Source organism: Podarcis erhardii (assembly GCF_964252035.2).
Source record: "Podarcis erhardii genome assembly, chromosome: 13".
Taxonomy (NCBI): Eukaryota; Metazoa; Chordata; class Lepidosauria; order Squamata; family Lacertidae; genus Podarcis; species Podarcis erhardii.
Genome location: NC_138502.1, coordinates 8,047,541 through 8,119,629, shown reverse-complemented (window position 1 = coordinate 8,119,629; position 72,089 = coordinate 8,047,541). Strand labels below are relative to the sequence as shown.

The 72,089-nt window shown below is 40.3% G+C and overlaps 3 protein-coding genes across 3 annotated transcripts; all 3 read right to left on the bottom strand.

Annotated features, from left to right (window-relative positions):
• Positions 1-35,737: 35,737 nt before the first annotated feature.
• LOC309328537 (vomeronasal type-2 receptor 116-like) lies at positions 35,738-49,223 on the bottom strand (the record flags this gene model as incomplete). Its single annotated transcript, XM_081838534.1, has 6 exons — positions 35,738-36,639; positions 37,288-37,351; positions 38,040-38,249; positions 42,530-42,821; positions 43,328-43,499; positions 48,827-49,223. 6 exons carry the CDS (start codon positions 49,221-49,223, stop codon positions 35,738-35,740), a joined length of 2,037 nt encoding a protein of 678 aa, XP_081694660.1.
• A 2,398-nt stretch (positions 49,224-51,621) lies between these two features.
• On the bottom strand, positions 51,622-62,687 carry LOC309328536 (vomeronasal type-2 receptor 26-like; the record flags this gene model as incomplete). Its single annotated transcript, XM_081838533.1, has 6 exons — positions 51,622-52,523; positions 53,215-53,233; positions 53,898-54,125; positions 55,863-56,156; positions 57,659-57,950; positions 62,677-62,687. The coding sequence occupies 6 exons, from the start codon at positions 62,685-62,687 to the stop codon at positions 51,622-51,624; spliced, it is 1,746 nt and encodes a 581-aa protein (XP_081694659.1).
• A 1,816-nt stretch (positions 62,688-64,503) lies between these two features.
• LOC309328535 (vomeronasal type-2 receptor 26-like) lies at positions 64,504-71,426 on the bottom strand (the record flags this gene model as incomplete). Its single annotated transcript, XM_081838532.1, has 5 exons — positions 64,504-66,114; positions 66,682-66,808; positions 68,058-68,285; positions 70,857-71,148; positions 71,347-71,426. 5 exons carry the CDS (start codon positions 71,424-71,426, stop codon positions 65,213-65,215), a joined length of 1,629 nt encoding a protein of 542 aa, XP_081694658.1. The 3' UTR covers positions 64,504-65,212.
• Positions 71,427-72,089: the final 663 nt, after the last annotated feature.

Here is a 72,089-nt window from a genome sequence, read left to right as displayed (position 1 = left end):
GCCTGGACCATCCAACCTTATAGCTGTGTTTAACTCCATCAAAAGGCCAAGCCAGGGGGGAAATCACACCAAATTCTGTGTGATTTCACCCCTGGCTTGGCCTTTTGATGGAGTCACCACCTAACGGCATTTGCTTCAAGGAGTCCACATGGTGTTCCTTTGTGTGGCACAAGGAATTAAAGGTAAACCATTATAGTGGTTCTGCTCCTACCTGCAGGGTCATTACAAGAAACTAGCAATAGGAAATCATTCCATGACTTTTGGGTTGTGGTTTCCTGTTAGGCCACATCCTGTCTCAGAGAGAAATGCTTTCGGGTCCTATACCTGACCTGTTCTGGGAAGAGTTGCATTCCATTTGAAGCAAGAGGTCTGGGAGCACTCCTCTATTCTAAATCATCACTAGTCTGAAGTGGTTTCAAGTGCTAGTGAATTTCAAAATGAATAATGTGTGAAGTGCTTTTGTTACATCCCATTTTGTGGATAGCCACTAATTCTGGGTTTTCAGGGACTGTGCCATTATTTCCATACCTTAGTGAAGCGTCTGTGCCATTTGATTCTGTCTTCATTAATGGTGAGCTCTTTGCCCGGAGGGGCCTGAGGATCCAAGCTGCCCACTTTGACTCTGACATAGGAATTATTTGGGAAAGTGACCAAGTTGGTAATATCAAAGCCAGCTGCTAACTCTCCATATTCATTTAATGCAATTTCATCCCCAGCACTGTTGTTGAATGAGATTCTCTGCAGGAATGAGTGGAGCTAAGTGGAAAGAGAATCAAAGTTAAACACTTCAGTTCACAATAGAGAACACCCATATTTTAGTTGCACATACAGGAGGAGTAGGAAATCATGAATCTGTGCCAATTCAACTTTCAACAGACTTGCATCAAGATATTATGGAGAGATGGGACCATAGACCTGCTTGCTTGAGACCTTTGTCAAGATCCAAGAAAGGGAAGGGATTTGAGAAATCATGTAAGAGGAGAGATGGGAGCTTATGTTCTGGAAGGATGGGAATGCAACATGAGAACATCGGACTGGACCTTTCCATAATTTATAGAGTGGATTTGAGCATGGTTGGATGTTGGATGCAGAGGAGTGGCAGGAGGCAGCTGCTGAGGAACCCCCCCGAGGAAAGGAGGCTCAGAGCCAGGGGTTTGTGGTGGGATGACAAGGAGTTGTCAGTGGGAGAAGAGGGAGCAGACTGGGAGGAAGAGGTGTCAGAAACAGAAGAGGCAACAGGGTTAAGGGAGCAGGAAAATTTCAGCAGACTGAAATCCAGACTCAGAGGCAGAAGAGGAGAAGGGAGAAATGCAGGGTCTAGTGATCAAACAGTTGCCAGTGTCTTCTGGGGACCTACCAGTGACAACAGTAACCCCTGGTGATTGGCAGACAGGGAAAGATGAGGAGTTGGCAATGGGGCCTTCCAAGATGTTCTCAGGGAGTGGCAGCTCTTCGGTTTTCTCTTGGATATGAGGATCCCTGCAAAAGCCAGTGCCTGGTGTTGGGGTCCTGGTTGTGCTCCCTCAGAATAATGCTCCCGGGGGCATGGACCCCGGGCCCCCAACCTTAGACCACTGGGTAACTGGACACGTAAGAGAGACAGAGAGAATTGGGGAGGGATATGGGGAGAAAACGGAGGGGTTTGCAGTGTGAAGGAGGTGGTTGGGACAGCTACAGTTACCTGTAGTTGTTGGTAGTCTGTTGCTTCTGAAAGTCTGTGTCATCTAAAGTCCGTTTAGTATCATTATAGGAAATATTCTAATTCCCATCTTTCATACAATAAATTTACTTAAGGTTTATTTTTAATTTCTTAAGTTTTATTCTTTTATTTCTTTACTGATGATTAAATGCCAACTCACAAAATGGACCAATGCAGTGAATGCTTTGTAACGGAGAACATTACCTGCCAAGGATTTGCATACCGAGGAGAGAGTTTTCCCTTAGCCCCTCTTCTGTTGTGGATGGCTCCGGCCAAGTGCATGCTATTTAAGGCATGTGCCAAAGCATAGACAGCATTATAAACAGTGTAGCTGTGGCCAGTCATGCTCATTTCAAAATATGGTGCAGGGAGGCTCTCCAGCATCTCCTCTCCAGTACACATAGTTGCTGAGAGAGTGGAATTTGGAAGTGAACAACTGAATGCATCTTCCCAGAAATCTTGGATAAAACCATCTGCCTCTGTCCAATGAGGATATATACGCCGAAGAAATTCTTTAAAGTTGTGAATCTCCTTGGAGTGAATTGCAAAGGATATAGCACCATGGAGAATTCGCATTTTAAAATGAAATTTTTTTTGAAGGCTATATAATATGAAATCAATTTGGGTAGTTGTAATCCATACTTTTCCTTCATGTGACTTCTTTTGAGGAAATAGTAGCTGAGTAAACTCCATTACGATAAAAGCATTTGCCAACCATATACTAAATCTACTTCCTCCATGTAGAAGAATTGCATTAGCTTTGCTTGTTATGAAGCTTGGTAACTTAATCTTTATGTCCACCATTTCTAGTAAGTTATTGTTATAATGTATATTGGGTTTAACTCTTTCTGTGAATGCTGAACAGATTCCATTCTTGAAAAGCATTGGCTCAATATTCTGCAAGAAACGTTCTCCAGCTTCATTAGCTGGAGTGATGAGCCCAACCCATTTCCATCTGAAATGCAGAAGTAACTGGATAATTCCCTGATATTGAAGGTCTTCATTGGGAACCATGCGGTAAAAGGAAGGGAACTTGGTTCCATAATTTATGGCTGGTTCAAATGAACCAAATGAAATCTGGAAAAAGCAAAAGCCAAATGTTTTCAAGTGGAAACAAGAACTCATGATATTCCAATTTATTTAGATATAAACACATGCACACACACACTCACTTAAATATTGAATATATATTGAATCTATATCCCAAGTTTACCAAGTTTAGAGACAGTACCAACCCCAGATTATTTTGGAAAACACAGATATGCTTGCTCAATGTTTTCTGTTGATATTTATTATTATTATGGCATCATTACAGCTTCATTCTTGTACATATTGATTGTATCCAAGAATAGGGGAGCATTTGGGGGAGGAGCTTCCGGCAAGCTGCGATGGAGGATTGCTGAATTCCATCACCGCTGTACGTTCTGGAATCAGAGGCTGAGATGGGAGTAATCAGCCTCCCTACATTCCGCAGGCTGGGGAGTGGCAGCTCATCTGCAGATTGCCCAACACCCCAAATTCAGAAGGAGGGGCTGGGGGCGCTGGATGGAAAGCCCGGAATGCTTCTTGGCAACTCTTTAAAGTCACCACCATTTAGCAGCAAGCTTCCAGTTCTTAAGATAAAAAATTGGGTTTAAGTTTTGGACATGATCTGAGCGAAGGGGGAGAAACTACCCTGCTAATTAATTCAGCCACTGAGGTGCTAAAAAGTATTTGAATGGAAGAAGGATTAACATCTACGTAGATTTCGTTGACGCGCAGCGTAAATTAATAGTGGAGAGTTTTTAAAGAATAAAAGCTTTACTGAGTTAAAATAAACTTCTTCATAAACAACATGGTTCCAAACAGTTTGACTGAGATTACATACAGACTCTGTTCACAGCTAAAGCAGACTGACTCTCACATCTTACAGAAAGCACAAAGTGAAACTGGCTACTAAGTCACGTGTCAGAATGACTCAACAGTTAGCAGTTAGGCCTGAATAACTTTAGCTATTGTGTGTCCCAGCACTTCCCAGCCTGCTACATGTTGCACCCTAGGGAACGCTTTTGTAAATAAATCAGACAAATTATCCTGTGATTGACAATAAACCAACTTAATCACATTACGTTGTATATAGTCTTTAACATTGAAAAATTTGATCGCCACATGTTTTGCACGTGTTGAAGTGTTCCCTGAATTAGCCATTGCGATACAAGCTTGATTATCCTCATAGATTGTCACAGGCTGTTGCACTTCATATCCCAAATCATTTAATACCTGGGTGTACCATGTGACTTCGTTACAAGCTTCAAATAATGCAGAAAATTCTGCTTCACATGTATTTTTTTAAAATAATATTTATTCAAATTTTAATAATTACAAAGAGAAAAATTTGAAAAAAATAAAAATAAAAATAAAAAAGATACAGAAAATACAATACAAAAATACAAACAGTTAGAAAAAAAAGAAAAAACAGCTCAAACCTTTACATAACTTTCTTTCCTTTGCTTATTTCCTTGACCTCCTCACACCTCCCTTTTTTGTATTCTAGTTCAATTAGATATTTCAGCAAATCCTTTCCAACTTTGTTTTTATCCTAATAATGTATCTTAATATACTGTAGTTTTACATTCTCGTCTTTCTCCAATTAAAGAAATCAATTTTTACCTAATCCTTTATATCATTTCTGCTAAAACCACATTACTTCATTCCAACATCCTTCTAACATTCCTTAATTTTGCAATGTTTCTGTAAATAAACTTTAAATTTTTTCCAGTCTTCTTCCACCAACTCTTCACCTTGGTCTCGGATTCTGCCAATCATTTCCGCCAGTTCCATATAGTTCATCACTTTCATCTGCCATTCTTCCCGGGTGGGTAAATCTTGTGTCTTCCAATACTTTGCGATGAGTATTCTTGCTGCTGTTGTTGCATACATAAAAAAGGTTCTGTCCTTCTTTGACACCAATTGGCCGACCATGCCCAGGAGAAAGGCCTCTGGTTTCTTCTGAAAGGTATATTTAAATACCTTTTTCATTTCATTATAGATCATCTCCCAGAAGGTCTTAATCCTTGGGCACATCCACCAAAGGTGAAAGAATGTACCTTCAGTCTCTTTACACTTCCAACATTTATTATCGGGCAGATGATAGATTTTTGCAAGCTTGACTGGTGTTATGTACCACCAAAATTCTGCTTCACATGTAGATGTGGTAACAAAACCTTGCTTTTTGGATTTCCAACCAATTAGTGAATTTCTAAACATGACCACTAGACCGCTGATTGATTTTCTTGTGGATGGAAATTTGTGAGGTCATTGTCCACAAACACCTGCAAATCACTTGAATTAGATGCAGATAACTTTATACACTTATTTTGTGTACCCTTCAGGTCTCAGTATTTGCTTCAGAGCAGCCCAATCATGTATACTAGCCTTAGTTACTTTTCTGCTTAGAATACCTACACAAAATGAAATATCAGGCCTTGACCATTGGCTCAGGTACAGAAGAGATCCTATTACCGATTGGTATAAATCTGTTTGATCAAACAGAACATAACTTTCAATCTTTTGAAAATCTACAGTCATAGGAGTTTGCACAGCATTACAATCCTGCATTTCTAGCTGTTCAAGCAGACCTTTAATCTTTTGCTCTTGGCATATTAAGAAACTTCCATCTGCTTCTCTGCCTATTTGGACCCCTGAATACTAGGATTGGCATGAACCTGTTCCCACCTATCCTGATCAGCAAATTCAGCATTTTGTGAAATGACTACTCTGCCACGTCCCAAAGCAAAACAATAATGCCAGCTAGAATAGCCCTGATAGCCAATGAAACGTGGCTTTCTGGTTTTAGGCTCACCTTTGCATCTCAGGGATATGAACAAAAGCCCAACTCCCCCACACATGTAAACCTGCGTAATCTGGTTCCTTCCCAAAAAGAGAATATCACCCGTGGCAGTAGTGAAAGTACGGTTCACTAAAAAATTGGCAGTCAAGAGAGCTTCTCTCCAGAGCTTTGCATCATTTTGCAATCCAGCATCAGTTAACAAGCTGTCCTTTACAATTTGTATGACACCCACATGTCTCTCTGCAACTCCATTTTGCCAGGGACTATTTGGACATGTGAGACGATGCATTATTCCATGGCGTTTAAGCCATGCCTGGAAATGATTACTTAAATATTCGCCTCCTCGGTCGGTTTGGAGTTGAATAAGTGGCCTTTGAAAACGTCATTCTGCCCATACCATCCAGGACTTAAAAGCATCAGCACATTCTGATTTGTTTCTCAATAAATATAGCCATGAATACCTTGTTTTATCATCCACAATATTTAGGCCATATCTAGATCCTCCCTCACTCTCTGGAAAAGGACCAATTAAGTCAGAATGAACAAGTTTCAAAGCATGTGTAGAAATTCTATCATTTCTACCTGGTATTGGCTGCAACTTTGATTTTGCTTGCTTGCAAATAGCACAATCAAGGTATGTGCTACACTGGTTAACATTTAAATCTTTACATATTTTTTGCATGTTCTCTAGATATTTGAAACTTGCTTGCCCCATTTTTCTGTGCAAAGCATGGATGCAGTTTTTATGTGGGCTGACATAGTTCAGTTATTAACACATCATTTTTTCCAGCTTTAGGTCCCTCTGTTACCCCATCACTTGGCGGAGAATGCTGTAAAGGGTACAAGCCATCCACCATTTTTGTAGAAGCAATTACCTTGCCCTGTTTCTTAATAAAACATTCATCACCCTCAAAAATAAATTCAAAACCAACATTGATAAGGCATGAAATTGACCATAAAGAAAATTCTAATTCTTCAATACATCCCTCAATTCTGCATCTAGGCATGGCAAATAACACATACCTATACCTGATATTGGGCAAGACAAATGCTGTCCTTGCCTTTTGGCAATTTGCTGAGTGTTGTAAAGCAGTCAAGGCTGTTCATTATGATTCTGGCAGAGCCAGAGTCCAAAATGTAGCTGTCTGGAGAAATTTTCTTTTCTTTTCTTGTGGTGGCCGAGACGAAATGCGTCCGCTTTTCTGTCTCATGTGGATTGCTCGCTTTTCCTGGGTTTTTCATGTGCCTGAGCTTGCCACACTGATAGCATTTCTTTGCCAACATGGCACAATCTGTGGAGCGTTCTTCGGTCCCATCGCCTCCTGAGAATCTGGGTTTCTGGTTAGCAGGGCGACTCAAACTCCTCTGGTCTGCCTTCTCACTCAGCTTTTCCACACACTTTTCAGATTCCTCCTGTAGACAGGTTGTTACATTCGCCATCGATAAATCTTCTTGCCTCATGCTTTCAAGAGAGGTTATCACAATATTAAAGCTTGGTGGGAGACTGGATAGCAGGATATAGAATTGATCCAGGTCTGGAAATCTTTTACCTCTCCTTTGCAACTGGAGGAATAGCATGCACAAAGTCTGGAGGTGTGTAGTTAAACATCCACCTTCAGGTAGCACAGTTCTATACAGTCTCCTAGTTAATCCAATTATTGAACAAGCACTGTCAGACAGGTGTATCTGATGTAGACAATCCCAATATTCTTTGGCAGAGTCCAAATGTGCAATGTGCAGGACCTGTGGTTTCTCTAGAGCCAACAAAATGTGCGCTCTGGCTCTATCATCTTCTTCACGTTCCTGCTCAGAGGGTTGTGGATTCAAACCAGTTTCCACACAGTGCCAAAGTCTATCACGTTTTAGAATCAGTTCAAGCTTAAGAGCCCAAGTCAGGTAGTTTTTACCATTCAGACGTTCCATCTGGGCAGTGTTGCAAAGATTAATAAACTGCGCAGGTTGCTGAGCTGACATGACTTCTGCTCCTTGCTGCACCAGGTCTGCTTCTTCGGTAAGCGGCCTCACCACTGGACCTTCAGTCCCTTCGAGGTCCTCACCAACAGCACCCTGATTTTCCAGCTTTAGCAATTCGCCATCCATAAAACATTGGGTCCCATAACCTGACGCATGACATTTGTATGTTGGAACTGAAAGTGGGGGGGGGGTTGAGCCTCCTTTATTATTATATTTCATTTTGCTATGTTATATGGCAAACTCCTCTGAAAAAACCAACTGCCTGATTATATATAGCAAGCGAGACTGGAGAGGTTGTTTATTTGGTGATATAATATGATTCCAACAGTCATTAACTGTGTGGAAATAACAATTATTCAAAAGTGGAAAACCAAGTGCAAAGTATTCGGCTGCAGATATATTTGGAAGGGGATAAACACTTTCCCAACTTTGATTTGGAGGATGACTAGAGAGACGCCAAAAAAATTAGGAAGTTTGCCTAGAATTAGAATCGGAATGATGCAGCTCCAATTAACTGAGTGGCCATGACCGAAAGTAGATCAGCTTGTCAGATTAAATGCGGTGCCTTAGGGGGATAGGTGCCTTTTAATATCTTACTTAATATTTGCATTCCCAGTTTTATATGGCAAAACCTTCCCTGGACAGGTTAACCATTTGAAGGACAGCTGGTCTTAAAGCATTGGGCAGATGCCTAGCTTTGATTTCATCTGGACTGACATGGCTGCTGCCCAAGATTTTGGACTGGCTTGGCGGAAACATCATTTTGTGAAGAGACACTGTGAACATACAGAGGGAACTCGGGATGTAAATTCCACACAGAATATATTGTTTTGTTTTATCTCGCTTGTTCAGAGGCTGTGAAATGTAATGAGGATTAACATCAGAATAATTTATGGGAACTATCATGAAAATTATGAAAGCAGCAGAAGTATGAGATGATCAGAACCACCTCGACCTCAGAACATGGGAAGATACCTCCATTTTTTTTTAATAATTTGGCATAATATTTGGACTGTTTGATTGTTGAATAATATGTATAATTTGGAATATTTAATATGATTGGATAGGATTGTTAAAGTGGAAAATTTAATAAATATTATTTTTTTAAAAAAGAAGAATAGGGGAACATTTATCATGGCTCATGTTAATATACTAAGTGGATGACCAACACTATTTAAAACAACTAAAATGAAATACAACAATGCAGGAGAATAGCGCAATGCTGACACCACTATATAACGCTCTGAAGTGACAGACGACAAATGACAGAACAAAGCAAGAAAACAGTGTTTCCAATTAGCCTCTGAAAGTGAACAATGTTGATTAACACCATACTTTGGGAAAGGACTGTCTTGATTTTTAAGGGGAGGAACATTTTTAGTTAATGTTTTCTCAGCTATTTTTGCCTATGAAGCCAATGTCAATGTCCTATATTCAGTAGCTCACAGGAAGCCAGTGCAGTGCGTTCAGGATTGATGAATATGAACCAGTCTAGGTGCCTCCTTTACAAACCTCGCAGCTTTAGAGAAATCGCCTATTACATCTATTAAACACAAATTGCCCTTCTTACACACATTGTTGGTTATGCATATTATGGCCCTTTTACTTTGTCTATTTCCCCACTCCATATTTATGAATCAGTAGATTCCTAATGAAAGGAAAGCATGAAATCTCTGTTTTTCAAAATCCATATTCTACCTGTGGAATCTTGAAAAGACCTAAGATGTTTGCCATGCACCAGGAGGTATCAGAGCTGAGTCCCCCAATGACTCCTATGACATTTTTCTGGATGCCACACCTGTAGTTGGGAACAAAGTGATGTGATTTAAAGAGCAGATCCAGAGTGTTTCGGTAGGTCATCTTTGAATCATAATAGCTATCATAGATGTGGAAGCCAAGAGAGACATTTGGCAACATCCTGAAATTCTCGTTAATCTCATCAACAGCAAAGACCAAGGCCAGGATTTGCTGGTAGAACTTTGTCAACACCCTGCAAATGAAGGGAGGTTTTGTTTGATGGGAAAATTAAACAGTGCACAAAATCTAGATAGGAGAGATTCATCTGCCTGCATATAGAGGATAAAGCCAGCAAAGCTTATTTACTTATTTGGGCAATCTAAGAATATTGAGTAATTTTAAAAGTTGTTGCATATTTCTTTATATATTCAGCAACCCATATTTGTTTTCGCCACCTTGAAAACTTGGGTATCATGAAAAAAGTTGAATACTATACTACTTGAATATATGCTTTTCCTATTTTTAATGTCATCTCTTTTCTCTTTCTCCTACTCTCTTTTCTGTCTGTCTTTATAGATTTGGTGTTTTTAAAAAGCTTATTGTTCATTGACAATATGCACATAGTCTATATGCGCAGAGATTTCTAATAAAATCTCTCCACACATTTAAAAAATAAAATTCTAAAGCAATCCCCCCTTCAAATCAATCAAAGTTATTTTCAGTCAGATATAAGGAATAATTAAAATAATATTAATTAACGGTTACTTACAGTGGGGCATCAATGAAGTGCTGGGAAGGGTGTTTCTTGAAGGAAACCGTGCGGACTATGTAAAAGATATGAGATGCCATTGCACCAATGACCAGGTCACCTGGCTCATGCCACTCGTGTGGAACATGAACAGGATTATTTGTTGCGCATTTAGCACTTTGTCCTTGGGACACTATATTGGGGAGCAGCAGAAGCAGCAGGAGGAACATCCTGATGGCAAATACCCTTGTGTGCATGGACTCCCCTGCTTCTCTCTACAGTATTAGTCCTCTCCTCCACCTGATCTGAATAAGACAAATTGGGTGGCAGTTGACTCAGTCAATTTGGCACTTTAAGGGACACGTATCCACCTTATTGTTAGCTTGAACACTGTCACAACAGAATGCCTTGGATGCCAAATAAGATGCAGTGGTTTGATATGAAAAAGGGAAACTGATAACTGATAAGTAACAGAGCCCAGCCTAGTTGTTTATGGAGCACAGAGGAGCTTATAATCATTTCAGGCTTGCTTGTTGATTCTTTTTTTACACTGCGGCATTTGGAGTTTCAGTCAGGTGGATTGATTATTGTAATTTGAGTAATGATAGGGGAGAGAATCACTTGTGCAGTGTTTTTGGATTCTATGGCGCATCAGCAGTAGGGGAACTGCCAAAATATTACTATTATTATTTTTTAAATATATATTTTTATTGATTTTATTGATTTAGAGAATCACTTGTGCAGTGTTTTTGGGTTCTATGGTGCATCAGCAGTAGGGGAACTGCCAAATTATTACTATTATTATTTTTAAAATATATATTTTTATTGCTTTACCAATATTGTTCCAAAAGCGACCTCATCATAACAATACCAATTTTATCTAATTAATGCAATTATGAATGCCAGCTATTCAAATGTCAAATGATATGATTTATTTAAACGTATCCCCTTGCGTGCTAGATTTGATGGCTTCTATCTTCTTGATTATTTCTGTGTTTCACTATGTTAATAATTTCCATTGCATTCCATGCACATGTAATAATCTCTTCTATAACAGCTGCAGTCTTGTGATTTCTGTTTGTGTTGGTATATTAGATAATTTATAAAGTTTCAAGTGAGGAACTCTAAGTGTAATCCTTATTCTTTCCTGTGTGTGACAATATCCCCTCATGGTGTATTCCTGTTGCTGTATCCTTCATTCCTGCCACTGTTGATGGTTCCGCTCATGCCCTGGGAGAAGCAGTTATCCCACAGTTTCCAAAAGTCACTGCATCGCTTTGTCCGGTGATTTGGCTTCCAGTAAAGAAGCAGTGTTCACCATTTTTTCCAGCCTAGGAGGAATGCTCTGAATCCAGACTGCAGATAGCTACTGGTAATCCTAAAGCATCTATTGCTGCAGCTGGTAGACAAGAAGCAGGATCTGCCATTGTAATTATATTTGTAACATCACAAAATCATAGGCAAGGAATGAACCTACAAAGTCAGCAGGATTGAGTTGAGCTGGTCCCATCCTTTCCCTACTTCCAAATTTGTTAGTACTGGGATATCCTTCACTCTCCCACCTATGTAACACTGATCAGACATGGTTTGCCTTTACATTAACTGAATGTTGGCAGCAATTTTGGATAGCATCCTTGCCATATCAAAAAGTGGGGGCACTGGATTATAATATCAATAGACCAATGGGATATCAGATCCACACAAAGCATGATGGAGAACAGCAACAACTTGGAAAAGATAGATGCGACAAACTTGGCACCTCAGTTACTGCTCACGCCCATGTGCCTGCTCTCAATTTAATATATTGCTCCCACCACACCAACAACCTTTGTTTTTTGTTTTTTATATAATATTTATTAGCTGTTTAAAAATTACAAAAAGAAAGAAAAAGAATTAAACAATACAATACAATACAATACAAAAACAAAAACACTACATAAAACATTGACTTAACAAATCAAAACAAAAACAATTAAAAACACATCCAGTAATTTCCATATCTTATCTTTCATTCGCTTGTTTCATCGACTTCCTCACACCTCCCTTTTTGTATTCCACTTCAATTTAACTGTTTCGGCAAATCCTTTCCATCTTCCTCTGTTTTCTGTCCTGTAATTCTTAACATATTCTAACCTTTTTTCCTTCCCCCCCTTTAATACATTAACAATCTCTCTGTTCCTAATTCCTTATAACATTTCTGCTAAAGCCGAATAACTTCATTCCAACATTTTTCTAACATTCATTAATTTCACAGTATTTCTGTAAATAATCTTTAAATTTTTTCCAATCTTCTTCCACCAACTCTTCTCCCTGGTCTCGGATTCTGCCGGTCATTTCCGCCAGTTCCATCAACGTCATCTGTCATTCTTCCCGGGTGGGTAAATCTTGTGTCTTCCAGTACCTCGCAATGAGTATTCTTGCTGCTGTTGTCGCATACATAAAGAAAGTTCTATCCTTCTTTGGCACCAATTGGCCGACCATGCCCAGGAGAAAGGCCTCTGGTTTCTTCAGGAAGGTATATTTAAATACCTTTTTCATTTCATTATAAATCATCTCCCAGAATGTCTTAATCCTTGGGCACGTCCACCAAAGGTGAAAGAATGTACCTTCAATTTCATTACATTTCCACACACCAATAACCTTTGACCCGAAGGCTTAAAAACAAAACCTAACTATGCCAGCATATTCTGTGGAGGATCTTTGTGAGGGGGATAACCAAAAAGCTGGAATCTCTTATTGTTTATTCTTTAAATAAACAATAAAGATTTATTTTTTAAAGCAAGGCAGTATAATATAAGTGGAGAAACTTAGATTACTTCAATAATAATAATAATAATATGCTAGTTCACTTCAATTTGCTTTCAGAGGTTTGGGCTTTATAGTTTGGTTCCTTTCTAAGGCTTTACTTTCCTTCAGTTACCCACCCCTTTAACAAATGCAGCTCCTGAGGTACTTTCAGTAATAGTCTTAAGGGCTCACCCCCTTCCTTCAGAGGGTTTTGGGAGTCCTTTCTTTCCTCAGAAGAGTCTCTCCCCTTCCAATTAGTTTGAGACCTAAGTAGACTCATCTTTTCAGTTCCTACTTCTCCTGTCTCACACCCAGTCTCCCAGCAATATTTGGTCCTATTACTCCTGCAGGACACTACGCTCAGTCCTTCACTGTATGTTTTATTCCAGAACCAACTCTTCCTCCTCCACACTCCTATGCTATCTCCCTACCTAACTCCCAACCTCTACAGCCTCCCTCCTCAACCACCTCAACTCAGCCCCCCTCTTAACCGCACTCTGACTCCATTTCTCTCGAAATCTGCACCTTTTAATTTCTCCCTCCTTGAACCACAGTGAATCAGAGTCTGCCGCTCTTTAAACATTTTCTGGCAGGAGAGAAAACTAAAATGAAATACTTATTGAATCGACTTTTCCAGAACAATAGACACAACATTTTACAAGGCCTGGAAGAAATACGACAGAAAGAATAATTGCCACACACAGGAAGAACAAGGATATAGTTTGAGTGCCTCATTTGTAGTTCTATGAATCATTTAATGTGTCAACAGGAATAGAAGTTATTAATATTGCAGTTGTTATATAAGGGATTATTAGAAATTAATAAAATTTTGGAATGCAGAAATAAAGGAAATCATCAAGCATGGGGGGGCACCTAAATTACTGTATATGATTCGGTATTTGAGTGATTAGTATTAGTATTACAATTTGGTATTGTTTTAATCACGCTATTATTGGATAGTAATTGAAAATTAATAAAAAATATTATATATAAAAATAAACAGATTTTAGAATCAACTTCAGAAACAATATATCTGTATTTTGTGAAGCCATTTGGCTTATTTGAGATATTCTCTGCCACCACTCTTTCAAACTGGTTAGAAGTATAATTCAGAAAAAAGGCTTGTCCTATTAGTGTTAGCAATACCCAATATGTTTTCCACCAGATATTGTTGCATATCTCTGCTACTTTTCCTTGTTAAAACTATTTAATAAACAAGGGAAATGGCAGTTTTAAACTTCTCCTTCTTCTATCCCTTAGCTGCCTTGTGGGTGAGAGATAAAGAATGTAGAGCCCTCAACTACTTCACAGTGTTTTTTGTTTCTGGTACCCTTTGTTGTCTTCAGGATGAATTTGTAAATTTCATGAAGTAATTTATAAGAGACTTTTTATTAACATTCATATATGTACAACATTCATAAACAGAACTTAACCATTTCTAAATTAAAAGGCTGACTGTTTTGCTATTAAGATTCCATTTGCTTTAAGTATACAGTGATACATGACAGGGATGTAAAGAATGTTAGGGAGGGGTAGTAACTCTAGCAGGCAAGAAGTCGTGCTCCTTCTGGTGAAGTTTGTATACCTCTGATCCCCACCCTGCCCTCAGTTCTCACCTGTGGCTCCTAGAAGTTGTCAGCTTGCAACAGCAGCCACATCCCACGGATCAGATTCAAGTGGCTCCCTAAACCAGGTGAGGGCAGCCAATGGGCCTCAAATACACAGTGAGTTATGGAATTTCTCTGCATGCAAAGAGAGGATATAGCAGATGATAGCAAAAGTGGGCCCATTGCTCAAAAAGGTGGCTACTGCAGGTGCTGAAGAGGAAAATGAGGGGCAGATGGGTCTCGTAAACCTAGGAAGGGAGCCCACATAGGAGAAAGAAACCTTCAACCTAAACCCCCATTGCTTTACAGCATTACTCATTTGTGAAAAAGGCTTTGGGAGTAGAACCTGAGGAAAAATCTGTTCTGATTGCCTTTGGGACATCTTTGCCAGACAAAAAAGTTAAGAAGCAAACCCTACAGGACCCAGAAAGTGATACCAGCCAGCAAGTCCATGTATTCTCAGACCCAACAGAACCACAGATTCCACTGTCATTTATACCTTTCTTTGGGTTAGCTGCTCTTTGTTGTTCAGGTCAGGCCTCACCACAATAATGTAGCATTTAGGGGTGAAAATGCAAACCAGCAACCCAGCACCAGAAGCAAAGATGGAGAAGATCTCCACAGCCACCATGTATTTTCCTCTGGTGCTCAGGTAGGTTGGAATGAAGGAGAGCCAAACACTGCAGAAGACCAGCATGCTGAAGGTGATGAACTTGGCTTCGTTGAAAGTGTCAGGCAACTTCCTGGCCAAGAAGGCTACCGTGAAGCTGATAGTGGCCAGGAAGTCCATGTAGCCCAAAACACAATAGAACATGGAGACTGACCCTTCATTACATAGAAATATGATTTCTTCAGGCATTGAGTGCATGTCCACATCTGGGAATGGGGGAGAAGTTGCCAGCCAGAGGACACAGATTCCTACTTGAACAATGGAGCAGGAAAAGACAATGGAATAAGCCAGTTCTTTGCCTACCCATTTCCTCATATTGGATCCTGGTTTGGTAGCCATGAATGCCAAAACCACCAATATGGTTTTGGCTAAGATGCTGGAGAGGGCCACAGAGAAGACAATGCCAAAAGCAGTTTGTCGGAAAAGGCACGTCACATTATTAGGTTTTCCGAGAAACAACAAAGAAGAGAGGAAACACAAGAGGAGGGAGATAAGAAAACCATAGGTGAGGCTTCGGTTGTTGGCTTTGACTATGGTTGTGTTGCGATACTTAATGAAGATGCCAAGCACCAGAATTGTAATCAGAGAGAATAGAAGCACAGAGGAAGTTGAAACAATGGCCAAGGATTCATCAAAGGCTAGGAAGTTTGGAATCTTAGGAATGCATAGATCCTGGCCGCTGTTTGGATACTGATCTGCTGGGCAACTGACACATGTTTCCATGTCTGAAAATACACAAACAATGTGTGACAATTTGAAGTAACCAAATGTATTCTTAAGAATTTCACATCACTAGTCCATTTAGCATAGTGTTTTCTACATCACAATGTATAAGAGCTTCAAGCCCCAATGCTTTTTGTACTAGGTGTATCAAGAATAAAACTTGTGTATCAATTCTGGAATTTTCTACATGGGTAACATCTTTTTTTTCTTTATTGTCTCCCTGCTTTTTCTTAGAGCCACATAAACAGTACAACAAAATGAGAAATGCATTAAAGCTGAAATCTTTGGATCTCAGAAAAGCGAGTTTGATAAGAGTTTCACCCTATTGTCAAACAACCTAATTCTCAGAGGAGGAAACACCACTTCTATTCCACCCTAATTTTGTAGAAGTTAGAGGAAAAACATATTAGCTTCCACTTAAAAAAGAAATCTTCAAGATGTTTTAAAGATTAAAATATATTGATGTTATCTATAAACAATGAGAAGAACACATCAGTTAATGTAAGCCTTTTCTCCTGCAGCAGTTTAATGTCAACAAAATTGCAAGGAGCCCAGAGGTTCTGCATTATCTTAAGATGTCATCTCTAACCTTTCTCATTTGAAATCATTCCTTCTGCACACGGATCACAATCATAGCAGCAAAACTTCTCCCCCTCCTTCTTTTTCTTCCCGTAACCAGGATGGCAGTTGGCATTACATACAGAAAGCGGTGGCACCTATTCAAAGAGATAGGAAGAGTTTAGTATTATTATATTGTTTTGGGGAATTTATCCAATATCCAGTATTAGGTGATTTAATAGTAAATAGGAGTACTAATAGTGTGAAATGATCCGGAGCTACACAAGTGGAACAAACTTAAGAAGATGCCTGGACCATCCAACCTTACAGCTGTGTTAGAATTCGGTGTGATTTCACCCCTGGCTTGGCCTTTTGATGGAGTCACCACCTAACGGCATTTGCTTCAAGGAGTTCACATGGTGTTCCTTTGTGTGGCACAAGGAATTAAAAGGTAAGCCATTATATTGGTTCTGCTCCTACCTGCAGGGTCAGTACAAGCAACTAGGACTAAGAAATCATTCCATGACTTTTGGGTTGCGCTTTCCTGTTAGGCCACATCCTGTCTCAGAGAGAAATGCTTTGGGTTCCTATGCCTGACCTGTTCTGGGAGGAGTTGCATTCCATTTGAAGCAAGAGGTCTGGGAGCACTCCTCTATTCTCACTCATCACTAGTCTGAAGTGGTTTCAGGTGCTAGTGAGTTTCAAAATGAATAATGTATGAAGTGCTTTTGTTACATCACATTTTGTGGATAACCACAGATTCTGGGTTTTCAGGGACTGTGCCATTATTTCCATACCTTAGTGAAGCGTCTGTTCCATTTGATTCTGTCTTCATTAATGGTGAGCTCTTTGCCCGCAGGGGCGCGAGGATCCAAACTTCCCACTCTGACCCTGACATAGGAATGATTTGGGAAAGTGACCAAGTTGGTAATATCAAAGCCAGCTGCTAACTCTCCATATTCATTTAATGTAATTTCATCTCTAGCACTGTTGTTGAATGAGATTCTCTGCAGGAATGAGTGGAGCTAAGTGGAAAGAGCATTGAAGTTAAACACTTCAGTTCACAACAAAGAGCATCCATATTTTAGTTGCCCATACAGGAGGAGTAGGAAATCATGAATCAGTGCCAATTCAACATTCAACATACTTGCATAAAGATATTATGGAGAGAAGAGACCAGAGACCTGCTTGCTTGACACCAGCCTTTGTCTGTATCCAAGAAAGGGAAGGAAATTGAGAAGTCATGTAAGAGAAGAGATGGGAGCTTATGTCCTCAAACGATAGGAATGCAACACGAGAACCTCGGACTGGACCTTTCCATAGTTTATAGAGTGGATTTGACCATGGTTGGATGTTGGATGCAGAGGAGTGGAAGGAAGAAGCAGCTGGAGAACCCCCAAGGGACACCCCAAGGAAAGGAGGCTCAGAGCCAGGGGATTGGTGGTGGGATGACAAGGAGTGGTCAGTGGGAGAAGAGGGAGCAGACTGGAAGAAAGAGGTGTCAGAAACAGAAGAGGCAACAGGGTTAACAGAGCAGGAAAAGGATGCGTCAGACTGAAATCTAGACTTAAAGTCAGAAAACTGTCTAGAGACAGTGATCACACAGTTGCTAGCCTCTTCTAGGGACCTACCAGTGAGGCTGCAGAACCTCCCTGGTGGTGGGCATACAGGGGAAAGATGAGGAGTTGGGGAGAACGCCTTCCAGGAGGTGCCCAGGTAGAGGCAGCTCCCTGATGGGCTGCTCTTCTTTTTTCTCTTCGATATGAGGATCCCTGCAAAAGCCAGTGCCTGGGGTTGGGGTCCTGGTTGTGCTCCCTCAGAATAATGCTCCCAGGGCCATGGGCCCCAGGCCCCCAACATTACACCACTGGGGAAATGGGCAGGTAAGAGAGACAGAGAGAACTGGGGAGGGATGTGGATGGAAAATGGAGGGGTTTTATAATATGGAGAAGGTGGATGGCACAGCTTCAGTTACATGTAGTTTTTGGTAGTCTGTTGATTCTGAAAGCCTGTGTCATCTAAAATCTTTTTAGTATCATTATAGGAAATATTCTAATTCCCATCTTTGATATAAATACTAAAGGTTTATTTTTTAATTTAAGTTTTATTCTTTTATTTCTTTACTGATAAGTGAATACCTACTCACAAAATGTACCAATGCAGTGAATGCTTTATAAGAGAGAACAATACCTGCCAAGGATCTGCATACCGAGGAGAGAGTTTTCCCTTAGCATCTCTTCTGTTGCGGATGGCTCCAGCCAAGTGCATGCTATTTAAGGCATGTGCCAAAGCATAGACAGCATTATAAACACTGTAGCTGTGGCCAGTCATGCTCATTTCAAAAAATGGTGCAGGAAGGCTCTCCAGCATCTCCTCTCCAGTACACACAGTTTTTGAGAGAGTGGAATTTGAAAGTGAACAACTGAATGCATCTTCCCAGAAATCTTGGAAAAAACCATCTGTCTCTGTCCAATGAGGATATACACTCCGAAGAAAGTCTTTAAAGTTGTGAATCTCCTTGGAGTGAATTGCAAAGGATATAGCACCATGGAACATTTGTATATTAACAGTAAATTTTTGAAGGCTATATAATATGAAATCAATTTGGGTAGTTGTAATCCATACTTTTCCTTCACGTGACTTCTTTTGAGGAAATAGTAGCTGAGTAAACTCCATTGTGCTTAAAGCACTTGACAACCATATACTAAATCTACTTTCTCCATATAGAAGAATTGCATTAGCTTTGCTGGTTGTGAATGCTGGTAATAAAATCTTTATGTCCACCAATTCTAGTAAGTTACCATTATAATGTATACTGGTTTTAACGCTTTCTGTGAATGCTGAACAGATTCCATTCTTGAAAAGCATTGGCTCAATGTTCTGCAAGAAACGTTCTCCAGCTTCATTAGCTGGAGTGATGAGCCCAACCCATTTCCATCTGAAATGCAGAAGTAACTGGATAATTCCCTGATACTGAAGGTCTTCATTGGGGACCACGCGGTAAAAGGAAGGGAACTTGGTTCCATAATTTATGGGTGGTTCAAATGAACCATATGAAATCTGGAAAAAGCAAAAGCCGAACGTTTCCAAGTGGAAACAAGAAATCATGATATTCCAAAATATTTGTATATAAACACACACACACACACACACACACACTGAATATATATCCCAAATGTACCAAATTACATAGAAAAACAGATATAATCTTGCTCATGGTTTCTACAGATATTTATTGTTATTATTATGGCATCATTCCAGCTTTATACTGTTACACACTGATTGTCTCCAAGTAGAGAGGAGCATTATCATCGCTTATGTTAATATACTAAATGGAAGACTCAACAAAAGTCCAAAGTGGAGGTGGATCATGTACTTTTGCTCTGTAACCTTTATAACGGTTTAAGAGAGAGGTTGATTCTCTATCTATTGATATTTATTATTAATATTATGGCATCATCACAGCTTCATTCTTGTACATTTTGACTGTAACCAAGAGTAGGGGAGCATTTATCATGGCTCATGTTTATTTATTAAGTGGATGGTTAAGCAAAATTCCAAGGTGAAAGTGGAGGGATAGAAATTGTTTATTATGTACTTTTGCTCTGTAACCTTTGTGATATTTGTAGGGAGCCGTTGATTCTCTGTATACTAAGTACTCTCTCAGGAAGTTTTCCTGGGAAATCCTGAAGAGCTCCATTAGATTGTACAGTAGTACCTCGGGTTAAGTACTTAATTCATTCTGGAGGCAGAATAGCACAATGCTGACACCACTCTATAACGCTCTGAAGTGAGAAATGCCAGAACAATAAGAAGAAAACAGTGTTTTCAATTAGCCTCTGAAAGTGAACAATGTTGAGTAACATCATACTTTGGGAAAGCACTATCTTGATTTTTAAGGGGAGGAACATTTTTAGTTAATGTGTTCTCAGCTATTTTTGCCTATGAAGCCAATGTCAATATCATATATTCAGTAGCTCACAGGCAGCCAGGGCAGTGCATTCAGGATTGATGTATATGAACCAGTCTAGGTGCCTCCTTTACAAACCTGGCAACTTTACAGAAATCTTCTATTACATCTATTCAACACAAATTGCCCTTCTTACACACATTGTTGGATATGCATATTATGGCCCTTTTACTTTGTCTATTTCCCCACTCCAGATATATGAATCAGTAGATTCCTAATGGAATTGGGCAACATCCTGGGATTCTTGTTGATCTCATCGACAGCAAAGACCAAAGCCAGGATTTGCTGGTAGAACTTTGTCAACACCCTGCAAATGAAGTGAGGTTTTGTTTGATGGGAAAATTAAACAGTGCACAGAATCTAGATAGGAGAGATTCACCTACCTCTCTATAAAGAGAGGATGAAGCCAGCAAAGTTTATTTACTTATTTGGGCAATCTAAGAATACTGTGTAATTAAAAAAGCTGTTGCATATTTCTTCATATCTTCAGCAACCCATGTTTGTTTTTGCCACCTTGAAAATTTGGGTATCATCAAAAAAGTTAAGTACCATGCTACTTTGCTATATGCTTTCCTATTTTTTATGCCATCCCTTTTCTATTTCTCTTTAAACAATTAGACTCAAAAAAACAACAACTTTTTGTTCATTGACAATATGCAGATAGTCTATATGTACAGAGATTTCTAATAAAACCTCTCCACAGTTCTAAAGCAATCCCCCCTTCAAATCAATCAAAGTTATTTTCTGTCCGATTTAGCATATAAGGGGTAATTAAAATAATATTAATTACCAGTTACTTACAGTGGGGCATCATAGAAGTCCTGGGAAGGGTGTTTCTTGAAGGAAACCTTGCGGACTATGTAATAAATATGAGATGCCATTGCACCAATGACCAGGTCACCTGGCTCATACCACTCGTGTGGAACATGAACAGGATTATTTGTTGCGCATTTAGCACTTTGTCCTTGGGACACTATATTGGGGAGCAGGAGAAGCAGCAGGAGGAACATCCTGATGGCAAATACCCTTGTCTGCATGGACTCCCCTGCTTCTCTCGACAGTCTTATTGCTCTCTTCCACCTGATCTGAACAAGACAAATTGGGTGGCAGCTGACTCTGTCAATTTGGTACTTTAAGGGACATGTATCCACCTTATTGTTAGCTTGAACATTGTCACAACAGAATGCCTTGGATGCCAAACAAGATGCTGTGGTTTGATATGAAAAAGGGAAACTGATAAGTGATAAGTAACAGAGCCCTGTCTAGTTGTTTATGGAGCACTGAAGAGCTTATAATTATTTCAGGCTTGCTTGTTGATTCTTTTTTTCCACTCCAGCCTTTGGAGGTTCAGTCAGGTGGATTGATTATTGTAATTTGAGTAATGATAGGGGAGAGAATCAGTTGTGCAGTGTTTTTGGATTCTGTGACACATCAGCAGTAGGGGAAATGCCAAAATATTACTATTATTATTTTTAAAATATATATTTTTATTGATTTTCCTATATTGTTCCAAAAGCGACCTCATTATAACAATACCAATCTAATTAATGCATTTATGAATGCCAATTATTCAAATGTCAAACGATATGATCTAATTAAACTGGCCCCCATGCATGCTAGATTTGATAGCTTCATTCTTCTTCATTAATTCTGTGTTCCAGTATATTAATAATTTCCATTGCATTCCAAGCACATATAATAATCTCTTATATAACGACCACAGACTTATGATTTCTATTTGTGTTGGTATATTAGGTAATTTATAAAGTTTCATTTTTTAAAAAAATAATATTTATTCGAATTTTAAAGATTACAAAGAGAAAAAAGAAAATAAAAATAAAAATAAAAAATAAAATAAAAAATGACGGGAAATCGGAATTTTACAAGAAGTTGCATGAGATTATGCTGGACTATCTGGACTACAACAACATCATTATGATGGGAGATATGAATGGGGTCGTATCGACAAACATGGATAAGTCACAAAATCAAAATGTTACAAAAGACGGCAGACTGCCAAAGACCTTTTTTGAAATGGCAGACAATATGGATTGGATTGACATTTGGAGAACTAAGAACCCCCTGGGAAGAGAGGGAACATTCTTCTCTGAAGCCCAACTGACTTGGACAAGAATCGACCAAATATGGATATCTAGAGGTCTGGCACCCAAGGTCAGAAAAGTGGAAATCTGCCCAAAGACCTGCTCCGACCATAATGCGCTGAAGATGGATATGACATTTTTGCCAACCGGTTCCTTTAGATGGAAGATGAATGATAGCTTGTTTAGAGATCAGGAGATTGTCAAGAAGGCCCAAAAAACTCTAAAGGATTATTTTGAAATAAATATGAACACTACGGTGGAAAAAAGAACTATCTGGGACGCAAGCAAAGCTGTCATGAGGGGGTTCTTGATACAACAGAACACTGTAAAGAAAAGAACACAAAATGAAAGGAAGGATAAGATTTTGCAGAAAATCAAAGAATTGGAGAAGAAATTAAGATCAAATCCGAAGTCACAGCCGATTCTGAGAGAAATTAAATTGTATCAAGCTCAATACTCCAAATTGATAAACCAAGAAATAGAATGGAAGATTAAATTAATGAAACAAAAAACTTTTGAATCGGCAAACAAATGTGGGAAACTGCTAGCCTGGCAGTTGAAGAAGAGACAGAAACTAAATACAGTTACAAACCTAGAAATTGAAGGAAGAAATATCCAGAACCCCATGGAAATTAGAAAGTGCTTCCAGAGATACTTTAAAAAATTATACACTCAAGGGCCGCAAGATGAGGTTGAGATTAAACAATTTTTGGAAAGAAATGGACTAACAAAGTTGTCACAAAAAAACAGATTAATCCTGAACAACAAAATAACACAGCAAGAGATTGAACAAGCTATCCAGAACATGCAATTGGGCAAATCTCCAGGGCCAGACGGTCTGACCTCCAAGTATTATAAGACACTAAAAGACTATCTGATCCAACCATTGATGGAGGTCTGTAATGAAATTATGGAAGGGAAGAAGGCGCCGGAATCGTGGAAGGAAGCTTTTATCACATTGATACCAAAATCTGAAGCTGAAAAGACACAACTTAAAAACTACCGTCCCATCTCCCTTCTGAATGTGGATTACAAAATATTTGCAGACATTTTGGCAAGTAGATTTAAAAGAGTTCTTAATGAAGTAATTCATAAAGACCAGGCAGGCTTTCTCCCAGGCAGACATATGTTTGCAAATACTAGGAACATTATTGACGTTTTGGAACTTTTGCAAACAGATATAAATACAAAAGCAGTGTTAATTTTCATAGACGCGGAGAAGGCCTTTGACAATATTTCTTGGAAATTTATGAAGGGAAATTTGAATGAAATGGGAGTGGGACGGGGGTTTGAGAATGGGATTGACGCAATATATTCAGAACAAAAGGCTAAACTAATAGTTAACAATGTGGTCACAGAAGAGTTCAAAATTGAAAAAGGAACACGACAAGGCTGCCCGATTTCCCCTTTGTTATTTATTTCGGTTCTGGAGGTGCTCTTGAACTTGATCAGAGGGGACCGGTTGGTGGAAGGGATTCAGGTCGGAGCGAAACAATACAAATTGAAAGCTTTTGCAGATGACCTAGTTTTGACTCTGCAGGAGCCAGAATCTAGTACGAAAAGAGTATTACAACTGATACAGGATTTTGGTCGGGTGGCAGGATTTAAATTAAATAAACAGAAAACTAAAGTGTTGGGAAAAAATTTGACAGATACAGAGTCGGAAAGGTTTCAGAGAGAAACAGAACTAACTATGGTTAAAAAAGTAAAATACCTAGGGGTAAACATAACAGCAAAAAACCTGAGTCTATTTAAGGATAATTATGAAAAATGTTGGTCTGAAATTAAGAGAGACTTGGATAGTTGGACAAAATTGAAGCTTTCTTTGTTAGGCCGAATTGCTGCTATCAAGATGAATGTATTGCCAAAAATGTTGTTTTTGTTTCAAACATTACAGATCGTGGACAAAACGGAGTGCTTCCGGAAGTGGCAGAAAGATATATCCAGATTTGTCTGGCAGGGCAAAAAGCCCAGAATTAAGTTTAAGATATTAACAGATGCGAAAGAAAGAGGGGGCTTTGCCCTGCCAGACTTAAAGTTGTATTATGAAGCCGCAGCTTTTTGCTGGCTAAAAGACTGGCTACTTCTCGAAGACACTGACGTGTTGGACTTGGAAGGTTTTAACAATGCTTTTGGTTGGCATGCATACCTATGGTATGACAAAGTTAAGATCAATAAGGCCTTTAAGAACCATATTGTCAGGAAAGCAGTGTTTAATGTCTGGACAAAATACAAAGACTTACTGGAAAATAAAACTCCAAGGTGGCTCTCACCTCTGGAGGCTAAGGCCCTAAAAAGACCCAATATGGAGGCTAAATGGCCAAAATATTGGGAAATATTAGAAAAAGATGGAGACAATTGGAAATTGCAGAGTTTAGAGAAAATGAAGGATAAGGTGCGAGACTGGTTACATTATGCTCAGATTAAAGAAGTTTTTAAAAATGATAAAAAGTTAGGGTTCCAGGTGGAGAAATCGAAGTTAGAAACTGAATTGTTAGAACCAAAGACTAAGGTATTATCTAGAATGTATAACTTGCTGTTAAAATGGAATACACAAGACGAAATGGTCAAATCGGTTATGATAAAATGGGCACAGGACATTGGGCATAACATTATGTTTGAGGACTGGGAAAGGTTGTGGACCACTGGGCTGAACTTCACCGCATGTAATGCTCTGAAGGAAAATGTAATGAAAATGATATATAGATGGTACATGACCCCAGTTAAACTTGCCAAAATATACCATTCGTCTGATAATAAATGTTGGAAATGTAAAGAAAACGAAGGAACATTCTTTCACCTCTGGTGGACATGCCCTAAGGTGAAGGTCTTCTGGGAAATGATATATAATGAGCTGAAAAAGGTATTTAAGTATACCTTCACTAAGAAACCAGAGGCCTTCCTTCTGGGTATTGTCGGCCAGAAGGTGTTAAAGAAGGACCGAACATTCTTTATGTATGCAACAACGGCAGCAAGGATACTCATCGCAAAAAACTGGAAAACTCAAGATCTACCCACACTGGAAGAGTGGCAGATGCAACTGATGGACTATATGCAACTGGCCGAGATGACAGGCAGAATCCGTAACCTGGGAGAAGAGAAGATGGAGGAAGACTGGGAGAAATTCAAGAAGTATCTACAAAAACATTGTAATTTGGTTGAATGCTAAGAAGGATGCTAGATTATAAAAAACTGGCCACCACTAAATTAGATTTGAAATTTGATGATAAGTGAGACTAAAGAAAATATAAAATTTTTTGGAAGAAGTGCTAGATTATATTTGAATGAGTGGACATGAGATTGTAAACAAGTTGATAATTTGTTTGGAAAAAACTTTTAACGATGTAAATGGGAGCGGGAGACGTGAGGAAGTCCAAAGAAGTGATGAAATTATGTCTGTGATAGAAGTAAGACTGTTTATTATTTGTGCATTTATATTTAAAAACTTTAATAAATATTTATAAAAAAAAATAAAATAAAAAAAAAGACAGAAAAAATACAATTAAAAAAAAACCAGATCAAACCTTTACATAGCTTTCTTTCCTTTGCTTATTTCCTTGACCTCCTCACTCCTCCCTTTTTTGTATTCTAGTTCAATTAGATATTTCAGCAAATCCTTTCCAGCTTTGTTTTTATCCTAATAATTTATCTTAATATACTGTAATTTTACATTCTCGTCTTTCACCATTAAAAAATCAATTTTTACCCAATCCTTTATATCATTTCTGCTAAAACCACATTACTTCATTCCTACAACCTTCTAACATTCCTTAATTTTACAATATTTCTGTAAATAAACTTTAAATTTCTTCCAGTCTTCTTCCACCGACTCTTCACCTTGGTCTCGGATTCTGCCAGTCATTTCCACCAGCTCCATATAGTCCATCACCTTTGTCTGCCATTCTTCCCGGGTGGGTAAATATTGCGTCTTCCAGTACTTTGCGATGAGTATTCTTGCTGCTGTTGTTGCATATACAAAAAAAGTTCTGTCCTTCTTTGGCACCAATTGGCCGATCATGCCCAGAAGAAAGGCCTCTGGTTTCGGTAATTTATAAAGTTTCAAGTGAGGAACTCTAAGTGTAATCCTTATTCTTTCCTTCCCCCTACCCTGATGGTTGCTCCCTTCCTGATTGGGCGACAGCAGTGACCTGTGGAAGACAGGATGAATCCTCATACTGTCCGGCAGCATTAACTTAAATGCCATGGGAGTGACCTGTTGGATGACCTCAAAGGGACCCACTCTCCTGGGCTTGAGCTTTTTGCACCCACCCCTCCAGGGCAACCCCTGTCTGGACAACCACACCCTATCCCCCACCCGGATGACCTCCCCTGGGCTTCAATGCCTGCCTGCTTCCCTCTTTGGCCCTCTCCAAGTTCAACTGAAGCTGTTGGTGAATGGCCTCCATCCCTTCCGCAAATTGTTCAGCGGCCAGCACACATTCAATGACTCTTCTCCCCTCCCCGGAAAGGCCCTGGGGTGACACCCGTGATTGGCAAAGAAAGGAGTCATTCCTGTGGACACATTCTCGGAGTTGTTGTATGCAAATTCTGCTAGTGCTAATTTGTCCACCCAGTCGTTCTGTCTCTGACTGACATAACACCACAAATACTGTTGCAAAATGGCATTTGCTCTCTCCGCTTGCCCGTTGGTTTCGGGGCGCCTTGCTGTCGTGAAGCTCACTTCTACTTGCAGCAAACCCATGAGCTTGCACCAAAATTGTGAGGTGAACTGTGTCCCCCAGTCAGAAATTACCTTAGAAGGAATCCCATGCAACCAAAACACATGCTCTACAAACAGCTTGGCTGTCTCCTCCGCCGTCACTGCATGGGAACACGCCACAAAGTGACACATCTTGGTTAGTAGATCCACCACTACCATGACTGATGTTTTACCTCTGGACACAGGTAGGTCAGTTATAAAATCTACAGACACCACTTCCCATGGTTTCCCTGGTGTGGGCAAAGGTTCTAGTAACCCTGCCGGAGCAGCCCTCTTCCCTTTGGCCCTCTGACAGGTGTTACAACCTCTCACGTATTCCTGCACGTCCTCCCTCACCTTGGGCCACCAAAAGTCCCTTGTAACCTAGTTTTGACACTGCAACAACCAGTAGCCAGTGTAAAAAGAGTTTTAGAATTAATTGAAATATTTGGTCAGGTGGCAGGTTTTAAACTGAATAAACATAAGACAAAGGTGCTGGGAAAAAACTTAACGATAGAGGAAAAAAATAGCTTCCAAAGGGAAACTGGTTTGGAAATTGTAAGTAAGGTGAAATATCTGGGGGTAAATTTAACATCTAAAAACATTAATTTATTTAAAGATAACTATGAGAAATGCTGGCTTGAAGTGAAGAAAGATTTCGATATGTGGTCTAGATTGAGACTTTCCTTGTTAGGCCGAATTGCTGTTATCAAGATGAATGTGTTGCCTAGACTGTTGTTTTTATTCCAGACATTGCAAATTTTAGACAAGATGGATTGTTTCAAGAAGTGGCAAAAAGATATATCTAGGTTTGTCTGGCAGGGCAAAAAGCCCAGAATTAAGTTTAAGATTTTGACTGATGCAAAAGATAGAGGGGGTTTTGCCCTGCCGGACTTAAGACTCTACTATGAAGCAGCAGCTTTCTGCTGGTTGAAACAATGGCTACTTCTGAAAGACACAGATATTTTGGATCTGGAAGGGTATGATAATAGTTTTGGATGGCATGCATATTTATGGTATGACAAGGTAAAAGTTCATAGAAACTTTAAAAATCATATTGTCAGGAAAGCATTGTATAATGTATGGATTAGATATAAAGATTTGTTGGAAAGTAAAACCCCCAGGTGGTTGTCACCAATGGAAGCCAAGGCGGTTAAAAAGCTTAATATAGAGTCAGATTGGCCAAAATATTGTGAAATTATAGAGTATGATGGTGAAAAGTTGAAACTACAGAGTTTTGAGAAATTAAAGCCTAAAGTCCGTGACTGGTTACATTATTACCAGATCAACGAAACTTTCAAGCAGGATAAGAAACTAGGTTTCCAGAAGGAGAGGTCAAAATTAGAAACAGAATTGCTAGAGCCCAATACTAAGAACTTGTCTAGAATGTATAATTTGCTGCTAAAATGGAATACACAGGATGAAACGGTTAAATCAGCAATGATTAAGTGGGCACAAGACATTGGACATGATATTATGTTTGCTGACTGGGAGCAGTTATGGACCACAGGCATTAAGTTCACGGCATGCACTGCCCTAAAAGAGAATATAATGAAAATGATCTATAGGTGGTACATGACCCCAGTCAAGCTTGCAAAGATATATCATTTGCCCAACAACAAGTGCTGGAAATGTAATGAATGTGAAGGAACTTTTTATCATCTTTGGTGGACCTGCCCTAAGATTAAGGCTTACTGGGAAATGATCTATAATGAAATTAAGAAAATCCTTAAATGGACTTTTGTAAAGAAACCGGAGGCCTTTCTCTTGGGCATGGTTGGCCAAACAATTCCAAAGAAAGATAGAACCTTTTTTATGTATGCAACTACAGCAGCAAGAATCCTTCTGGCAAAGTATTGGAAGACGCAAGAACTACCTACTCTGGAAGAATGGCAGACCAAGGTGACTGAATTTATGGGATTGGCGGAGATGACCGGCAGAATTCGAGACCAGAGGAGAGAGACGGTGGAAGAGGACTGGGAAAAATTTAAAATCTATCTTAAGGACATTTGTAATATTACGGAATGCTAAGATGTCAAGGGATTGGACACAAAGAATTACAGTTGTAAAATTTGAGTTTGATAAACATTAATAAGAATTATATTTAAGAATTGGATGAAAGAATGCTAAAAAAATTGATAAAATAAGGATGCAGCGAAGGGGAGGTTTGGGGAAGTCAGGTTATATTTTTTGTTTGTATTTTTGTTTGTTGAAAATTAATAAAAATTATTAAAAAAAAAAAACAAAAACAAAAGTCCCTTGTAACCAACAACATGGTCTTGTATTGCCCAAAATGTCCCGCAGTGGGGTTGTCATAGAGCTGCTTGAGGATCTTGGCCCTTAGGGATTCATCTGGGACATACAGTGCCCCCCGATAGAACAAAAGCCCCCCTTTCTCCTCGAAACCTCCCTCACCTCCCCCGTTTTCCTTAAGTTTGTTCAGCTACCGCTGAGCAAAAGCATCGTTTCTGATCAGTTGCACCAGTTCATTGTCCTCCACCAGTGACCCCCCACTGTTCTCTGGGAACATGAGCCTGGCTACAGGAGGTCCCTCTTCCACCCAGTACTCCGGTTTGCATGATAGCGCATCCGCCCTCACGTTCTGCTCTCCTAGAACGTATTGAATCCTAAAGTTGAAGTTGGCAAAAAACTCCACCCAGCATATTTGCCTTTGGCACAACACATGCGCCGTCCGCCAGTACTCCAGGTTCTTATGAACCGTGCACACCTGTATCTGATGTTTCGCACCAATCAGGAAGTGTCTCCACTGTTTAAAAGCTGCAAAAATAGCAAGCAATTCTTTTCATAAATACTGTAATTTAGCTCCGACTTTTTCAGTTTCCTGGAGAAAAAGGCGCACAGTCTCCAATCCCCTCTACCATCTTGCTGCATCAGGACCGCTCTGATGGCCTGGTCTGACGCATCAGTTTCCACTCGCAGCGGCATGTCAGGGTTGACGTGCAATAACTGCTCCTCCGAGGCAAAAACCTTCTTCAGTTTCTCAAATCCCTCTTGCGCCACCTCAGTCCACTTCTTCTTCCCACTAAGGCAGTCAGTTATGGGCGCTGTCAAACATGTAAAGTTCTTCCCTCATGTGGAACTGGCACTTTTCCAGCTTTACCCACAGGCAATGCTCCTTTAGCTTCCCAAGAACCTCACGCAGTCCTCCACATGCTGCTTTTCGTTCTCGGAGTATACCAGAATGTCATCCAAAAAACAAACGCAGTTACGGTACAGTAGCAGTCCCAGCACGTGGTGAATGAACGCCTGAAAGCATGGGCTTCCGCTTTGTAAGCCGAAGGACATAACGAGATACTCAAATGCCCCAAGGGGGGTAAACATGGTGGTTTTCCATTCGTCTCCCTCTCACACCCTAATGAGATTGTGCACGCCCAAGGTCTAGCTTAGTAAAAATTTTCCCTTTCCGCACTCTTGCCAAAACGTTGTCAATTCTTGGCATGGGGAAGGCCAGGGGTTCCATCAAGGAGTTCAAAATTCTAAAGTCAACTACAAGTCTCTTTTCTTTCGTTGTCTTCTTGTCCACAAAGAACACAGGGCTGCCACCCACTGCCTTGGACTCCCTGATGAACCCCCTTTTCAAGTTTTTGTCAATAAACTCCTTCAACTCCTGTATCTCTTGGTCGGACATCGAGTACAGCTTACCCACCAGTAGCTTGGCCCCCGGGACCAAGTTAATCTGGCAATCATATGGCCGGTGAGGTGGTAACGTGCCGGCCTCTCTTTCACTGAACACCTCCTCCAAGTCCCTGTATTGTGGAGGGATTTCGCCTTTCTTCCCCAGGCACATTGTCGCCACCTGGGCCTTCTTTTCCCAAGGTTCTCCTCCTTCCAGGCAGTTCTCCAAACAGTGAGTCGACCCAAAAGACAGGGATCACTGGTGCCAAGAAACCACCGGGTCATGCAAGGCCAACCAACTCATTCCCAGAATAATGGGTGGCCCAGCCAAGGTGGCTACGTGAAAAGTGATGGTCTCGGAGTGCGTGGAAATCCGCATTCACATGGGAGGAGTCTGATGCATGACTTCCCCTCCCAAAAGTTCCCTTCCATCAATCGTGGTAACTTGCAGAGGAAAATCAAGGGGCAGGAGATGCAGCTGGTGCTGTGCAGCAAAGTCTCTGCACTAAGGTGAATCCACTAAGGCGTGGACCTCCATTGTGTGGCCATTTGGGAGCTCCTGCAGCACCGTAACCACTATGCCTGCTTTGGGGTGGCCTGGTCGGGGCTCTTCGCTGCTGCTCCTGCCTGGTTGCTGCCCTGGTTTCCCACCAGCCATGCTTTCCTGATTCCCTGCATCTGGGGCACTTCTTCTTCTCCCTGTGGAGTGGCCCCCACCATTCCCTGCGAGTTACTACGTTCAGGACACACTCTGGCAAAGTTGCCTGGTTTCTGGCAGAGAAAACACTTCTTAGCAGCCTGCCAGTCCTTTCACTCCTTTTTGCCCTGTGGCTGGACCTTTGAATGCTCCCATGCACGGGCTGAGTCGATTTCCATGGGCTCTGGCTGACTCCGACCTTGAGTAGCCCCTGCCAGCATCTCAGGAATGCGATTGCCATGGAAACCCTCCCCTCTGTTCTCCCGCCTCTCCATCAAATGGGCTTCCTGTCTGATTCCAACAGCTAAGGCAGCCTTGGTTAACGAGTCCATATCTTTGGGCCAGGGGCCTCTTGAAAGCTCATCTCTCATGTCTGAATTTAGCCCTGCCTTAAAAAGGGCCTGCACTGGTTAAGAACTCAAATCCCAGCCCAGCTTGTGGACCAGCATGGCAAATTGAGACCAGTAACTGCGGACAGTCAGTTTCCCTTGCCTCAAAGCCAGTAGTTGCTGCTGAGTCATATCAACTTGGCTCTCATTTGTAAACATGGCATCCATCATCTCATAAACCTTCCCCAAGTACCGGAGTGCATCGTTACCGGTGGCAATTAGGGGCCTTACCCATTCCCTAGCCATCCCAGATAGATGACTGATTACAAATGCCACTCTCTACTGATCGTTAGCAAATTCACTCCCCTGGAGCTCCACTGCATATTTCATTTAAGTCTTAAAGCTCAAATATTCCTGAGGGTCCCCATCGAACCTACCGACCAATGAAGGCATTTTCCTTCCCAGCAGGTCACCCCTTGGTTCCTTATTTTGCGAACGACTCTCCTCCAGACTAATTCGCAGTTCCTGCGTGTGCTCTTCCAATTGCAAATGACATTGCTTCAACTCAGCAAATTCTTTCCTTGCTGCCTCTTCCACCGCTGTTATCTGTCCTTTCTTGCTAGCACCCGGCATATGAGTTTCGGCAAGCTGTCAAGATGATTGGTGGGTGCTAGAAGAGATAAGAGCTCGAGACTCCAGCCAGCTTTACAAGATTTATTAAGTCCATTATACTATTTACAATCCGGAGCTCTTAAAAGCATGCCCTTCTCAGTTGGTGTCAGTTGCCGAAACTGCCCCCTTCCTTCATCCTCTCCAGCATAACAACTTCCTGAAGCCTCCCCTTTTCCTTCCTCCCTTACGTAAAGAGCGAAGCCCTGGAACTTGTTTCTCCCTCCCTGATTCATTGCTTCCTGATAGCCCCTCCTCATCTTCCCTCTCTGACGAGGTGCAGCTGCTCATTATCGGAGGCTGCTCTCTATATTTCCCCAGCGTTTCCCCTTTCTCAGCCCCCAGTTCCCTGACAATGTGCCTGCTTCACTTTAATATATTGCCCCCTACACACTGAACAACCATTGACCGGAAGGCTTAAAAACAAAACCTAACTATCCCAGCTTATCCTGTGGACGATCTTTGTGAGGGGATAACCAAGAAGTTGGAGTCTCAAGCTGCTGTTCTTTAAATAAACAATAAAGATTTATTTTTAAATACAAGGTAGTATAATAAAAGTGGAGAAACATAGGTTACTTCAATAAGAATACGCTAGTTCACTTCAATTCGCTTTCAGAGGTTTCGGCTTTATAGTTCGGTTCCTTTCTAAGGTGGTACTTTCCTTCAGTTACGTGCCCCTTTCACAAATGCAGCTCCTGAGGTGCTTTCAGTAAAAGTCTTAAGGGCTCACCACCTCCCCACTTCCTTCACTGGGATTTGGGAGTCTCTTCTTTCCTCAGAAGAGTCTCTCCCCTCCAGATTAGTCTGAGACCTAAGTAGACTCATCTCTTTCAGATCCTACTTCTCCTGTCTCACCCTCACTCTCCCAGGAAGAATTTGTCCTATTACTCCTGTAGGACAATACCCTCAGTCCTTCACTGTACACTCAGAGTGGATGTTTTATTCCAGAACCAACTATCCCTCCTCCACAATCTTTATATTTCAACCTGACTCCTATCCTATCTCCCTACCTAACTCCCAACCTCCCACCTCAACTACCTCAACTCAGCTCCCCTCTTAACCACAGTCTAACTCTATCTCCCTTGAAATCCGCTCCTTTTAAACTCCTTTTAAACTCTCCCTCCTGGAAACAAGGCCAATCAGAGGCTGCCGCTCTTTAACCATTTGCTGGCAGAAGAAAAAAAGTAAAAAGAAATACTTGGGAAACCAACTTTTCCGTCACAACAGACACAACATTTTACAAGGATTGGAAGAAACACCACGGAGAGAATAACTGCCACAGACAGGAAGAACAAGGATGTAGTTTGAGTGCCACATTTGTAGTTCTATGAATCATTTAATGTGTCAACATGAATAGAAGTTATTAATATTGCAGTTGTTGTATAAGGGATTATTATTTTGACCAGAATATAATAGAAATTAATAAGATTATGGAATGCAGAAATAAAGGAAATCATCTAGCATGTGGGGGGCACCTAAATTATATGATTCAGTATTTTAGTGCTTAGTATTAGTATTACAATTTGATATTGTTTTAATGATGAAAATGATAACAGAAATAGACTTTAGAATCAACTTTAGAAACAACATATCTGTATTCTCTGAAGCCATTTGGCTTACTTGAGATATTCTCTGCCACCACTCTTTCAAACTAGTTAGAAGTATAATTCAGGAAAAAAAGGTTTGTCCTACTAGTGTTAGTAATATCCAATGTATTTTCCTCCAGATAATGTTGCATATCTCTGCTACTTTTCTTTCTTAAAACTATTTTTTTTAAAAAAGGGAAATGACTGTTTTAAACTTCTCCTTCTTCTATTCCTCAGCTGCCTTGTGGGTTAGAGATAAAGAATGTAGAGCCCTCAACCATGTCACATTGTTTTTTTGTTTCTGGTACTCTTTTTTTGTCTTCAAGATGAATTTGCAGATTCCATGAAGTAATTGGTAAGAGACTTTTTATTAACAATCCCCCCCAACTGTATTACCTGGGCTATGAAGGCGACCAAAAGGCTTTAAAGCAAAGATTATGGGACAATGCACACAGTGACTTGCGATCTCGATCACATGCAGTCTGTAGTCCACTGGCAGCAGGAGTTCAATATGGGTATGTCTTTGAGTTAACATCTTACATCAAAAACCTGACAGTACCTAACTATCGAAGGCTTTTTACCAAGGCCAGACTGAATGTCTTCCCCTCTGCAGTGCTGGATGGTAGGTTGAGAGGAGTTCCCTACCAGGACAGACTTTGCTCGTGTGCTCAAGACATCGATTCCATAAATCATATTTTGTTACATTGTGCGAAGTATGAGCAGGCCAGGGCTGAATTGATACTACCCTTGCTGGTGCCTTTCCCGGGAAAGTCAGAGGCTCACTATGTCAGGTTCCTACTGGAAGACCGGACAAAAGCTAGAACTTTGGCAGTGGCAAAGTTTCTATCGGTGGTTGCAAGAACAAATGAGCCCTATATTCCAAACAAAGTGCTTGATTAACCTGAAGGTAGGCTGTATGAACTCTGTATTGATTTGTAATGTTTTGTTGGTCTCTGGACCGTAATAAAGATTGTTGTTGTTGTTTATTAACAATCATTCATACAGTACATGTACAACGTTGATCAACTGAACTTAACTACTTCTAAATGAAAAGGCTGAGAGTTTTGCTATTAAGATTCCATTTGCTTTAAATATACAGTAATACATGACAGGGGTGATGGAGTGTTAGGGAGGGGTAGTAACTCTAGTGGGGAACAAGTCGTGCTCCTTCTAGAGTAGTTTGTCTAACTCAGATCCCCACCCTGCACTCAGTTTTCACCTGTGGCTCCTAGAAGTTGTCAGCTTGCAACAGCAGCCGCATCCCACAAATCAGATTCAACTGGCTCCCTAAACCATGTGACGGCAGGCAATGGGCCTCGAATCCTCAGTGAGTTGGGGAATTTCTCTGCATGCAAAGACAGGATATAGCAGATGAGAGCAAAAGTGGGCCCAGTGCTCACCAAGGTGGCTACTGAAGGTGCTGTAGAGGGAAATGAGGGGCAGATGGGTCTCGTAAACCTAGGAAGGGAGCCCACCTAGGAGAAGGAATCTTTGAACATAAACCTCCACTGCTTTACAGCATTACGCATTTGTGAAAAAGGCTTTGGGACTACAACCTGAGGAAAAATCTGAACACATTGCCTTTGGGACATCTTTGGCAGACAAAACAGTTAAGGAGCTAACTCTACACATATCCAGAGCAGGGACCTGGAAAGTGATACCCGCCACCAAGTCCATGTATTCTAAGACCCAACAGAGCCACAAATTCCACTGTCATTTATACCTTTCTTTGTGTTAGCTGCTCTTTGTTGTTCAGGTCTGGCCTCACCACAATAATGTAGCATTTAGGGGTGAAAATGCAAACCAGTAACCCAGCACCAGAAGCAAAGATGGAGAAGATCTCTACAGCCACCATGTATTTTCCTCTGGTGCTCAGGTAGGTTGGAATGAAGGAGAGCCAAACACTGCAGAAGACCAGCATGCTGAAGGTGATGAACTTGGCTTCATTGAAAGTGTCAGGCAACTTCCTGGCTAGAAAGGCCACCGTGAAGCTGATAGTGGCCAGGAAGCCCATGTAGCCCAAAACACAATAGAACATGGAGACTGACCCTTCATTACAAAGAAATATGATTTCTTCAGGCATTGAGTGCATGTCCACATCTGGGAATGGGGGAGAGGTTGCCAGCCAGAGGACACAGATTCCTACTTGAACAATGGAGCAGGAAAAGACAATGGAATAAGCCAGTTCTTTGCCTACCCATTTCCTCATATTGGATCCTGGTTTGGTAGCCATGAATGCCAAAACCACCAATATGGTTTTGGCTAAGATGCTGGAGAGTGCCACAGAGAAGACAATGCCAAAAGCAGTTTGTCGGAGAAGGCAAGTCACCATATTAGGTTTTCCGATAAACAGCAAAGAAGAGAGGAAACACAAGAGGAGGGAGATAAGGAGACCATAGGTGAGGCTTCGGTTGTTGGCTTTGACTATGGCTGTATTGCGATGCTTAATGAAGATGCCTAGCACTAGAATCGTAATCAGAGAGAATAGAAGCGCAGAGGAAGTTGAAACAATGGCCAAGGTTTCATCAAAGGCTAGGAAGTTTGGAATCTTAGGAATGCATAGATCCTGGCCGCTGTTTGGATACTGATCTGCTGGGCAACTTACACATGTTTCCATGTCTGAAAATACACAAACAATGTGTGACAATTTGAAGTAATCAAAAGTATTCTTATTAATTTCTTCATCACTCATACATTTAGCATAGTGTTTACTACGTCAGAATGTATAAGACCTTCAAGCCCAAATGCTTTTGTACTAGGTGTATCAAAAATAAAACTTGTGTATCAATTCTGGAATTTTCCACATGTGTGACATCTGTTTTTACTGTCCCCCTGCTTTTTCTTAGAGCCACATAAACAGTACAACAAAATGAGAAATGTATTACTGCTGAAATCTTTGGATCTCAGAAAATCGAGTTTAATGAGGCTTTTTCCACCCTATTGTCAAACAACCTAATTCTTAGAGGAGAAAACACCACTTCTATTCCATCCCAATTTTGTAGAAGTTGGAGGTAAAATATATTAGCTTCCACTTAAAAAAGAAATCTTCAAGATGTTTTAAAGATTTAAATATATTGGTGTTATCTATAAACAATGAGATGAACACATCTGTTAATGCAAGCCTTTTCTCCTGCAGCAGTTTAATGTCAACAAAATTGCCAGGAGCCCAGAGGTTCTGCGTTATCTAAAGATGTCATCTCTAACCTTTCTCATTTGAAATCATTCCTTCTGGACATGGATCACAATCATAGCAGCAAAACTTCTCACCCTCCTTCTTTTTCTTCCCATAACCAGGAAGGCAGTTGGCATTACATAGAGAAAGTGGTGGCACCTATGCAAAGAGATAGGAAGAGTTTAATATTATGATAAAGTTTTGAGGAATTTATTAAATTTCCAATATCAGGTGATTTAATGGTAAATAGAAGGACTAATAGCATGAAATGATCCGTAGGTACACGTGGCACATAAATTGTGGTAAAAAGCTGCTGTTCTAAGCATCATACAAACTTAAGAAGATGTCAGTATTCATGCCTGGACCGTCCAACATTACAGCTGTGTTAGAATTTGGTGTGATTTCACCCCTGGCTTGGCCTTTTGATGGAGTCACCACCTAACGGCATTTGCTTCAAGGAGTTTACATGGTGTTCCTTTGTGGTGGCACAAGGAATTAAAGGTAAGCCATTATAGTGGTTATCCTCCTACCTGCTGGTTCATTACAAGCAACTAGGACTAGGAAATCATTTCATGACTTTTGGGTTGTGGTTTCCTGTTAGGCCACATCCTGTCTCAGAGAGAAATGCTTTGGGTTCCTCCTCCTGACCTGTTCTGGGAGGAGTTGCATTCCGTTTGAAACAAGAGGTCTGGGAGCACTCCTCTATTCTGACTCATCACTAGTCTGAAGTGGTTTCAGGTTCTAGTGAATTTCAAAATGAATAATGTATGAAGTGCTTTTGTTACATCCCATTTTGTGCATAACCACAAATTCTGGGTTTTCAGGGACTGTGCCGTTATTTCCATACCTTAGTGAAGCGTCTGTTCCATTTGATTCTGTCTTCATTAATGGTGAGCTCTTTACTTGGAGGGGCCTGAGGATCCAAACTTCCCACTTTGACTCTGACATAGGAATTATTTGGGAAAGTGACCAAGTTGGTAATATCAAAGCCAGCTGCTAACTCTCCATATTCATTTAATGTAATTTCATCTCCAGCACTGTTGTTGAATGAGATTCTCTGCAGGAATGAGTGGAGCTAAGTGGAAAGAGCATTGAAGTTAAACACTTCAGTTCACTACGAAGAGCATCCATATTTTAGTTGCACACACAGGAGTAGGGAATCATGAATCAGCAGACTTGCATCAAGATATTATGGAGAGATGAGACCATAGACCTGCTTGCTTGACACCAGCCTTTGTCTGTTTCCAAGAAAGGGAAGGAATTTAAGAAGTCATGTAAGAGAAGAGATGGGAGCTCATGTTCTCAAAGGATAGAAATGCAACATGAGAACATTGGACTGGACCTTTCCATAGTTTATAGAGTGGATTTGACCATGGTTGGATGTTGGATGCAGAGAAGTGATAGGGAGCCGCAGCTGGAGAACCCCCAAGGGACACCCCAAGGAAAGGAGGCTCAGAGCCAGGGGATTGGTGGTGGGATGACAAGGAGTGGTCAGTGGGAGAAGAGGGAGCCAACTGGGAGGAAGAGGTGTCAGATGCAGAAGGGGCAACAGGGTTAAGGGAGCAGGAAGAGGATGTGCAAGACTGAAATCCAGAAGAGGAGAAGGGAGAAAAGCAGGGTCTAGAGACAGTGATCACACAGTTGCTAGCATCTTCTGGGGATCTACCAGTGAGGCTTCAGGAGTTGGGGACGGGGCTTTCCAGGACATGCCCAGGTAGTGGCATCTCCCTGATGGGCTGCTCTTCTCTTTTCTCTTGGATATGAAGATCCCTGCAAAAGCCAGTGCCTGGGGTTGGGGTCCTGGTTGTGCTCCGTCAGAATTATGCGCCTGGGGCCATGGGCCCCAGGCCCCAAACCTTACACCACTGGGTAACTGGATAGGTAAGAGAGACAGAGAGAATTGGGGAGGGATATGGGGAGAAAACGGAGGGGTTTGCAGCGTGAAGGAGATAGTTGTTGGTAGTCTGTTGCTTCTGAAAGTCTGTGTCATTTAAAGTCTGTTTAGTATCATTATAGGAAACATTCTAATTCCCATCTTTCAAACAATAAATTTACTTAAGGATTATTTTTAATTTCTTAAGCTTTATTCTTTTATTTCTTTACTGATGATTAAATGCTATCTCACATAATGTATCAATGAAATGAATTCTTTGTAACAGAGAACAATACCTGCCAAGGTTCTACATATTGAGGAGAGAGTCTTCCCCCAGCATCTCTTCTGTTGCGGATGGCTCCAGCCAAGTGCATTCTATTTAAGGCATCTGCCAAAGCATAGACAGCATTATAGATACTGTAGCTGTGGCCAGTCATGCTCATTTCAAAAAATGGTGCAGGAAGGCTCTCCAGCATCTCCTCTCCAGTACACATGGTTGCTGAGAGAGTGGCATTTGAAAGTGAACAACTGAATGCATCTTCCCAGAAATCTTGGATAAAACCATCTGCCTCTGTCCAATGAGGACGTATACTCCGAAGAAAGTCTTGGAAGTTGTCAATCTCCTTGGAGTGAATTGCAAAGGATATTGCACCATGGAGCATTCGTATATTAACATTAATTTTTTTTTGAAGGCTATATAATATGAAATCAATTTGGGTAGTTGTAATCCATACCTTTCCTTCATGTGACTTCTTTTGAGGAAATAGTAGCTGAGTTAACTCCATTATGATTAAAGCACTTGACAACCATATACTAAATCTACTTCCTCCATGTAGAAGAATTGCATTAGCTTTGCTTGTTGCGAAACTTGGTTTCAAACTCTTCATGTCCACCATCTCTAGTAAGTTACTGTTATAATGTATATTAGGTTTAACTCTTTCTGTGAATGCTGAACAGATTCCATTCTTGAAAAGCATTGGCTCAATTTTCTGTAAGAAACGTTCTCCAGCTTCATTAGCTGGAGTGATGAGCCCAACCCATTTCCATCTGAAATGCCGAAGTAACTGGATAATTCCCTGATACTGAAGGTCTTCATTGGGGACCATGCGGTAAAAGGAAGGGAACTTGGTTCCATAATTTATGGTTGGTTCAAATGAACCATATGAAATCTGGAAAAAGCAAAAACCAAACGTTTCCAAGTGGAAACAAGAACTCATGATATTCCTATTTATTCAAATATAAACATGTGCTCGCACACACACTAAAATATTGAATATATATTGTATCTATATCCCAAGTTTACCAAGTTTAGGGACAGCACCAACCCCAGCTTACATAGGAAAACACAGATAACCTTGCTCAATGTTTTCTGTTGATATTTATTATTATTATGGCATCATCACAGCTTCATTCTTGTACATATTGATTGTATCCAAGAATAGGGGAGCATTTGGGGGAGGAGCTTCCGGCAAGCTGCGATGGAGGATTGCTGAATTCCATCACCGCTGTACGTTCTGGAATCAGAGGCTGAGATGGGGGTAATCAGCCACCCTACATTCCCCAGGCTGGGGAGGGGCAGCTCATGCACAGATTTCCCAACACCTGGTCCCAAATTCAGAAGGAAGGGGGGCTGGGGGGGCTGGATGGAAAGCCTGGATTGTTTCTTGGTAACTCTCCAAAGTCGCCTCCATTTAGCAGCAAGCTTCCAGTTCTTAAGATGAAAAATTGGATTTAAGATTGAACATGATCTGAGGGAAGGGGAAGAAACTACTCTGCTAATTAATTCATCCACTGAGGTGTTAAAAAGGATTTGAACGGAAAAAGGATAAACATCTATGTAGACTTGTTATGTTGGAACTGAAATAGTGTGTGTGGTGGTGGGGGGGTGAGCCTCCTTTGTTATAATATTTTGTTTTGCTATGCTATATGGCAAAATCCTCCTCTGAAAGAATCAACTGCCTGATTATTTATAGCAAGCGAGACTGGAGAGGTGGTGTATTTGGTGATATAATATGAGTCTAATAGTCATTAGGGGACCTGGGTGGCACTGTGGGTTAAACCACAGAGCCTAGGACTTGCCGATCAGAAGGTTGGCGGTTCGAATCCCCACGACGGGGTGAGCTCCCGTTGCTCGGTCCCAGTTCCTGCCAACCTAGCAGTTTGAAAGCATGTCAAAAGTGCAAGTAGATAAATAGGTACCGCTCCGGTGGGAAGGTAAACGGTGTTTCTGTGCTCTGATTTTATCTGTACTGACATGGCTGCTGCCCAAAGTGAGAAGATTTTTGGACTGGCTTGGCGGAAACATCATTTTGTGAAGAGACATCGTGAACATACAGAGGGAACTCAGGATGTAAATTCCACACAGAATATATTGTTTTGTTTTATCTCGCTTGTTCAGAGGCTGTGAAATGTAATGAGGATTAAGATCGGAATAATTTATGGGAACTATCGTGAAAATTATGAAAGCAGCAGAAGTATGAGATGATCAGAACCACCTCGACCTCAGAACATGGGAAGATACCTCCAATTTTTTTTTATAATTTGGCATAATATTTGGACTGTTTGATTGTTGAATAATATGTATAATTTGGAATATTTAATATCATTGGATAGGATTGTTAAAGTGGAAAATTTAATAAATATATTTTTTTAAAAAAAAGAATAGGGGAGCATTTATCATGGCTCATGTTAATATACTAAGTGGATGATTAAGCAAAACTCCAAGGTGGAAGTGGAGTGATAGAAATTGTTGACCATGTACTTTTGATCTGTAACCTTTGTAATGAATGTAGGGAGCGGTTGATTCTCTATCTACTAAGAACTCTCTCAGGAAGATTTCCTGGGAAATCCTGAAGATCTGCATTAGATTGTGTATACTATTCATCTCTGAGCACAAAACCAAATCATATAAAATATCAGTAAAATACAAAATACTGTACCAGCACTATTTAAAACAACTAAAATGAAATACAACAATGTAGCAGAATAGCACAATGCTGACACCACTATATAAGGCTCTGAAGTGACAGATGACAAATGCCAGAACAAAGCAAGAAAACATTTTTTCAATTAGCCTCTGAAAGTGAACAATGTTGATTAATATCATACTTTGGGAAAGGACTATCTTGATTTTTAAGGGCAGGAACATTTTTAGTTAATGTGTTCTCAGCTATTTTTGCCTATGAAGCCAATGTCAATATCATATATTCAGTACCTCACAGGAACCCAGTGCAGTGCTTTCAGGATTGATGAATATGAACCAGTCTAGGTTTACAAACCTTGCAGCTTTAGAGAAATCTTCTATTACATCTATTCAACACAAATTGCCCTTCTTACACACATTGTTGGATATGCATATTATGGCCCTTTTACTTTGTCTATTTCCCCACTCCATATTTATGAATCAGTAGATTCCTAATCCAAGGAAAGCATGACATCTCTGTTTTCCAAAATCCATATTCTACCTGTGGAATCTTGAAAAGACCTAAGATGTTTGCCATGCACCAGGAGGTATCAGAGCTGAGTCCCCCAATGGCTCCTATGACATTTTTCTGGATGCCACACCTGTAGTTGGGAACAAAGTGACGTGATTTAAAGATTAAGTCCAGAGTGTTTCGGTAGGTCATCTTTGAATCATAATAGCTATCATAGATGTGGAAGCCGAGAGAGACATTGGGCAACATCCTGGGATTCTCGTTGATCTCATCAACAGCAAAGACCAAAGCCAGGATTTGCTGGTAGAACTTTGTCAGCACCCTGCAAATGAAGTGAGGTTTTGTTTGACGGGAAAATTAAACAGTGCACAGAATCTAGATAGGAGAGATTCATCTGCCTGCATATAGAGGACAAAGCCAGCAAAGCTTATTTACTTATTTGGGCAATCTAAGAATACTGTGTAATTAAAAAAGCTGTTGCACATTTCTTCATATCTTCGGCAACCCGTGTTTGTTTTTGCCACCTTGAAAATTTAGGTATCATCAAAAACTTCAGTACCATACTACTTTGCTACATACTTTTCCTATTTTTTTATGCCACCTCTTTTCTCTTTCTCCTACTCTCTTTTCTATCTCTCTTTACACAATTAGACTCAAGAAAGCTTATTGTTCATCGACAATATGCACATAGCCTTTATGTACAGATTTCTAATAAAATCTCTCCACACATTTAAAAAATAAAGTTCTATAGCAATCAATCAAAGTTATTTTCTGTCAGATATAGCATATAAGGAATAATTAAAATAATATTAATTAACAGTTACTTACATTGGGGCATCAATGAAGTCCTGGGAAGGGTGTTTCTTGAAGGATAATTTGGGGTTTATGTAATAGATATGAGATGCCATTGCACCAATGACCAGGTCACCTGGCTCATGCCAATCGTGTGGAACATGAACAGGATTATTTGTTGCGCATTTAGTACTTTGTCCTTGGGACACTATATTGGGGAGCAGCAGAAGCAGCAGGAGGAACATCCTGATGGCAAATACCCTTGTCTGCATGGACTCCCCTGCTTCTCTCAACAGTATTAGTCCTCTCCTCCACCTGATCTGAACAAGACAAATTGTGTGGCAGCTGATTCTGTCAATTTGGCAGTGTAAGGGACAGGTATACACCTTATTCTTAACTTGAACACTGTCACAACAGAATGCCTTGAATGCCAAATAAGATGCAGTGGTTTGATATGAAAGAGGGAAACTGATAACTGATAAGTAACAGAGCCCTGCCTAGTTGTCTATGGAGCACAGAGGAGCTTATAATCATTTCAGGCTTGCTTGTTGATTCTTTTTTTTACACCGTGGCATTTGGCGGTTCAGTCAGGTAGTTTGATTATTGTAATTTGAGTAATGATAGGGGAGAGAATCACTTGTGCAGTGTTTTTGGATTCTATGGCGCATCAGCAGTAGGGGAACTGCCAAAATATAACTGTTATTAATTTTTAAATATATATCTTTATTGATTTACCAACATTGTTCCAATAGCGACCTCAATATAACAATACCAATTTTATCTAATTAATGCAATTATGAATGCCAATTATTCAAATGTCAATTATATGATTTCATTTAATGTTTCCCCTTGCATGCTAAATTTGATGGCTTCATTCTTCTTCATTATTTCTGAGTTCCACTATGTTAATAACTTCCATTGCATTCCATGTACATATAGCAATCTGTTAGATAACAGCTAGAGTCTTGTGATTTCTATTTGTGTTGGTATATTAGGTAATTTATAAAGTTTCAATTGAGGAACTCTAAGTGCAATCCTTATTTCTTCCTGCGTGTGACAATTTCCCCCCATGATGTATTCCTGTTGCTGTATCCTTCATTCCTGCAACTGTTGATGGTTCCGCTCATGCCCTGGGAGAAGCAGTTGTTGTGTATTGAGTCAAAGGATTTTATATCTGTATTATTATTGTCTGTATTTGCATTAGGGTAAAGTAACTGCCTTTTGGTTCCAGAGGGTACAGCTACTATTGGTTCATTTAAGCTGCTGTATTTGGATCCTCTGTCTTATTGGTTTCATCCAAAAGGCAGGACTGTGATTGCCTGATATTGTTCCCTCCAAAATGTATCCTTTCTAGCTAGTTCCCTGTCCCTATAAATGTAGCTCTCCCCTCCTCAAGTCTCAGTCTTGTTGCTTTAATAAAGAAGTGTTACTAGAGAACTGTCTCCAGCATATTATGTCAAGAGAGCTGAAATCACAAACCCCACGTCACAACAGCAGTTATCCCACAGTTTCCAAAAGTCACTGCATCACTTTGGCCTGTGATTCAGCTTCCAGTAAAGAAGCAGTGTTCACCATTTTTTTCAGCCTAGGAGGAACGGTCTGAAACCAGACTGCAGATACTGAATCCAAAAGCATCTATTACTGCAGCTGGTAGACAGGAAGCCAGATCTGCCAATGTAATTATATTTGTAACATCATAAAATCATAGGCAAGGAATGAACCTACAAGGTCATCAGGATATATAAAGATGAGCTGGTCCCATCCCTTCCCTACTTCCAAATTTGTTAGTACTGGGATATCCTTCACTCTCCCACCTATGTGATCAGACATGGTTTGCCATCACATTAACTGAACGGTGGCAGCAATTCTGGATAGCATCCTTGCCTTATCAAGAAGTGGGGACACTGGATTATAGCATCAATGGGATATCAGATCCACACAAGGCATGATGGAGAACAGCAAAAACTTGGAAAAGATGGATGCGTCAAGCTTGGTGCCTCAGTTACTGCTCACGTCCATGTGCCTGCTCTCACTTTAATATATTGCTCCCACTACACCGAACAACTTTTTACCCGAAGGCTTAAAAAAAACACCCCTAACAATCCCAGCATATCCTGTGGGGGATCTTTGTGAGGGGGATAACCAAAAAGTTGGAGTCTCAAGCAGCTGTTCTTTAAATAAACAATAACGATTTATTTTTTAAAGCAAGGTAGTATAATATACGCCGAGAAACTTAGGTTACTTCAGCAATAATAATATGCTAGTTCACTTCAATTCAGTTTCTGAGGTTTGGGCTTTATAGTTTGGTTCCTTTCTAAGGTGGTACTTTCCTTCATTTACCCAGCCCTTTAACAAATGCAGCTCCTGAGGTACTTTCAGTAATAGTCTTTTTTTTTTTTTTTGAAATTAATTTTTATTCAAATTTCCAATAACCAATTCATTTATAATTTAACATCCAATTTAACTTATACATTCTTTTTGACTTCCATCAGCCTATCTGACAATTTTCATATTTATCACAACTTCTCACATTTCATACATTTATGTTGCACTTTGACATTCCCTATTTTATCATCTCTTTTAAGCGACATTCCAGTTTATTTTTTCACAAAGCTTCTTGTAATCCAACAAGCGTTATTTCCTGATCACACACAGTTTTCATATACTCTGTAAATTTATTCCAGTCCTCGGTGAATCTCTGATCGCGTTGGTTTCGAATTTTCCCAGTTAATTTGTCCATTTCTGCGTACTCCATCAATTTCATTCTCCATTCTTCCCTCGTTGGCATTTCTTCCTGTTTCCACCTTTGGGCCAACAAAATTCTGGCTGCTGTTACTGCATATCTAAATAACTTCACATCTTTCTTTCCAACATCATTCCCTACTATACCAAGTAAAAATGCTTCTGGTTTCTTTACAAAAGAGTATCTCAACATTTTTTTCATCTCATTATAAATCATTTCCCAAAAGCATTTCACTTTCTTACATTCCCACCACATGTGGTAAAATGTCCCTTCTTTCTCTTGACACTTCCAACATTTATTACTAACTTTAAACATCTTTCCAAGTTTCACAGGAGTTATATACCATCTGAATATCATTTTCATAACGTTTTCCTTTATCGTAGTACATGCGGTGAATTTCATTCCCTCTTTCCAAAGTTTAATCCACTCCTCTAATTGTATATTGTAACCAAAATCTTTGGCCCATTGAATCATAACCGTTTTTACTTCTTCATCTTTTGTGTGCCATTCAAGTAATAATTTGTACATTTTTGACAATATTTTTACATCACTATTCAAGATTTCTTGCTGAAACCTCGATTTTTTCCCTAAGAAACCTTTTTCTCACATATCTTTTTTAAACATTGCATTCAATTGGAAATATTGCAACCAAACATTCTCCTTTTCTTTAACCTCTTCATATGGTTTCAGATTCCACTTATCTCCTTCTTTGATTATCAAATTTTCATATGTGGCCCAATTCCCTGTCATATTGACCCCTTTCGTACTCATTATTTCCAATGGTGATAGCCACATTGGAGTTTTAGGCTCTAATAGATTTTTGTACCTGTTCCACACTTCAATTAACGTTCCTCTAAAAATATGATTTCCAAAACCTTTGTGCACTCTGTTCTTATCACACCATAAATACGCATGCCACCCAAATCTATTATCATATCCTTCTAAGTCCAACAATTCTGTGTTCTCTAATTTTATCCATTCTTTTAACCAGCAAAGACAAGAAGCTTCATAATATAACTTTAAGTCTGGCAGGGCAAAGCCTCCTCTTTCTTTTACATCTGTCAATATCTTAAATTTAATTCTGGGCTTTTTGCCCTGCCAGATATATCTTGACACTGTTCTTTGCCATTCTTTAAATATTTTCACACCTTTAATTATTGGTATTGTTTGAAACAAAAACAACATTTTCGGTAGCACGCTCATTTTTATCGTTGCGATTCTTCCCCATAACGATAGTCTCATCCTTGTCCATACATCTAAATCACATTTGATTTTATTCCAAGTAGGTACGTAGTTATTTTGAAATAGGTCAATATTCCTGGGAGTTAACGTAATCCCTAAATATTTTACTTTTTTAACCACTTTCATTTCTGTTTGTTGCTGTATTTCTTCTATCACTTCTTGATCTAAATTTTTAACCATTATCTTGGTTTTATTCCTATTTAATTTAAAGCCTGACACCTGACCAAAGTACTCAATTTCTTCTAACACCTCTTGAACACTCTGTATGGGATCTTCTATAGTTATGACTAAGTCATCAGCAAAGGCCTTGACCTTATATTGATTACCACCCACTGTTACACCTTTTATCTTTTCGTTGTTTCTTATTGTTCTTAGAAAAACCTCCAGAACCGATATGAATAACAGCGGTGACAACGGACATCCTTGTCTTGTACCCTTCGTGATGGCAATATTTTCTGTTATGACATTGTTTACAATTAGTTTTACTCTCTGTTCTGAATATATCGCCTGTATACCACTCAAAAAAGATTGGCCCACATCCATATGTTCTAAATTCTTTAACATAAATTCCCAAAAGATATTATCAAAGGCCTTCTCAGCGTCCACAAAAATTAGCATAGCTTGTTTTTCCTTCCCGCTAGACAAATATTCAATTATATTAATTACATTTCTTATGTTGTCTTTCATTTGTCTGCCAGGAAGGAATCCTGCTTGATCCTTATGTATCATTTCATTTAATACCTTTTTCAATCTGTTTGCTAGAATATTTGCGAACATTTTATAATCATTATTCAATAATGAGATTAGCCTATAGTTTTTGACTTGCATTAGATCTGAATCTTGTTTGGGAATTAACGTTATGTATGCTTCTTTCCATGTTTCAGGTATTTCTCCTTTTTCCAATATCTTATTCATTACTTCTTTCAGCGGTACAAGTAGGATGTGTTTCATTTCTTTATAATATCTTGCACTGAATCCATCCAGTCCTGGTGCCTTTCCACTTTTTAGGTCCTTTATTGCCCTTGAAATCTCTTCCAATCCTATTGGTTCATTCAATTTGTTTTTGTTGCTTTCTGATATTTTTTGCACCTTTTTCTTCTTCAAATATTCTTCTATTGTCTTAATATTAAGCTTCTCTTTTCTTTTATATAGATCTTTGTAAAAATCCACAAATCCTTTCCTTATTCCCTTCGGATTCTCTATCTCTTGTTCTTCTATTTTGATTTTGTTGGTCGTACTTTGCTCCTTCCTTTTTTTAATTTGCCATGCAAGCCATTTTCCAGATTTATTTGCGAATTCAAAATTCTTTTGCTTCATCCTTTTTATGTTCCATTCCACTTCTTTATTGATTATCATTGCAAATTGTGTCTGAAGCATTTTTATACTCTGTTTAGCCCTCTCGTCATTTGGTCTTATAGTCAGTTTCTTTTCATTTTCCATTATTTGTTTTAAGATTTCATTCTTCCCTTTTTCTCTCATTCTATTTTTGATTGAGTTTTGTTGAATAAAAAATCCCCTTATTACAGCTTTGCTGGCGTCCCAAACCGTACTCGTTTTCGTTCCTTTGTTAGAGTTATTCACAAAATAGTCCGTCAAAAATTTCTTAGCCCTATCCACAATTTTTTGATCATCCAGAAGATTTTCGTTTAGTCTCCACCTGAAAGATCTTTCTTCATTCCCTTTTAGAATGGCTTTAACCGCGTTGTGGTCTGATAATACTTTGGGTTGAATCTCAATCTTCAATATTCTTGTAGTTAATTCACCAGAAACCCAAATCTGGTCAATTCGGGACATCGCTTGATTTACATCTGAATAGAAAGTAAATTGTTTTTCTAGCGGATGCCTCAGTCTCCAAATGTCCACCAAATTGCAGTTTTCTGCCATATCAAAAAAGGTTTTTGGTAGTTTCCCTTCTTTCGATTTGCCTTTAGCCCGCAGTCTATCCATTTCCATTGAAACCACCCCATTCAGATCTCCCATTATTATTATTTTCTGGTCCAGGTATTACTTTCAGTAATAGTCTTAAGGGCTCACCCCCCTTCCTTCACTGGGATTTCGAAGTCTCCTTCTCCTGCCTCACCCTCAGTCTCCCAGAAAGATTTGGTCCTTTTACTTCTGCAGGACAATACACTCAGTCCTTCACGGTACACTCGGAGTGGATGTTTTATTCCAGAACCAACTCTCCCTCCTCCACACTCCTATCCTATCTCCCTACCTAACTCCCAACCTCCCTCCTCAACCACCTCAACTCAACCCCACTCTTAACCGCAGTCTAACCCCATCTCCATTGAAATCGGCTCCTTTTAAACTCTCCCTCCTGGAACCACAGCCAGTCAGAGGCAGCTGTTATTTATCCATTTGCTGGCAGGAGAAAAAAGTAAAAAGAAATACTTGTGGAACTAACATTTCTGTCACAATAGACACAACATTTTAGAAGGACTGGAAGAAACACTATGGACAGCATATCTGCTACACATTGGAAGAACAAGGATGTAGTTTGAGTGCCTCATTTGCAGTTCTATGAATCAGTGTGTCAATACAAATAGAAAATATTAATATTGCAGTTGTTGTATAAGGGATTATTATTTTGACTGGAATATAATTGAAATTAATAAGATTTTGGAATGCAGAAATAAAGGAAATCATCTAGCATGTGGGGAGGGGCACCTAAATTATATGATTCAGTATTTGAGTGCTTAGTATTAGTATTACAATTTGATATTGTTTTAATAATGCTATTATTGGATGGTAATTGAAAATTAATAAAAATTATTATAAGAGAAATAGACTTTAGAATCAACTTTAGAAACAACACATCTGTATTCTTAAAAATGGGCTTACTTGAGATATTCTCTGAGACCTCTCTTTCAAACTGGTTAGAAGTATAATTCAGAAATAAAAGGTTTGTCCTATTAGTGTTAGTAATATCCAATGTGTTTTCCTCCAGATATTGTTGCATATCTCTGCTCCTTTTCTTTCTTAAAACTATTTAAAAAAACAAGGGAAATGGCTGTCTTAAACTTCTCCTTCTTCTATTCCTCAGCTGCCTTGTGTGTTAGAGATAAAGAATGTAGAGCCCTTAACTATTTCACAATGTTTTTTGTTTCTGGTACGCTTTTTTTATCTTCAAGATGAATTTGTAGATACCATGAAGTAATTGATAAGAGACTTTTTATTAACAATCATTTATACAGCACATGTAGAACGTTGATCAACTGAACTTAACCATTTCTAAATGAAAAGGCTGAGAGTTTTGCTATTAAGATTCCATTTGCTTTAAATATACAGTAAGACATGACAGGTTAGTATAGTGGTAAGTATCCCCGCCTGTCACGCGGGAGACCGGGGTTCGATTCCCGGATGGGGAGAGGCAGCAATGTTTAAGGGATGCGGGTGGCGCTGTGGTTAAACCACAGAGTCTAGGGCTTGCTGATCGGAAGGTCGGCGGTTCGAATCCCCGCGATGGGGTGAGCTCCCATTGCTTGGTCCCAGCTCCTGCCACCCTAGCACTTCGAAAGCACGTCAAAGTGCAAGTAGATAAATAGGTACCGCTTCGGTGGAAAGGTAAACGGCGTTTCCATGCACTGCTCTGGCTTGCCAGAAGCGGTTAGTCATGCTGGCCACATGAACCGGAAGCTGTACGCTGGCTCCCTCGGCCAGTAAAGCAAGATGAGCGCTGCAACCCCAGAGTCGGTCATGACTGGACCGAATGGTCAGGGGTCTCTTTACCTTTAATACACGACAGGGGTGTATGGAGTGTTAGGGAGGGGTAGTAACTCTAGCGGGTAAAAAGTCATGCTTCTTCTGGGGTAGTTTGTCTACCTGTGATCCCCACCCCTTCACTCAGTTCTCACCTGTGGCTCCTAGAAATTGTCAGCATGCAACAGCAGCCACACCCCACAAAACAGATTCAACTGGCTCCCTAAACCAGGTGAGGGCAGCCAATGGGCCTCAAATCTTCAGTCTGTTAGGGAATTTCTCTGCATGCAAAGACAGAACATAGCAGATAAGAGCAAAAGTGGGCCCAATGCTTAAAAAGGTGGCTACTGCAGGTGCTGTAGAGGGAAATGAGGGGCAGATGGGTCTCGTAAACCTAGGAAGGGAGCCCACCTAGGAGATGGAAATTTTGAACCTAAACCTCCACTGCTTTACAGCATTACTCATTTGTGAAAAAGGCTTTGGGACTACAACCTGAGGAAAAATCTGAACCCATTGCATTTGTGACATCTTTGGCAGACAAAACAGTTAAGAGGTAAACTCTACAAAGATCCAGAGCAGGAACTTGGAAAGTGATACCCGCCACCAAGTCCATAAGACTCAACAGAACCACAAATTCCACTTTCATTTATACCTTTCTTTGTGTTAGCTGCTCTTTGTTGTTCAGGTCAGGCCTCACCACAATAATGTAGCATTTAGGGGTGAAAATGCAAGCCAGTAACCCAGCACCAGAAGCAAAGATGGAGAAGATCTCCACAGCCACCATGTATTTTCCTCTGGTGCTCAGGTAGGTTGGAATGAAGGAGAGCCAAACACTGCAGACGACCAGCATGCTGAAGGTGATGAACTTGGCTTCATTGAAGCTGTCAGGCAACTTCCTGGCTAAGAAGGCCACCGTGAAGCTGAAAGTGGCCAGTAATCCCATGTAGCCCAAAACACAATAGAACATGGAGACTGACCCTTCATTACATAGAAATATGATTTCTTCCGTCATTGAGTGCATGTCCACATCTGGGAATGGGGGAGAGGTTGCCAACCAGAGGACACAGATTCCTACTTGAGCAATGGAGCAGGAAAAGACAATGGAATAAGCCAGTTCTTTGCCTACCCATTTCCTCATATTGGATCCTGGTTTGGTAGCCATGAATGCCAAAACCACCAGTATGGTTTTGGCTAAGATGCTGGAGAGGGCCACAGAGAAGACAATGCCAAAAGCAGTTTGTCGGAGAAGGCAAGTCACCATATTAGGTTTTCCGAGAAACAACAAAGAAGAGAGGAAACACAAGAGGAGGGAGATAAGGAGACCATAGGTGAGGCTTCGGTTGTTGGCTTTGACTATGGCTGTATTGCGATGCTTAATGAAGACGCCGAGCACTAGAATTGTGATTAGAGCGAATAAAAGTGCAGAGGAAGATGAAAAAATGGCCAGGGTTTCATCAAAGGCTAGGAAGTTTGGAATCTTAGGAATGCATAGATCCTGGCCGCTGTTTGGATACTGATCTGCTGGGCAACTGGCACATGTTTCCATGTCTGAAAATGCACAAACAGTGTGTGACAATTTGAAGTAACCAAAAGTATTCTTAAGAATTTCACATCACTAGTCCATTTATCATAGTGCTTTCTACGTCAGAATGTATAGGAGCTGCAAGCCCAAATGCTTTTGTACTAGGTGTATCAAAAATAAAACTTGTGTATCAATTCTGGAATTTTCTATATGGGTGACATTTTTTTTTTTACTGTCTCCCTGCTTTTTCTTAGAGCCACATAAACAGTACAACAAAATGAGAAATGCATTAAAGCTGAAATCTTTGGATCTCCGAAAAGCGAGTTTGATAAGAGTTTCATCCTATTGTCAAACAACCTAATTCTTAGAGGAGAAAACACCACTTCTATTCCACCCTAATTTTGTAGAAGTTGGAAGTAAAATATTCTAGCTTCCACTTAAAAAAGAAATCTTCAAGATGTTTTAAAGATTAAAATGTATTGATGTTATCTATAAAGAATGAGAAGAACACATCTGTTAATTTAAGCCTTTTCTCCTGCAACAATTTAATGTCAACAAAATTGCCAGGAGCCTAGAGGTTCTGCATTATCTTAAGATGTCATCTCTAACCTTTCTCATTTGAAATCATTCCTTCTGGACATGGATCACAATCATAGCAGCAAAACTTCTCCCCCTCCTTCTTTTTCTTCCCGTAACCAGGATGGCAGTTGGCATTACATAGAGAAAGCGGTGGCACCTATCCAAAGAGATAGGAATTTATCAAATATCCAATATCAGGTGATTTAATAGTAAACAGGAGGACTAATAGCATGAAATGATCCGTAGGTACACAAGTGGCACATACAGTGGGGTAAAATGCTGCTGTTCTAAACATCATACAAACTTAAGAAGATGCCTGAACCATCCAACCTTACAGTTGTTTTAGAATTCAGTCTCATTCAGTGTGATTTCACCCCTGGTTTGGCCTTTTGATGGAGTCACCACTTAATGGCATTTGCTTCGAGGAGTTCACATGGTGTTCCTTTGTGGTGGCACAAGAAATTAAACGTAAGCCGTTATAGTGGTTCTGCTCCTACCTGCAGGGTCAGTACAAGAAAGTAGCAATAGAAAATCATTCCATGACTTTTGGGTTTTGGGTTGTGGTTTCCTGTTAGGCCACATCCTGTCTCAGAGAGAAATTCTTTGGGTTCCTATGCCTGACCTGTTCTGGGAGGAGTTGCATTCCGTTTGAAGCAAGAGGTCTGGGAGCACTCCTCTATTCTGACTCATCACTAGTCTGAAGTGGTTTCAGGTGCTAGTGAGTTTCAAAATGAATAATGCATGAGGTGCTTTTGTTACATCCCATTTTGTGGATAACCACAAATTCTGGGTTTTTAGGGAGTGTGCCGTTATTTCCATACCTTAGTGAAGTGTCTGTTCCATTTGATTCTGTCTTCATTAATGGTGAGCTCTTTGCCCGCAGGGGCCTGAGGATCCAAACTTCCCACTTTGACCCTGACATAGGAATTATTTGGGAAAGTGACCAAGTTGGTAATATCAAAGCCAGCTTCTAACTCTCCATATTCATTTAATGTAATTTCATCCCCAGCACTGTTGTTGAATGAGATTCTCTGCAGGAATGAGTGGAGCTAAGTGGAAAGAGAATCAAGGTTAAACGCTTCAGTTCACAACGAAGAGCAACCATATTTTAGTTGCACATGCAGAAGGAGTAGGGAATCATGAATCAGTGCCAATTCAAGATTAAACAGACTTGCATAAATATATTATGAAGAGATGAGACCATAGATCTGCTTGCTTGAGACCAGCCTTTGTCAAGATCCAAGAAAGAGAATGGATTTGAGAAGTCATGTATGAGAAGAGATGGGAGCTTATGTTCTGGAATGATGGGAATGCAACATGAGAACATTGGACTGGACCTTTCCATAGTTTATAGAGTGGATTTGACCATGGTTGGATGTTGGATGCAGAGAAGTGATAGGGAGCCGCAGCTGGAGAACCCCCGAGGGACACCCCAAGGAAAGGAGGCTCAGAGCCAGGGGATTGGTGGTGGGATGACAAGGAGTGGTCAGTGGGAGAAGAGGGAGCAGACTGGGAGGAAGAGGTGTCAGATGCAGAAGGGGCAACAGGGTTAAGGGAGCAGGAAGAGGATGTGCAAGACTGAAATCCAGAAGAGGAGACGGGAGAAAAGCAGGGTCTAGAGACACTGATCAAACAGTTGCCATTGTCTTCTGGGTACCTACCAGTGACAACAGTAACCCCTGGTGATTGGCAGACAGGGAAAGATGAGGAGTTGGCAATGGGGCCTTCCAAGATGTTCTCAGGGAGTGGCAGCTCTTCGGTTTTCTCTTGGATATGAGGATCCCTGCAATAACCAGTGCCTGGTGTTGGGGTCCTGGTTGTGCTCCCTCAGAATTATGTGCCCGGGGGCATGGACCCCGGGCCCCCAACCTTAGACCACTGGGTAACTGGACAGGTAAGAGAGACAGAGAGATTTGGGGAGGGATATGGGGAGGAGACGGAGGGGTTTGTGGTGTGAAGGAGGTAGTTGGCACAGCTTCAGTTATGTGTAGTTTTTGGTAGTCTGTTGCTTCTGAAAGCGGGTGTCATCTAAAGTCTGTTTAGTATCATTATAGGAAATACTCTAATTCCCATCTTTCATACAGTAAATATACTTAAGGTTTATTTTTAAGTTCTTACGTTTTATTCTTTTATTTCTTTACTGATGATCAAATGGCAACTTACATAATGTACCAATGCAGTGAATGCCTTGTAACAGAGAACAATACCTGCCAAGGATCTGCATACCGAGGAGAGAGATTTCCCTTAGCACCTCTTCTGTTGCGGATGGCTCCAGCCAAGTGCATGCTATTTAAGGCATGTGCCAAAGCATAGACAGCATTATAAACACTGTAGCTGTGGCCAGTCATGCTCATTTCAAAAAATGGTGCAGGAAGGCTTTCCAGCATCTCCTCTCCAGTACACGTGGTTGGTGAGAGAGTGGCATTTGGAAGTGAACAACTGAATGCATCTTCCCAGAAATCTTGGATAAAACCATCTGCCTCTGTCCAATGAGGACGTATACTCCGAAGAAAGTCTTGGAAGTTGTGAATCTCCTTGGAGTGAATTGCAAAGGATATTGCACCATGGAGCATTTGTATATTAATATAAAATTTTTTTTGAAGGCTATATAATATGAAATCAATTTGGGTAGTTGTAATCCATACTTTTCCTTCACGTGACTTCTTTTGAGGAAATAGTAGCTGAGTTAACTCCATTACGATCAAAGCAAATGACAACCATATACTAAATCTACTTTCTCCATGTAGAAGAATTGCATTAGCTTTGCTAGTTGTGAAACTTGGTACCAAAATCTTTATGTCCACCATTTCTAGTAAGTTACTGTTATAATGTATATTGGGTTTAACTCTTTCTGTGAATGCTGAACAGATTCCATTCTTGAAGAGCATTGGCTCAATGTTCTGCAAGAAACGTTCTCCAGCTTCATTAGCTGGAGTCATGAGCCCAACCCATTTCCATCTGAAATGCAGAAGTAACTGGATAATTCCCTGATACTGAAGGTCTTCATTGGGGACCATGCGGTAAAAGGAAGGGAACTTGGTTTCATAATTTATGGCTGGTTCAAATAAACCATATGAAATCTGGAAAAAGCAAAAGTCAAACGTTTCCAAGTGGAAACAAGAACTCATGATATTCTAATTTACTCAAATATAAACATATGCACGCACACACACTAAAATATTGAATATATATTGAATCTATATCCCAAGTATAGGGACAGCAGCAACCCCAGCTTATATATAGGAAAACACAGATAACCTTGCTCAATGTTTTCTGTTGATATTTATTATTATTATGGCATCATCACAGCTTCATTCTTGTACATATTGATTGTATCCAAGAATAGGGGAGCATTTGGGGGACGGGCTTCTGGCAAGCTGCGATGGAGGATTGCTGAATTCCATCACCGCTGTACGTTCTGGAATCAGAGGCTGAGATGAGAGTAATCGGCCTCCCTTCACTCCTCAGGCTGGGGAGTGGCAGGTCATCTGCAGATCGCCCAACACCTGGCCCCAAATTCAGAAGGAAGGGGGGGATGGGGGCGCTGGATGGAAATCCTGGAATGTTTCTTGTTAACTCTCCAAAGTCACCACCATTTAGCAGCAAGCTTCCAGTTCTTTAGACGAAAAATTGGGTTTAAGTTTTGGACATGATCGGAGCGAAGGGGGAGAAACTACTCTGCTAGTTAATTCAGCCACTGAGGTGCTAAAAAGGATATGAATGGAAGAGGTATTAACATCTATGTAGACTTGGTATTTTGGAACTGAAAGGGGACCATTTATCATGGCTCATGTTAATAAACTAAGTTGATGATTAAGCAAAACTCCGAGGTGTAAGTGGAGTAATAGAAATGGTTGATAATGTACTTATGATCTGTAACCTTTGTAATGATTGTAATGATTGTAGGGAGCGGTTGATTCTCTATCTACTAAGAACTCTCTCAGGAAGATTTTCTGGGAAATCCTGAAGAACTCAATTAGATTGGGTATACTTTTCATCTCTGAGCATCATAAACCAAATCATATAAAATATCAGTAAAATACTGTACCAGCACTATTTAAAACAACTAAAATGAAATACAACAATGCAGCGGAATAGCACAATGCTGACCCCACTATATAACGCTCTGAATTGACAGACGACAAATGCCAGAACAATAGCAAGATAACAGTGTTTCCTATTAGCCTCTGAAAGTGAACCATGTTGATTAACACCATACTTTGGGAAAGGACTGTCTTGATTTTTAAGGGCAGGAACATTTTTAGTTAATGTGTTCTCAGCTATTTTTGCCTATGAAGCCAATGTCAATGTCCTATATTCAGTAGCTCACAGGAAGCCAGTGCAGTGCTTTCAGGATTGATGTATATGAACCAGTCTAGGTGCCTCCTTTACAAACCTGGCATCTTTACAGAAATCTCCTATTATATCTATTATACACAAATTGCCCTTCTTACACACATTGTTGGACATGCTTATTATGGATCTTTTACTTTGTCCATTTTACCACTTCATATTTATGAATCAGTAGATTCCTAATGCAAGGAAAGCATGAAATCTCTGTTTTTCAAAATCCATATTCTACCTGTGGCATCTTGAAAAGACCTAAGATGTTTGCCATGCACCAGGAGGTATCAGAGCTGAGTCCCCCAATGGCTCCTATGACATTTTTCTGGATGCCACACCTGTAGTTGGGAACAAAGTGATGTGATTTAAAGAGCAGGTCCAGAGTGTTTCGGTAGGTCATCTTTGAATCATAATAGCTATCATAGATGTGGAAGCCGAGAGAGACATTGGGCAACATCCTGAGATTCTCGTTGATCTCACCAACAGCAAAGACCAAGGCCAGGATTTGCTGGTAGTACTTTGTCAACACCCTGCAAATAAAGTGAGATTTTGTTTGATGGGAAAACAGGGCACAGAATCTAGAAAGGAGATATATACCTGCCTGCTTCCCCTTCATGGATCACTGCCTTGCCGTGGTGAAGGGGCTTGAATAACTCAGAGAAGCTATGAACTATGCCGAGCAGGGCACCCATGATAGTGGAGAATTTTGACCAAATGTGATCCACCTGGAGGAGGAACCAGCAAGCTCCTCCAGTATCCCTGCCAAGAAAACTCCATCGACAAAGACAACAGGCATATAAAAGTTATGATGCTGGAAGATGAGCCCCTCAGGTCAGAAGGCGTCCAACATGCTACTGAGGAAGAGCGGAGGACAAGTACAAGTAGATTCAGAGCTGATGAAGCAGCTGGGCCAAAGCTGAAAGGACACTCAGTTGCAGATATGCCTGGAAGCGAAAGGAAAGTCCAATGCTGTAAAGAAAAATATTGCATAGAAACCTGGAATGTAAGAACCATGAACCTGGGTAAATTGGATGTGGTCAAAAATGAGATGGCAAGAATAAATATTGACATCCTGGGCATCAGTGAACTAAAATGGACGGGAATGGGTGAATTCAGTTCGGATGACCATCATATCTACTACTGTGGGCAAGAAACCCGTAAAAGAAATGGAGTGGCCCTCATAGTCAACAAAAGAGTGGCGAAAGCTGTACTGGGATGTAATCTCAAAAATGATAGAATGCTCTCGATACGAATCCAAGGCAGACCTTTTAACATCACAGTAATCCAAGTTTATGCACCAACTACTGGTGCTGAAGAAACTGAAATTGACCAACGAAAACCATCCCAATGAAAAGGAAATGCATGAAAGCAAAGTGGCTGTCCAACAAGGCCTTACAAATAGCGGGGGAGAGAAGGCAAGCAAAATGCAAGGGATATAGTGAAAGATACAGGAAATTGAATGCAGATTTCCAAAAAATAGCAAGGAGAGACAAGAAGGCCTTCTTAAATGAGCAATGCAAAGAAACAGAGGAAAACAACAGAATGGGAAGAACCAGAATGGAAAGAACCAGAAAATTGGAGATATGAAAGGAACATTTCGTACAAAGATTACCATAATAGACAAAAGTGGTAAGGACCTAACAGAAGCAGAAGACATCAAGAAGAGGTGGCAAGAATACACAGAAGAATTATACCAGAAAGATATGGATGGCTCGTACACCCCAGGTAATGTGGTTGCTGACCTTGAGCCAGACATCCTGGAGAGTGAGGTCAAATGGGCCTTAGAAAGCACTGCTAATAACAAGGCCAGTGGAAGTGATGATATTCCAGCTGAACTATTCACAATTTTAAAAGATGATGCTGTTAAGGTGTTACCCTCAATATGCCAGCAAGTTTGGAAAACTCAGCAGTAGCCAGAGGATTGGAGGAGATCAATCTACATCCCAATCCCAAAGAAGGACAGTGCCAAAGAATGCTCCAACTACCGCACAATTGCACTCACTTCACACGCTATCAACGTTATGCTTAAAATTCTAAAAGGAAGGCTCAAGCAGTATGTGGACCAATAACTCCCAGAAGTGCAAGCTGGATTTAGAAGAGGCAGAGGAACCAGAGACCAAATTGCAAACATGCGCTGGATTATGGAGAAAGCTAGAGAGTACAAGAAAGACATCTACTTCTGCTTCATTGACTATGCAAAAGGCTTTGACTGTGTCGACCACAGCAAACTATGGCAAGTTCTTAAAGAAATGGGAGTGCCTGATCACCTCATCTGTCTCCTGAGAAATCTCTATGTGGGACAAGAAGCTACAGTTAGAACTGGATATGGAACAACTGATTGGTTCAAAATTGGGAAAGGAGTGTTTCCCTGCTTATTCAACTTATATGCAGAATTCATCATGTGAAAGGCTGGGCTGGATGAATCCCTAGCCGGAATTAAGATTGCTGGAAGAAATATCAACAACCTCAGATATGCAGATGACACAACCTTGATGGCGGAAAGTGAGGAGGAATTAAAGAACCTTTTAATGAGGGTGAAAGAGGAGAGCTTAACATCAAAAGAACAAAGATCATGGCAACTGGTGCCATCACCTCCTGGCAAATAGAAGGGGAAGAAATGGAGGCAGTGAGAGATTTTACTTTCTTGGGCTCCATGATCACTGCAGATGGTGACAGCAGCCACGAAATTAAAAGACGCCTGCTTCTTGGGAGAAAAGCAATGACAAACCTAGACAGCATCTTAAAAACAAGAGACATCACTTTGCCAACAAAGGTCTGTATAGTAAAAGCTATGTGATGTATGGCTAAAAGTGATGTATGGAAGTGAAAGCTGGACCATAAAGAACATTGATCGCCGAAGAATTGATGCTTTTGAATTATGGTGCTGGAAGAGACTCTTGAGAGTCCCATGGATGGCAAGAAGATCAAACCTCTCCATTCTTAAGGAAATCAGCCCTGAGTGCTCACTGGAAGGACAGATTGTGAAGCTGAGGCTCCAATACTTAGGCCACCTCATGAGAAGAGAAAACTCCCTGGAAAAGACCCTGATGTTATGAAAGATGGAGGGCACAAGAAGAAGGGGATGACAGAGGACGAGATGGTTGGATAGTGTTCGCAAAGCTACCAGCATGAGTTTGACCAAACTGCGGGAAGCAGTGGAAGATAGAAGTGCCTGGCGTGCTCTGGTCCATGGGGTCACGAAGAGTCGGACACGACTAAACGACTAAACAATAACACCTGCCTGCTTATACAGAGAGGATGAAGCCAGCAAAGTTTATTTACTTATTCGGGCAATCTAAGAATACCGTGTAATTTTAAAAGCTGTTGCATATTCCTTTATAACTTCAGCAACCCGTGTTTGTTTTTGCCACCTTGAAAATTTGGGTATCATCAAAAAAGTTAAGTACCATACTACTTGGCTATATGCTTTTCCTATTTTTTATGCCATCTCTTTTCTCATTCTCCTACTCTCTTTTCTATCTCTCTTACCACAATTAGATTCAAAAGAGCTTATTGTTCATTGACAGTATGCACATAGCCTATATGTACAGTGGTGCCTCACCAGACGAAATTAATCCGTTCCGCGATTCTCTTCGTCTAGTGGTTTTTTCGTCTTGCGAAGCAAGCCCATTGACAGCTTAGCGGATTAGCGCTATTAGCGGTCTAGCGGCTTTTAGCGATCAACTGAGAAGCGGCTTATCAGCGGAACAGCTGATAAGCGGCTTAGCGCTTAGGGAAAGGGCGGAAAAAAGCGGGGGGGAAACCGCGGGAACTCGCAAGATTTTTTCGTCTTGCGAAGCAACCCCATAGAGAAATTTGTTTAGCGAAGCACCTCCAAAACGGAAAACCCTTTCGTCTAGCGGGTTTTCCGTCTTGCGAGGCGTTCGTCTTGCGGGGCACCACTGTACAGAGATTTCTAATAAAATCTCTCCATACATTTAAAAAATAAAGTTCTAAAGCCATCCCTCCTTCAGATCAATCAAAGTTATTTTCTGTCTGATATAGCATATAAGGAATAATTAAAATAATATTAATTAATGGTTACTTACAGTGGGGCCTCAATGAAGTCCTGGGAAGGGTGTTTCTTGAAGCATAATTTGGGGACTATGTAAACAATATGAGATGCCATTGCACCAATGACAAGGTCACCTGGCTCATACCACTCGTGTGGAACATGAACAGGATTATTTGTTGCGCATTTAGCACTTTGTCCTTGGGACACTATATTGGGGAGCAGGAGAAGCAGCAGGAGGAACATCCTGATGGCAAATACCCTTGTCTGCATGGACTCCCCTGCTTCTCTCAACAGTATTAGTCCTCTCCTCCACCTGATCTGAACAAGACAAATTGAGTGGCAGCTGACTCTGTCAATTTGGTACTTTAAGCGACACGTATCCACCTTATTGTTAACTTGAACACGGTCACAACAGAATGCCTTGGATGCCAAATAAGATGCAGTGGTTGATATGAAAGAGGGAAACTGATAACTGATAAGTAACAGAGGCCAGCCTTGTTGTCTATGCAGCACAGAGGAGCTTATAACCTTTTCAGGCTTGCTTGTTCATTCTTTTTTTTCACTGTGACATCTGGAGGTTCAGTCAGGTGGATTGATTATTGTAATTTGAGTAATGATAGGGTAGAGAATCACTTGTGCATTGTTTTTGGATTCTATGGCACATCAGCAGTAGGGGAACTTCCAAAATATTACTACTATTATTTTCTAAATATATATTCTTATTGATCACTGCATCGCTTTGTCCTGTGATTCAGCTTCCAGTAAACAAGCTGTGTCCACCATTTTTTCGAGCCTAGGAGGAATGGTCTGAATCCACACTGCAGATACTGAATCCAAAAGCATCTATTACTGGAGCTTGTAGACAGGAAGCTGGATCTGCCAATGTAATTATATTTGTAACATCACAAAATAATAGGCAAAGAATGAACCTACAAGGTCACCAGGATGTCTAGAGTTGAGCTGGTCCCATCCTTTTCCCACTTCATAATTTGTTAGTACTGGGGTATCCTTCACTCTCCCACCTATGTAACACTGATCAGACATAGTTTGCCATCACATTATCTGAATGGTGGCAGCAATTCTGAATAGCATCCTTGCCTTATCAAGAAGTGGGGACACTGGATTACAGCATCAATAGACCAATGGGGTATCAGATCCACACAAGGCATGATGGAGAACAGCAACAACTTGGAAAAGATGGATGTGCCTGCTCTCACTTTAATATAATGCCCCCACCTCACCGAACAACCATTTACCCGAAGGCTTAAAAACAAAACCTAACAATCCTAGAATATCCTGGGGCAGTTCTTTGTAAAGCAGGTGTTCTTTACATAAAAATAAAGATTTATTTTTAAAACAAGGTAGTATAATATAAGTGGAGAAACTTAGGTTACTTCAATAATAATATGCTAGTTCACTTTAATTCACTTTCAGAGGTTTGGGCTTTATAGTTCAGTCCCTTTCTAAGGTGGTACTTTCCTTCAGTTACCCACCCCTTTAACAAATCCATCTCCTGAGATACTTTAAGGGCTCACCCCCCACCATCCTTCACTGGGTTTGGGGCCTCTCTTCTTTCCTCAGAAGGGGATCTCCCCTTCAGATTAGTTGGAGACCTAAGTAGACCCATCTCTTTCAGCTCCTCCTTCTCTTGCCTCACACCCAGTCTCCCAGCAAGATTTGGTCCTTTTACTCCTGCAGGACACTGGAGTGGATGTTTTATTCCAGAACCAACTCACTCTCCTCAACACTCTTTATATTTCAACCTGACTCCTATCCTAACTCCCAACCTCTCCAGCCTCCCTCCTCAACCACCTCAACTCAACTCCCCTCTTAACCACACTCTAGCTCCATCTCCCTCGAAATCAGCTCCTTTTAAACTCTCCCTGGAACCACAGCCAATCATATGCTGCCGTTCTTTAACCATTTGCTGGCAGGAGAAAAAAGTAAAAAGAAATACTTGGGACCAATGTTTCTGTCACAACAGAAACAACATTTTACAAGGACTGAAAGAAACACCACGGACAGAATAACTGCCACACACAGGAAGAGCAAGGATATAGTTTGAGTGTCTCATTTGTAGTTCTATGAATCATTTAATGTGTCAACACAAATAGAAGTTATTAATATTGCAGTTGTTGTATAAGGGATTATTATTTTGACCGGAATATAATAGAAATTAAGATGATTCTGGAATGCAGAAATAAAGGAAATCATCAAACCAGCACTTCTAGCGTGTGTGGGGGGGCACCTAAATTATATGATTCAGTATTTGAATAATTAGTATTAGTACTATAATTTGGTATTGATATAATGAGGTTATTATTGGCTGGTAATTGAAAATTAATAGAAAACATTATAAAAGAAATAGCATAAATAGAGTTTAGAATTAGGGTTACAGGGAACCAGACAGAGGGCCTTCTCGGTAGTGGCGCCTGCCCTGTGGAATGCCCTCCCATCAGATGTGAAGGAAATAAGCAGCTATCTTCTCTTTAAAAGGCATCTGAAGGCAGCCCTGTTTACTGAAGTTTATAATATTTAATGCTGTATTGTTTTTAACACTTGATTGGAAGCCGCCCAGTGTGACTGGGGAAATTCAGCCAGATGGGCGGGATATAAATAATAAATTATTATTATTATTATTATTATTATTATTATTATTATTATTATTATATAATCAAGTTTAGAAACAACACATCTGTATTCTTAAAGATGGGCTTACTTGAGATATTCTCTGCCACCACTCTTTAAAACCGGTTTGAAGTATAATTCAGAAAAAAAGTTTTATTAGTGTTAGTAATATCCAATGTGTTTTCCTCCAGATAATGTTGCATATCTATGCTACTTTTCTTTCTTAAAACTATTTAAAAATCAAGGGAAATGGCTGATTTAAACTTCTCCTTCTATTCATCAGCTGCTTTGTGGGTGAGAGATAAAGAATGTAGAGCCCTCAACTATTTCACAATGTTTTTTGCTTCTAGTACCCTGTGTCGTCTTCAAGATGAATTTGCAGATTCCATGAAGTAATTGATAAGAGACTTTTTATTAAAAATCATTCATACAGTACATGTACAACACTGAACAACTGAAATTAACCATTTCTAAATGAAAAGGCTTAGAGTTTTGCTATTAAGATTCCATTTGCTTTAAATATACAGTAGTACATGACAGGGATGTATGGATGTATGACAGGGATGTATGAAGGGGTAGTAACTCTAGCGGGGAACAAGTCGTGCTCCTTCTGGGGTAGTTTGTCTACCACTGACGCCCACCCTGTGCTCAGTTCTCACATGTGGCTCCTAGAAGTTGTCAGCTTGCAACAGCAGCCACATCCCACAAATCAGATTCAACTGGCTCCCTAAACCAGGTGACGGCAGCCAATGGGCCTCAAATACTCAGTGAGTTAGGGAATTTCTCTGCATGCAAAGAGAGGATATAGCAGATGATAGCAAAAGTGGGCCCATTGCACAAAAAGGTGGCTACTGCAGGTGCTGAAGAGGAAAATGAGGGGCAGATGGGTCTCGTAAACCTAAGAAGGGAGCCCACCTAGGAGAAGGAAATTTTGAACCTAAACCTCCACTGCTTTACAGCATTACTCATTTGTGAAAAAGGCTTTGGGAGTAGAACCTGAGGAAAAATCTGTACCCATCGCCTTTGGAACATCTTTGGCAAGTTAAGAAGCAAACTCTACACATATCCAGAGTAGGGACCTGGAAAGTGATACCAGCCAGGAAGTCCATGTATTCTAAGACCCAACAGAACCACAAATTCCACTGTCATTTATACCTTTCTTTGTGTTAGCTGCTCTTTGTTGTTCAGGTCAGGCCTCACCACAATAATGTAGCATTTAGGGGTGAAAATGCAAACCAGTAACCCAGCACCAGAAGCAAAGATGGAGAAGATCTCCACAGCCACCATGTATTTTCCTCTGGTGCTCAGATAAGTTGGAATGAAGGAGAGCCAAACACTGCAGAAGACCAGCATGCTGAAGGTGATGAACTTGGCTTCGTTGAAAGTGTCAGGCAACTTTCTGGCTAGGAAGGCCACCGTGAAGCTGATAGTGGCCAGAAAGCCCATGTAGCCCAAAACACAATAGAACATGGAGACTGACCCTTCATTACAAAGAAATATGATTTCTTCAGGCATTGAGTGCATGTCCACATCTGGGAATGGGGGAGAGGTTGCCAGCCAGAGGACACAGATTCCTACTTGAACAATGGAGCAGGAAAAGACAATGGAATAAGCCAGTTCTTTGCCTACCCATTTCCTCATATTGGATCCTGGTTTGGTAGCCATGAAAGCCAAAACCACCAATATGGTTTTGGCTAAGATGCTGGAGAGGGCCACAGAGAAGACAATGCCAAAAGCAGTTTGTCGGAGATGGCAAGTCACCATATTAGGTTTTCCAATGAACAACAAAGAAGAGAGGAAACACAAGAGGAGGGAGATAAGGAGACCATAGGTGAGGCTTCGGTTGTTGGCTTTGACTATGGTTGTGTTGCGATGCTTCATGAAGACGCCGAGCACCAAAACTGTGATCAGAGAGAAGAAAAGTGCAGAGGAAGTTGAAACAATGGCCAAGGTTTCATCAAAGGCTAAGAAGTTTGGAATCTTAGGAATGCAAAGATCCTGGCCGCTGTTTGGATACTGATCTGCTGGGCAACTGACACATGTTTCCATGTCTGAAAATACAAAAACAATGTGTGACAATTTGAAGTAACCAAAAGTATTCTTAAGAATTTCACATCACTAGTCCATTTAGCATAGTGTTTTCTACGTCAGAATGTATAAGAGCTTCAATGTATAAGAGCTTGTACTAGGTGTATCAAAAATAAAACTCGTGGAGTTTTCTACATGGGTGACATCTGTTTTTACTGTCTCCCTGCTTTTTCTTAGAGCCACATAAACAGTACAACAAAATGAGAAATAAATTACATCTGAAATCTTTGGATCTTTAGAAATGCGAGTTTGATAAGACTTTCACCCTATTGTCAAACAACCTCATTCTTAGAGGAGAAAACACCACTTCTATTCCACCCTAATTTTGAAGAAGTTGGAAGTAAAATATATATGCTTCCACCTAAAAAAGAAATCTTCAAGATGTTTTAAAGATTAAAATGTATTGATGTTATCTATAAACAATGAGAACACATCTTTTAATTTAAGCATTCTCTCCTGCAACAATTTAATGTCAATAAAATTGCCAGGAGCCCAGAGGTTCTGCAGTATCTTAAGATGTCATCTCTAACCTTTCTCATTTGAAATCATTCCTTCAGGACACGGATCACAATCATAGCAGCAAAACTTCTTCCCCTCCTTCTTTTTCTTCCCGTAACCAGGATGGCAGTTGGCATTACATAGAGAAAGCGGTGGCACCTATCCAAAGAGAAAGGAAAAGTTTAATATTAAGAAATTTTTGGGGGGAATTTTTCAAATATCCAATATCAGGTGTTTGAACAGGAGTCCACATGGTGTTCCTTTTGTGGTGGCTCAAGGAATTTAAGGTAACCCATTATAGTAGTTCTGCTCCCACCTGCAGGGTCACTACAAGCAAATTATCCCATGACTTTTGGGTTGTGGTGTCCTGTTAGGCCCCATTCTGCCTCCTATGTTATTTATCATCTTTATGAAACTCTTAGGAATAATATGATTATGATTATTCTTATTCTTATAGGAATAATAAGATCTGGCACATGGCATCATCTGTATGCTGATGATATGCAGTTCTACCTTTCCATTTCATTAGAATGAAAGGTGGTACTGAAGTTATTTGACAGGTGTCTGGAGTGAGTCATGGATGGGATGGGGGCTGAATCCTTATCACAGAGAAATGCTTTGGGTAGGTGGTTCCTACACCTGCCTTGTTCTGTGAGGGGTTGCATTCCCTTTGAAGCAAGAGATCTGGGAGCACTCCCTGATTCTTACTCATCACTAGAGTCTGAAGTATTTTTTGGTGCTAGCTAGGAGTCCTCTACCAACCTTAGACCTATTCACCAGCTACAACCACTCCTAGGTGTTTATATCCTGAACTTGCTTCATACAAAATCAAGAAAAGTATGATGTTCATTCTCAATTCAAATACTGATACAGCCAGCTTAGTATTTAATCTAATTCCACTAACTGGAGAACTGCTTCATGGATTTCATAAACAAGAATGGTGGATGATGCTGGACTCCCTGATAGCCCTTGCTCCTTCTTAGTGGGAGATGTCTTCTGCGCATGTTGCTCATTTTGGTATTGTGGCTCATTTGTTTTTGTACTGATAGACCTTACAGCGTTTCTTAAAGGACAGTATTTTCTCCTGGATGGCTTACTGACATGCAATAAACAAAAAGGGAATGTCAGTATCACATGTAATGTAATACTATGTACAAAGAAAAATGCCAATAGCAAAATTGAAGGCCAACAAGCACAGCCTCAGAGGCTGAAGGTGCAAACATACAGGAAAAGTCACTCTTTCAAAAAGAGAATCTCTCCATCATTAAAGCACTATCCATCTAGATATGAAAACTATATATGAAAAATAAGCTATATTAAATAATAAATTTCAAAATTATTAATGTATGAAATGCTTTGTTACATCCCATTCTGTGGAAAATCAGGGACTGTGCCATTTTTTCCATACCTGAGTGAAGGCTCTGTGCCATTTGATTTGGTCCTCCTTAATGGTGAGCTTTTTGCCCGGAGGGGCCTGAGGATCCAGCCTTCCCACTTTGACTCTGATGTATGATCTATTTGGGAAAGTGACCAAGTTTGTAATATCAAGGCCAGCTGCTAACTCTCCATATTCATTTAATGTAATTTCATCCCCAGCACTGTTGTTGAATGAGATTATCTGGAGGAAAGAGTGGAGCTAAGAGGAAGAGAATAAAAAGGTCTGTAAAGCATTCAAACAGTCTGATTAAGATTGTTGAATAGATTTCCTAGATGGAATGAATTCCTTTTCCTCTAGAGGTTGAACACTTCATTTCACAATGGAGAGGAGGAGGGAGAATAGCAGGGTCTAGAGACAGTGCTCACACAGTTGCTAGGCTCTTCTGGGGACCTACCAGTGAGGCCAGGTTCGGCTTCAGGGGCCAGAAACCCCTGGCGGTGGGTAGACAGGGAAATATGGGGTCTTCCAGGACATGCCCAAGCAGTGGCGGCCACTCAAATGCAGAAGCCAGTGCCTGGCATGGGGGTTCTGGTTGTGCTCCTTCAGAATGATGTAAACTGGGGCATTGGCCCCCCCGCCTCCATCCTTGCACCACTGGTTAACTGGACAGGTAAGAGAGACAGAGAGAATTGTGGAGGGATGTGGATAGAAAATGGAGGGGTTTTTTAGTATGGAGAAGGTGGTTGGCACAGCTACAGTTACGTGTAGGTTTTGGAAGTCTGTTGCTTATGAAAAGCTGTGTCATCTAAAGTCTGTTTAGTATCATTATAGGAAATATTCTAATTCCCATTTTTGATACAATTACTAAAGATTTATTTTTTAATTTCTTAAATTTTATTCTTTTATTTCTTTACTGATAAGTAAATGCCTACTTACAAAATGTACCAATGCAGTGAATACTTTGTAACAGAGAAGAATACCTGCCAAGGATCTGCATACCGAGGAGAGAGTTTTCCCTTAGCATCTCTTCTGTTGCGGATGGCTCCAGCCAAGTGCATGCTATTTAAGGCATGTGCCAAAGCATAGACAGCATTATAGATACTGTAGCTGTGGCCAGTCATGCTCATTTCAAAATATGGTGCAGGGAGGCTCTCTAGCATCTCCTCCCCAGTACACATTTGATCGTTGGATGTTGAGAGAGTGGAATTTGAAAGTGAACAACTGAATGCATCTTCCCAGAAATCTTGGATAAAACCATCTGTGTCTGTCCAATGAGGACGTATACTCCGAAGAAAGTCTTTAAAGTTGTGAATCTCCTTGGAGTGAATTGCAAAGGAGATAGCACCATGAAACATTCGTATATTAATAATCAATTTTTGAAGGCTATATAATATGAAATCAATTTGGGTAGTTGTAATCCATACTTTTCCTTCATGTGACTTCTTTTGAGGAAATAGTAGCTGAGAAAACTCCGTTGTGCTTAAAGCCAGTGACAACCATATAATAAATCTACTTTCTCCATATACAAGAACTGACTTGCTTTTGCTGTTTCTGAAAGTTGGCAACAAAAGCTTTATGTCCACCATATTTAGTAAGTTAGTTTTATAATGTATATTGTGTTTAATTCTCTCTGTGAATGCTGAACAGATTCCATTCTTGAAAAGCATTGGCTCAATGTTCTGCAAGAAACGTTCTCCAGCTTCATTAGCTGGAGTCATAAGCCCAACCCATTTCCATCTGAAATGCAGAAGTAACTGGATAATTCCCTGATACTGAAGGTCTTCATTGGGGACCATGCGGTAAAAGGAAGGGAACTTGGTTCCATAATTTATGGCTGGTTCAAATGAACCATATGAAATCTGGAGAAAGCAAAAGCCAGACGTTTCCAAGTGCAAAAAAGAACTCATGATATTCCAAAAAAATTGTATATAAACACACACACACACACACTCAATATATATCCCAAATGTACCAAATTCTATAGAAAAACAGATATAATTTTGTTTTTGGTTTCTGTAGATATTTATTGTTATTATTATGGCATCATCACAGCTTTATACTTGTACGCATTGATTGTCTCCAAGAAGAGAGGAGCATTTATCATCGCTCATGTTAATATATCAAGTGGATGACTCAACAAAACTCCAAAGTGGAGGTGGATCATGTACTTTTGCTCTGTAACCTTTATAGTGGTTGAAGAGAGAGGTTGATTCTCTATCTACTAGGAACTCTCTAAGGAAGATTTCCTGGGAAATCCTGAAGAGCTCCATAAGATTATGTATGCTATTGTTCTCTGAGCACAATAAACCACATTATTAAAAAAATCAGTAAAATGCAAAATAATGTACCAGGCACTAGTTAAAACAATGAAATCCATCAATGGAGTAGCACAATGCTGAAACTCTCTGAAATCACATGTGACAAATGCCAGAACAATAGCAAGAAAACAGTGTTTTCCATTAGCATACTTTGGGAAAGGACTATCTTGATTTTTAAGGGAAGGAACATTTTTTAGTTAAAGAGTCCTGAGTTTTCATACCTTTGAAGCCATTGTCAATGTCATATATTGAGTAGCTTACAGGAAGCCAGTGCAGTGCATTCAGGATTGACATATATGAACCCGTCTAGGTGCCTCCTTTACAAACCTGGCAGCTTTAGAGAAATCTTCTATTATATCTATTCAACACAAATTGCCCTTCTCACACACATTGTTGGATATGCATATTATCGACCTTTTACTTTGTCTATTTCCCCACTCCATATTTATGAATCAGTAGATTCCTAATGAAAGGAAAGCATGAAATCTATTTTTCAAAATCCATATTCTACCTGTGGAATCTTGAAAAGACCTAAGACGTTTGCCATGCACCAGGAGGTATCAGAGCTGAGTCCCCCAATGACTCCTATGACATTTTTCTGGATGCCACACCTGTAGTTGGGAACAAAGTGACGTGATTTAAAGAGCAGGTCCAGAGTGTTTCTGTAGGTCATCTTTGAATCATAATAGCTATCATAGATGTGGAAGCCGAGAGAGACATTGGGCAACATCCTGGGATTCTCGTTGATCTCATCAACAGCAAAGACCAAGGCCAGGATTTGCTGGTACAACTTTGTCACCACCCTGCAGATGAAGTTCAAGCGGGAAAATTAATCATAATCTAGATATGAGAGACTCACCTGCCTGCCATTAATAAAGAAAGGACAAAGTCAGCAAAGTTTATTTACTTATTGGGCAGTCTCATAATACTGTGTCATTAAAAAAACCGAGGTGCGTCCTATGGGCCGGTGCGCCCAATAGGATGAAAAATACGGTACTTACAGTGGGGCATCGATGAAGTTCTCGGAAGGGTGTTTCTTGAAGGATAATTTGGGGTCTATGTAATAGATATGAGATGCCATGGCACCTATGACCAGGTCACCTGGCTCATACCACTCGTGTGGAACATGAACAGGATTATTAGTTGCGCATTGAGCACTTTGTACTTGGGACACTATATTGAGGAGCAGCAGGAGCAGCAGGAGCAACATCCTAATGGCAAATTCCCTTGTGTACATGGACTCCACTGCTTCTCTCTACAGTGTTATTCCTCTCTTCCACCTGATCTTAGCAAGACCAATTGGGTGGCAGCTGATTCTGTCAACTTGGAACTTTAAGGGACATGTATCCACCTTATTGTCACAAGCAGAATGCCTTGGATGGCAAACAAGATAAAGTGATTTGATATGAAAAAGGGAAACTGATAACTGATAAGTAAGCCTAGCAGTCTATGGAGAACTGAGGAGCTTATGATCAATACAGGGTTACTTGTTGATGCTTATTTCCCACTGTGGCATTTGGACGTTCAGTCAGGTGGATTGATCATTGTAATTTGAGTAATGATAGGGGAGAGAATCACTTGTGCAGTGTTTTTGAATTCTATGGTGCATCAGTAGCAGGGGAACTGCCAAAATATTACTATTATTTTCTTTTAAATATTTTTTTTTCTTGATTTACCAATATTGTTCCAATAGCAGCTTCATTATAACGATACCAATTTTATCCAATTAATGCATTTATGGATG